Source organism: Chenopodium album, chromosome 25, assembly GCF_948465745.1.
Source record: "Chenopodium album chromosome 25, dcCheAlbu1.1, whole genome shotgun sequence".
Classification (NCBI taxonomy): Eukaryota; Viridiplantae; Streptophyta; class Magnoliopsida; order Caryophyllales; family Amaranthaceae; genus Chenopodium; species Chenopodium album.
Window position 1 is genome coordinate 31,072,700 of NC_137858.1, and position 66,664 is coordinate 31,139,363.

Genomic DNA, 66,664 nt, shown 5'->3' on the forward strand with positions numbered 1-66,664 from the left:
AAAAAAAAACGCGAGTAATTAGAGGTGATGTTGCAAGAGACAAAGTGTTTGCAAATGAAATAAGCTAGTTGTACCATAAGGAAAAGAGAGAGTGGAACTCTCATAATGAAGGTAATAGCTACCCACCCTCCTCCTAGTGTAAGTATTACCTCCAAAATGCGAGTAATATTTCCTCTTTTTTCACCTCATACCACACCATGACTACATAATTTTCCTTACCATCACACCATAATTTTCTCCTTCTTCCCTATATTAACTTTTATTTTGCTTAGTTTGACTTTTATAACCCTAGTAACACATCTCCCTCAATCCAAGAATGCATATGCAACTCTTGAAAAATAACACCTGGCCTATTGCACTCAAATTATTCAAGTTGCAACCCAAATAATTTCTATGTTGGACAAAATATAGTTATATTAGATCTTATCAAATTAGTCCTAATTTATTGTTTCACAATATTTAAGTTTTATATTTTTTTGTTAATCAAACATCGAAGAAGGATTAACATTAAGCATTGCCAAACGTGAAAGTCAAATTGTTGCAAGTAAAAGTGAGTGGAGGAAGTATTTCTTTCCCTTTCTTATTAATTACTTTTTAATTAAATACTAACATCACTATCTCTTCTTCTAATCTTATAATACCCCAATGACCATACTTACCTCTTTTAAATTCAAGTTAATCTATACTAATATGTTAAAAGGCGTTCATAACTGTAGGGAATATTTCAAGCATTACGATCCCAAACTTGAACCCCACTGTGATCATACACTAAAGTACGGTGGCGTTCCAAAGGGAAGAAAAAGAGAGCAAAAGAGTCGCCAACAAGTTTTAGGAACTTGTAAACCCAAAAGACAATCCAAAAGGACCATCAACTCCATAAGGTCTTGAACCAAACAGGGTTCGGGGATGAGGGTACGAATCCAATCTACAAAAGAAAGGACCCGCCCTATAAAATAGGCCTCTACTTTGTTCTGCTCGTATTCATGTGCGCTTTTCGAATAACATACAAACATCATATTGAACCTACCCTGTTTATCTATGTTGGTTGAGATTAATGCACAAATAAAACTATTATTGGCGATCACTTGAGTTAAAATCACATTAGCCTAAACCAAATTAATAATTATCTTGTTAAGCGTGATTTCAAGTACAAATTCCCTTTAACAATCATAAAAGGTGTGATCAAGCAATAACAATAAAATATATCAAGCAACATAATAATAATAATCAATAACAATAATGATGATAATAACATGATAAGGCATAATAAAGCTTAAACATAATAGCAAGATCCTAGGCATGATACTAACAAGATTAATAACAACTCCTAGCATGTCACTAAACAATAAAGATCAAAGCTTTAAACCTAACATGGTACTAACATGCTATTAGAAATAATAAAGGCACCCTAAACATGATACTAGAAAGCATAAAATAACATCCTAACATGATACTAGGAAGCATAAAACAATAATAAGCATGCAATCTACATTGTGAATAAAATAGGGAGTAAGCTAATCTACTTACTTTGAAGCCTCGTACCTCTTTCTAATAACAAAATACACAAGTTAGTAAACTTCAATGAAAATCAATAAAGAATAATTAAAGAATTAAATTGAAATCAAATTAAATAAAGTTTTGACTAGTTTTGGACCAAACCCTCAGAAAATATCAACCTTTCACGTCTAGGGCGAAGGCAACTTCGAACTTGGCTAAGAGACTCTAAGTCTTGTGAATGCGGAATATTGTGTTTAATAAAAAGCTGGTTTAGAAAGAGAGAGAAAGAATCAAGCTATATTGCTTAGAGGGAGAATAGAGAGAATTGAGTAAGAATTGATGATGATCGTTGATGATCTGAAAACAGAAGTTCGGGACCCTATTTATAATGAAAATAGTCCGGAAAAATACAGAATTTGATAAGGAATAAAACTACACGTTGTCGCCAGGAATCGACTCTGTCGCGACGCGACAGGGTCTGTCGCGAGGCGACGTGGCGACAGACTTGTCGTTTGGCGACAACCTGTATTAGCGCGTTTTCTTCACGCGGAATCCGATCTTTAATCAACTTGATCTACGGAATCCGTACAGAAGATAAAATACGTATTTTTAAGATAATAATAATAATAAAATAATATTTTACTCCAAATAAAAGTCTATTTTAAAAATAAATAATTATTAAATCTAATAATATTAGAATTAAAAAGAACCTTCTAGAAACTTCTAGAAAATTATAATTAATCCTAATAATTTTAGGAATAATAATTAACATTGGGCCCTCTCTAGATCATTGGGCAGTATGTAAATAATTAACCGGGCCCAGTTTAGTATTTTGGCCATAACTTCCTCAATATTCATCGGAATTGGGCTTATAATATATTGTTGGAAAGGTTTTTTCGAGCCCCATCCAACTACACCATTATTGGACCTTAATTATGAACCAAACTAAACTGGTTTGGCTACTTTCAAATAAATAGAGTTATTTTCAAAAAACAGAGAGAAGAGAATTTTAATAAATCTAAACCGCAACACTTGACTTTCAACCACTTTCACCTCATTCGATTATGGTTCGATGTGAAAGGCATTCATCACTGGGTTTGGTTTTGGGGAGACACAAATGGGTGTCTACAGAAGCTCCCACTTTGACAGAGTTTGGAGAAACTTATGTTTCGAAAACGAAAGTCAAAGTATCGATAGGGACGGAGAATGATTCAAAACGTTCTGCGATTCCAAATCATTCTTATAACGCCGATACCTGCAAACTAATCATTAGTTAAAACAGATAAAAGAGTTAAGAAACGCGTATCTTGCACCGTCGAGCACACGTCTCTGAACGTAACCATTTTGTTGTTGCTTCATCTATTGTTTGTGACAACCTCCACAGTACCTCGTGAACGCCATCATTGAAAATAACCATATGTCGTCATCTTCAATACTCTTGGTGACAATCCTCCACAGTATTTCGGGAACATCGTCCAAAATAACTGTATGTCGTCATCTTCAGGCTGTGGCAGTACGTCGCCACGGCAGTGCATCGCCGCTATAGACAATCTCTTCTTTACCTTGAGGGACCGTCGAAGGTGACCTTACTTCGCCATCTTCAAATTTTGTGACATTACCTCACCACGGCCGTACTTCGCCACTAGACAACTCCTCTCTATGTTGGGATATTGTCAAAGAATCATTCTACTTATTGACCCTTAATATATTACCGTTATTATTTTTGTTTATGCCAATGCTTCGGTGCTTTTGCCTTTGTAAACCAATATTTCGGTGCTTCTATTGAACCATTATTTCGGTGCTTCGTTATGAGCCAATACTTAGGCGTTTTAAGCTAAGTGAGACGATCTTTCATCAAGTCGATCACTTAATGCAACTGCAATCAAGCTGACTAAATCATGTCAATTTTGCTTAAAGGGGCTAACTGGCGTACCAAGGAACCCGAACTGCCAAAATAGGCCCACAAAGTCATAATGTGGGGCCCAGCATCCTGTCGCCGCTCCAGCGCTGGCCAGAGACACCTGTCGCGAGCATTTGCATCTGTCGCCTAGCGACAGAGTCTGTCGCCTCGCGACAATTCTGTCGTTTGGCGACGGAATCGGGGTTTTAAACCCGTCTTCTTCTTTCTCATTTCGCTGCTCTGCTTCTCAAATTTTCGTAAAACTTCAATTCACTCGTTCTTGCTCATTTCTCAGCCGAATTCGCTCAAACTTGTTGCAAATCGAAGCTTTTCTCATCTATTTTCCCGATCTATGTAAGTTTTGCTCAAACTTTACTCGGTTTTTGATGAATTATCCGTTCTTGCTCGCGAAATTTCGAAAATGTTCTTGCTTAATTTGCTTTGTTCGTTGAATTTTATGCTTTGAATTTGTTTAATTATGCCTGTATATTATCTTGGGAGTATTTGGAGACTTGTTTGACTCAATTTGGTGAAGAAACGAACGATTCACCATTGTTGGACCTCTTGAGGTCGTGGAGAACAATGTGGGTCGTTCTTTGCATTTTTACTGCTTTTGCTTGTACAATTTGTCACAATATTCATCATATGTTTGCAAGAAATTGTTTATTTTCTTGAAAAATTCTTTCATGCTTAGCTGAATTTTTGCTCTGTTTTAGTACTACGTACTCTGTTTTGCGAACATAGTATCATGCGGCCTAGGCGAACCTTAGATACTGTAGAGCCTTAAATTTGATTACTTTTATATACTTTAGCATGGCTAGACGACGTGATTCTGGTTCTCGGTCGAGAGACACGCGTCGAGAGGACGAGCCCACCAGTGAGGGCGAGGACGTGCCTTCTACTTCCAGGCTGGGTCTCATGCCGGATTGGGACGAGCGCACCCTGTTCCATGCGCTAGTTCACCATCTCTCGGAGCGAGTCCGACGAGGTCTTGCGAGTGGGAGGACCCGTAGCCACGGCTCGGGTAACTCCACCATCATTTCTCTGTACGACAACTTCATCAGCCGTGACGAGGCTCTTCGTCGTCTTTGGGAGTCATGTGGGCTGACTCCTCTTCTGCAGGCCACCCGGGCCATGTTTTCATACGATGGGGGTAACCTCGTCGTCCGAGCTTTGGTGGAGTTCTTTTGGGACACCACCAACACCTTCCACTTTCCCTGGGGTGAGATGACAGTCACTCCAGCTGACTTCAGCCTCATCACGGGGCTAGAGTTCCAGTCTACTCCTCTTCCTTTCGACGCCGGTGTCACTGTCTATTCGCCGGAGGTTCAGGAGTTGTTGGGGCCGATCGTTGTTCGGGCCCAGGCTGAGGCTCTGTCGGGACAGCTGAGTTCCCGATGCATTCGTTGCTGCACACTGGCTGCAGCTTTTGAGGATGATGCCACCACCCGAGAACAGCGGGTGCGCATCTTTCTGCTGATTCTGCTGTCAGGGACGTTTTCCCTGATCGAGGTAGTAGAGTACTTCTTTACTACTTGTCCGCTGTTCGCGACCTTCACTTGGTTGGGACATATGACTGGGCCAGCATGGCCTACGCGGACTTTCTACTGGGCTTGCGGCGTTCTTGTCGTCACAAGGCCTTGTCTGGAGAGGTAGCCCTTTCCAGTTTCTGGAGGGTCGTAGAGGTACATCTCTTTTCTTCTTTTTTTTTTTTGAGATTTAACTCTAGATTTAGAAGCATAACCCTTACTGACTTTTGCCCATTCATATAGATCTGGTTCTACGAGTACTTCCCTTCTCTTGCGCCTGCGAGGCCTTCTCCTCGCGTGCTCCCCATTGCTGCCAGTTGGGGAGGCCGCAGAGGTCCGCCGGAGGTGTTACGCCTTTGAGAGATGATCCTCTCGGTAGGTTTCTATAACTCACACTTTTCTTTTATCACCTTTTGGTATTAGTGCCTTATATAGTGATTCTTGCAGGAGCCCAGCCCGGTCTATCGACCTTGGGCTACTTTTCCTATCCCTGCGTTGGCGGCGCAGTACACAGCTGAGCGTCGTTACTTTCTGGGGACGTACGACGCGGTGGTCTACCTAGGGGAGAGGGTAGCCATCCAGCATTCCTCAGACGTTTTTGTGGTTCCTGCCCCTCCACCTCGGCATATGTTTCATGATGCCCTGCAGCGGGATCGTGCCACTGGATCTACTCGGGGTACTCCTTGGAGGTCCTACGTTCTCCTCGAGCAGAGTTATGAGGAGGACCTTCTGCCGTTGCTAGCGCCGGCTCCTGTCCTTTCAGAGGAGGCAACGGTATGCTTTTATTCATTTGATTTGTCCTCCTTTAGGTAGCCCCCAAGTATTTTTCTAACCTTTTATTCTTACCAGGCCGGTCCTAGGGAGTTCATTCCCCCGAGGATGTCCATATGTTACTAGGGCATGTATGGGCCGATCGAGGAGCTCATTCCGACAGCTCCAGAGGGGGAGCAATTTGTGGAGCGGTCTATTCCTCGTCACCAGACTCGAGTAAGTAACTTCTCAGATCTTATCTTTATATTTGCTTCGTAATTGTTACTGACTTGGTTACTTTGGCAGTTTTCTCGCGAGGTGGTGACAGCTATGGCTAGGTGCATAGACGCCTTTCGCAGCCAGCTTGTGAGGTTGCGGAACCGTGCTACCTGTCTTAGCAACGATGCTGAGGAGGTATTATTCTTTACATTTAGCATCTTTGTCTTGTTTTTTCATTTGCATTTGCTAACTTTGATTTACTTTTGCAGGGGCAGCCTATTCCTTCTCCACGCACTCGGTCGAGACCCGAGCCTAGGAGAGAGACTACTAGGTCCGACTCGAGGCGTCGTCAGACTACTTCCGGTGGTCGTGGTGGTCGTTCTAAGGCCGCCGCTGTAGAGGATTCGGTGTCATCGCCTGAGGATGCTCCGACTGGGCCGACCATTCGAGGTGGGATGGGTGGTGGGACGTACGAGTTTGGCTCGTCGTCGCAGCAGCCTTTGCAGCCCCAGCCTCTTTCTATCGGGTACCAGGGTGAGGTTAGGTGGCCTGGCCTTGAGTTGCAGTTTACGCCGCCTGGTGGCTCAGGGGACGGTGATGGACATACTACACGGAGTAGGACTTTCTTTGATACATTTGGTGTCCCTCACGACTTGCGACCTCCGGCACCGTAGTTGTACCTGTATTTTATTTATTTTGACTTTTGTAGGACTTTGTCTAATTTATTTACATGACTTATATATTAGACTTTCTGTATATATATGCACTTATTATTTGTTAAACACTTTATCTCTTATTTTTTATTTATTATTTTATTTATTGTGTATGTGAGTGTGTGAGAAAGTGTAATTTCTGCGCAAAATTTTCCGTCATTTTTAATATTAGTGGAGGGTACCGACTCTCTCCCCCAAAAAAGAAATGAAAAAATGAAGGAACAAAAGTATGATTTATTAAAAATAAGCCTAAAATTAATTAAGCTAAAGTAAAAAAATAATAATAATAATAATAATAAAAATAAAAATAATAGTAATAATAATAATAATAATAATAATAATAATAATAAGAATAATAATAATAATAATAAAGGGGAAAATAATAAGTCAAGTCAAAGTCGAATTCGAGCAAGTAAGAACACGGTTTCCAACGCGTAACAGTTGTCGCTGCTAAGAAAATACTGGCGCCACGTAATTAAACCTGTCGCCAAGTAATTAAACTTGGCGCTGTTATCCGATTTATTGTCGCTGTCGAATTGGCTCTGTCGCCTGGCGACAAAACTGTCGTCTGGCGACAGAGGCTATCTTCTGGCGCCAGTCTTGGAATTTTGCAGATATGTATCTTTTATCTCTGGGATACAAAATTTTGAAAAATTAAAGTGGCCGCACCCGTCGGGGTTGCCTACATATCCTTTGTTCAAGGAATCAGGCCAAACGTAGCTCTCTTGAGTGTTTTACTCAAGTGCTTATGGGTAGTATTTCTTAAGTTTGTCAAGATTTGTCATATTTGAAAATTCGTTACCATCCATGTCAGTTAGCTTAGCCGCGCCTCCTGACAGGATTGTTTTGACAATGTATGGTCCGGACCAATTAGGCCTAAATTTGCCTCTTGGGTCCAAAACATTTTTTCTTAATGCTTTTAATACCAAGTCCCCAACCTTGATATTTCTAGTCTTGACCTTCTTATTGAAATGTCTAGCCATGCGGGTTTGATAGCATTGGGTGTGATGTAGAGCCTCTAGTCGTTTTTCATCGAGTAGAATTAACTCTTCATACCGTGCTCTAGTCCATTCGACTTCATCAAGTTTACTTTCTAACGCAATGCGTAGAGAAGGTATTTCTAACTCTACAGGTTGTACGGCATCCATTCCATATACTAGGTTAAATGGCGTATTTCCTGTTGATGTTCGGATTGACGTGCGATAACCCCACAGTGCGAAGTGAAGTTTGTCAGGCCAATCTTTATAATTTTCAGTCATTTTTTCGATGATTGTCTTTAAATTTTTATTAGCGGCCTCAACTGCTCCATTTGCTTGAGGTCTATAAGGGGAAGAATGATGATGTTGAATACCATACTTTTGTAGCAATTCTTCACATTCGGCTTGAAAGTGAGTTCCATTGTCACTTATCATTTCATGTGGGACTCCGTATCGACAAATTATGTTTCTTTCGATAAAGAGTGCTACATGTTTAGCATATGATTGTGCTACTACCCATTTTGTGAAGTAATCTATTGCGACTAAGATGTATTCATGACCTCCTATTCCGGGAGGTGTGATTTTTCCAATTATGTCTATTCCCCATGTAGAGAAAGGCCATGGTGAAGTGTAGGTGTAGAAGAGAAATGGTGGGACATGTTGCAAATTTGCATAAATTTGGCATTTGGGACATCTTTTTACATATTGATGACAATCCTTATTCATGGTAGTCCAATAATACCCTTCTCGCATTATCTTTTGGACTAGCATTTTGCCATTAACATGTGTTCCACATATCCCTTCATGTACTACTCTCATAGCTCTTTGAGCATCCTTTTTGCCTACACATAATAAAGCTCGACCTTTAGGTACCCTTTTGTGTAATTCATTTCCTATGAGTACAAACTGGGAAGCTAAAAGTCTTAGTGCTCTTTTTGCTCTTTTGTCAGCATGAGGAGGATATTCTCCTTTGGTGACATAATTTAGTATATCTATGAACCATGGTTCTTCTTCATGTTCTTCCTCTTAAATCACTTCATCGTCCTCTATAGCTTGAATGTATGCTGGTTTATGCCTTTTTTCTATGGTTAAAGGCATTTGCTCAATTTCCTTAGGAATCCTAACCATTGAGGCTAGTCTTGCCAAGGCATCGGCAAATTGGTTTTCCTCTCTAGGTAGATAAGTGTATTCCACCTTTTCCAACTGATCAGTGAGAGTTTCCAAATATGTTTGGTAGGGAGCTAAGCTTTCAATCCTAACCTTCCATCTTTTTGAGATTTGATTAATGATTAATGAAGAATCTCCAAATATCCGGAGTTTCTTTACTCCTAAGGCTAAATCAGTTTCGAGGCCTACCACGCATGCTTCATATTCGGCTGCGTTATTCGTAACGTCGAAATCTAATTTAATGGATATAGGAACATGCTCTTCTTTAGGCGATACTAGTAAGACTCCTACGCCGCATCCTTTTTGGTTTGAGGCTCCATCAAAATATAGAGTCCATGTATCATCCTCTGTCATCATTAAACTTTCATCTGGGAATTCATTCTCTTCCAAGGGTGTCGAATCTTCTACTGGGAAATCTGCTAGAAAATCCGAGACCGCTGAACCTTTGATTGCCTTTTGAGGCATGAACCTTATATCAAATTGGGCCAAATTTACTATCCACCTTGAGATACGCCCGTTAAGTGTAGATCTTTCGAATAGGTATTTAAGAGGATCCATTCATGAGACTACGTAAACGGTATGTACGAGCATGTAATGTCTTAACTTAGTTGTGGCCCACACCAATGCGAGGCACAACTTTTCCAATGGTGTATAGCGTGTCTCATACTCGAGCATTTTCTTACTTAGGTAGTAAATAGAATTTTCTTTATTTTCTACCTCTTGTGCAAGCATGGCTCCCATTGTTTCTTTTGTTACGGTCAAGTATAACCTTAGGGGTATTCCAGGGAGTGCTGGAGCTAATACGGGAGGATTCGAGAGATAGGCTTTGATCTTTTCAAAGGCTTTTTGGCACTCATCGTCCCATATAATTGGTACATTCTTCTTTAGTTTCTTGAATATTGGTTCACATATTGTAGTTAGCTTGGATATGAACCTACTTATGTATTGCAACCGGCCAATGAATCCCCGAATTTGCTTTTCGGTTTTGGGCGGTGGCATGGACATGATTGCTTTGATTTTGGTGGGGTCTATCTCTATTCCTCTGGAGCTTATGACATATCCCAAAAGTTTTCCTGAGGTAACTCCGAAAGCACATTTGGAAGGGTTTAACCTCATGTCATATTTCCTTAGCCTTTCAAAGAACTTTTTTAAGGCTATTGGGTGTCCTGAGCGGTCTTTGGATTTTACGATCATGTCATCCACATAAACCTCCACTTCTTTATGCATCATGTCATGGAGTAGGGCAGTCGCTGCTCGTTGGTAAGTAGCACCCGCGTTTTTCAACCCGAATGGCATTACCGTGTAGTAGTAAGTACCCCAAGGTGTTATGAACGTTGTCTTTTCCATGTCTTCTTCAGCCATGAGGATTTGATTGTATCCCGCGTACCCATCCATAAACGAGAGAAGCGCATGATTTGCTGTATTATCTACCAAAATATCGATGTGTGGTAAAGGGAAGTCGTCCTTTGGACTTGCCTTATTTAAATCTCGATAGTCGACACACATTCGAACTCTACCATCTTTTTTCGGAACCGGGACAACATTGGCGATCCATTCGGGGTATTTAGATACCCTAATAAAACCTGCAATTATTTGTTTTTGCACTTCTTCTTTTATTTTAAGAGCTACGTCGGGTTTCATTCGACGTAACTTTTGTTTTACAGGTTTCATTCCTGGGATTAATGGTATTGTGTGTTGAGCTATCTCTCTATTAATGCCTGACATATCTTCGTATGACCAAGCGAATACATCGATAAATTCTTTAAGTAGATTAATTAAATCGGTTCTTTCATCTTTACTTAGTGTTAGTCCGATTTTAACTTCTCTTTTAATATTTGGATCTTTTGAGATATCAACCGTTTCTGTATCCTCAATTATTGGTGTCTTGTTTTCAAGTGTTTCCATTGCTTTAATTATTTCTTTGTCATTTTCATCATTAGTTAAGCAATGCTCGTCATCTTTAGATAAGGAAAAACAAGAGGAATACGGGGAAGAAGACATATTATTGAATTCTGAAATCATTACATCAAATAAAGAAATGTCCGTTGGGACTTGATTGCTAACTATCCTAGGAGTAGAAATAGAAGGTGAGGGTGCTACAACTAAAGTTTTGGAAGACTCGATAGGGGAAGACTCTGACTCAGACTCTGACTCAGATGATTCTTCGAACATTGGCCCTTGTCCTGTAGTTACTGAAATCTTCCTTCCGTTTGTAGTGGTTATCTTCACTGTTTTGCGCCATCCACGCTCTTGATCTTCTATTGGAGTGATGAATTTCGATTAATCAAAGCTTTCACTTTGGAGGACCGTTTGAATGAGCGAGGAATCATCTTCCGCGTATCTTGGCTCATTCTTTTCTCTTCCAAAGAGGAGTCCCATGACATTAAAGTCAAAGCAAGGGGGCGCTTTCTCCTTATAAATTGGAGCTGGGGTCTCGTCTAGGAAGTAACAATCCAAAAAGATCTCGAACCCAGGTTGTCTTATGCCATTTACAACGAAAGGTTCAGGAAATTCATGACAAGGATAATCCTCTCCCTCTCTTATAAATTATCCATTTAAAGTGAGAGGATATTGATCCATGGGTATTTCCCTCTTTTGTGCACGAGCATTCCTCTGTGCTCTTGATTTTTCCTGGGCCCGCTTAAGGTCTTCACGAGTTGGTTCAAAACCAAGTCCGAAAGTATCCAATTTAGGGAGGCCAGGTAATCCCATATGTTTAGCTATTCCTTTCTTCTTTCCTAGAGTCATTCCAGGAAAGTGTCCTTGTTTTCTTAGAATAGCATTAGTTGTCATATTTGAGTGGAGGTCGTAATGAAGAGGGGTCCTTTCATCTTCCTCTATTAAGGAGACCTTTTTGCTAAAGCCCCACAAATCTTCATCATTTTCATCATGCTCCACATTAATTAGTGGATTTTCCACTATTTTGATTCTCATGGATGAAGCATTGATGGTAATTGGAATTCCTCCAACTATGGCTTTCACTTGTTGATGGAGAGACGAAGGGACGGCCTTTAGATCATGAAGCCAAGGGCGTCCCAATAGCAAGTTAAAAGATGCCTTAATATCCACTACTTGGAATGTGGTGGCATGTTCAATTGCACCCGCCGTTATGTTCACAGTGATTGTTCCTAATGCTTGACGGCGTGAGTTATCATAAGCTCTTATCCCTTGAGTTGATGGGGATAAATCTTCATCTCTTATTCGTAACATTCTTGCGGTTCTAAGTGGGCAAACATTAATTGCTGAACCATTATCCACAAGAGTCATAGGAACATTCATCCTTTTGCATATTACCGTGAGGTTTAGAGCTTTGTTGTGTTTGTCACCTTCCGGTGGTAAATCCTTCTCCGAAAAAGTGACCAAGTTGATTGGACTTGGAAGATCACTCGTGAGGAAGTTAGCAAGTCCCTCAGGAGTAGTGTCCGAATCTATGCCTACTTTAGCCAAGGCATCCATGACTGCAACTCTATGCTCTCGGGATGTGGCTAAGAGCTTCCATACGTTCATTTCAACCTTAGTCTTTTTTAGTTGTTTGACAACATCGTTGTCTTCTATGATAGGCATGGGAATTTGCTGGATAGTAGGCGTAGGTTGTGTTAAAATGGGAGGTTGCACTCTCCCGGACCTGGTGAGGACATCTATGGGCGAATCTTCCCCGTCCCAAATGTCACTTATTGGGTATATTGTTGATAGAGGAGTTTCTTCAATATCTTTAAGGTAAACATCCTCATCATCACTGTCCCACACTCCATTGATTGTAGCATCTTATGGAAGTTGAACCAGTTTCTTTTCATCAATCAAACGTTGAACCAAATCTTTAACTTGAAGCAGTTCTCTATTGTATGTCCCCCTGATTGATGGTATGAACAGTAGTATTTGTCCATCCTTTTTAGTGACTCAAATGGTCTCAGTTCGAGAGGTTGAATTTTACCGTTCTCGGAGAGCATTTTGAACATATTAGCGTATGACGTCCCAATTGGAGTATAACATTTATTATTTTTCCTGGGAGTGTCGATCACTTGGAGAGAAAAAGGTTTCTTTTCCTTGGGTGGAGGTCTACTCTTAAGTAACTCATTTTTCTCTCTTAAGGCCTCATAAGTTTGGAATAACAATTTGTACATTTCTGACAGTATTGATGTCAACGCATAAACCTCTTGCTTAGTTGCAGGTTCTTGGTCATGAGATTCGAGAGCATCTTCGAAGATTTCTTCTTCAATGGTCTCGATGGGCTCTATGAGGCTAGATGGGTCCACTTGATTGTCTTCGTCAGAAATAGCCAAGGAATCTGACAGCGGTGCGGTGTTGATGCTTGGCTTCTTGCTTGCAAGGGGCAATGGGAGCTTGTTACTATCGATCAAGTCTTGAATGGCTTCCTTTAGCCTCCAACAATTTTCCGTAAGATGGCCCCTGCCTTGGTGATATTTACAATGTGCATTTGGGTTCCAGCTAGCCGTTCTCCTTTCGACAGGTGGGTCCCCAAATGGTCCAATGGGAGTTATAAGACCTTTTGCGTGTAAGCGGTCAAATGCGGTGTCATAACTCATGCCAATAGGAGTATAGTTCTTCCTAAATGGTTTCTTTTGTCCCTGATGTTATTCATTGCTAGAACTTCATTTAGATTAAAGGTGCTAACATTGTTTGAGTGGGTGGATTTAGATGAAGAAGGATTGTCGTTCTTATTTTTCCATCCATTATTTGAGTTATTATTAGCAGCTTTTTATTTAGCGAGGTCATCTTCAATATTAATACCAATATTATAGACGGCCTTAAAGGTATTTAAATTGCTTTGGTACCTAAGGTGTTTAGAATATTTTTCTTGGAGGTTCTTAATGAACATCCTGACAGATTCTTTCTCACTAGGTACTTCAACCATTTTTGCGGTGGTTTCCCTCTATTTATTAAAGAAAGAAGTGAAACCTTCATTTTCTTTTTGCTTTAGAATTTCTAGCTCTCTATGATCAGTTTCAATTTGTATATTGCATTTATACCTTTCAATGAAAGCACTTACAATAGACTCCCAACTAGAGGTCTTTTCTTTATCAAGTGAAAAGTACCACTTTTGACATACAGCTTCTAAAGACAAAGAAAATACAGAGTGGAATGCTTTCTTATCTATCCCCTTAATGTTCATTATAATTTCAAAAGTTCTTAAATAAAAATAAGGGTTATCCATAGCCTTAAATTTAGGGATGTCATTGGGATTGAACTTCTGCGGGAGAAGGTCCTTATCCACCGAGACCCCTTGTGAGCTAATCCCTTGGAATCTAAAGTCGTTAGACAGCTTGCCCAAGCTTTCCTGGATTAGGTCCATTTGTTTCTGCCTTGCAGGGTCACTTTTTTGCAGAGATAAGTTTTGTAATGTCTCAGCCAAGTTGGCTACCTGTCCCTTGACCTCATTAAGTTCTTCTTGACTAGCCATTGCCTTCTTAGCTTTCCTTTTTCTACTAACCGGTTTGTCAAAAAGTAAGATTTGCACAAAGGTATTGTCCTTAATCAAACGCCCTTCCTTTCTTGTCCACGCGCTGTAAGTTAAACCATATTTGTTTTAATACTCGACTCTAATTGACTTGACTTTATGGTTTAAAAATTAAAAAAGAAAAGGCAAAAATGGGGTATATATTTTAAGGGAAAATTTAATGAGGTTTTAAAATTGGAGGATTAATATCCGACTTACCCCCCTAAAAAAATGACGGAAAACACGCATACAAGACTCTCTAGACATGGTCATAATGTGACAAACATGTTATGTGTGTGCTTTATGAATGTGTGTGTATGACATGCTTTGACTCTTAGTGTATGACCATTGGACTTTAAGTGCCTAGACTCAATTAAAGACTTAAACGTGGCTTGAACCATTGATAAACTAATTAGTAGACTGTTAATTAGACTCGTCGTGATGACTCGAGCAAGAAAACTGGACTGTCGCTAAAACAACAGGACTGTCGCCACTGTTAAAGCCTGTCGCCAGACGACAAAATTGTCGCCAGGCGACAGACGCTAAACTGCAGCGCCACAGTCCAAATTTCTGTGCCATTGCTGGAACATCGATCTGGACTGTTTCCAGTAGTTTTACTCTAAGTGGACATGCCTAAAATCGTACTAAGTCGAATTGATTAATTTATTAGCCTTTAATTAATTCAAAATTAATTAATTAGACAAAGTCCTTTTAGTCATTAGTCAATTTATTTAGTCTTAATCACAAGTCAAACAAACGGTTAACACATATATAATATGCACAAGCAAGGATGCACAAGTAGTTCACATAGTCACAATATGATGCAATGAGTTTGCAACCTAACCATGGCTCTAGTTCTCTAAAGTTCAAGGATATGGGTTAAGTCAAAAGGTCCATGGTTATGAATCCGTATGCATTGCACACAAGCCTACCGTGAGGGTTGGAGCAAATGGACGGGACCCCGCGAGTTCGTGATGAAATCGAACTCGACTCCATGGTTTGGTGGATTCACAAACTTTGCACGTTCCCAAATTTGAACTTTGCACATGATAGTGGATTATTCCATTGGGCAGGTGAAGCAGGAACCCCCAGAAGGTTATATCCATATGTAGAACACATATGGGTTCAGAAAAGTGAGAAAAGGACTCAATCAATAAGTAAAATCAAGCCAACAATGCTAGAAATGGTCAAAGCAAGAAGGCAGACCCCTGGCTCGGTATTGGAAGAACTTGGCGCCAGACTACAGGGACTGTCGCCGCAAAAAAGCCTCTGTCGCCAAGCGACAGAACTGTCGCCAGACGACAGAAACTTTTTACGGGCGACAAGCCCTGTTTTCTAGACGCTAGTTCCTACATGCCTTGGCAAGTTTCTGTGTTCTTAGAATTTTCCATATTTCGCATCATCTTTTCGATTCTAGTCATGAAAGATATTTCTCAAATTTCCTACGTGTAAAATTCCTAGGTATTGACTCATGGGGCTCTCCCATGAGAACCTTTTAATACATATGACAATAATGTTAATCAAATCACGCACATAAAATACTTAGAATTTTTCGAGTCTCATCCGTTCATTCTAAATAATTGCCAAAATAAATTTCAGGAATATAAATAGAAATCCTCCCTAGTGGAGTCGCCAAAAACTGTAGGGAATATTTCAAGCATTACGATCCCAAACTTGAACCCCACTGTGATCATACACTAAAGTACGGTGGCGTTCCAAAGGGAAGAAAAAGAGAGCAAAAGAGTCGCCAACAAGTTTTAGGAACTTGTAAACCCAAAAGACAATCCAAAAGGACCATCAACTCCATAAGGTCTTGAACCAAACAGGGTTCGGGGATGAGGGTACGAATCCAATCTACAAAAGAAAGGACCCGCCCTATAAAATAGGCCTCTACTTTGTTCTGCTCGTATTCATGTGCGCTTTTCGAATAACATACAAACATCATATTGAACCTACCCTGTTTATCTATGTTGGTTGAGATTAATGCACAAATAAAACTATTATTGGCGATCACTTGAGTTAAAATCACATTAGCCTAAACCAAATTAATAATTATCTTATTAAGCGTGATTTCAAGTACAAATTCCCTTTAACAATCATAAAAGGTGTGATCAAGCAATAACAATAAAATATATCAAGCAACATAATAATAATAATCAATAACAATAATGATGATAATAACATGATAAGGCATAATAAAGCTTAAACATAATAGCAAGATCCTAGGCATGATACTAACAAGATTAATAACAACTCCTAGCATGTCACTAAACAATAAAGATCAAAGCTTTAAACCTAACATGGTACTAAAATGCTATTAGAAATAATAAAGGCACCCTAAACATGATACTAGGAAGCATAAAATAACATCCTAACATGATACTAGGAAGCATAAAACAATAATAAGCATGCAATCTACATTGTGAATAAAATAGGGAGTAAGCTAAACTACTTACTTTGAAGCCTCGTACCTCTTTCTAATAACAAAATACACAAGTTAGTAAACTTCAATGAAAATCAATAAAGAATAATTAAAGAATTAAATTGAAATCAAATTAAATAAAGTTTTGACTAGTTTTGGACCAAACCCTCAGAAAATATCAACCTTTCACGTCTAGGGCGAAGGCAACTTCGAACTTGGCTAAGAGGCTCTAAGTCTTGTGAATGCGGAATATTGTTTTTAATAAAAAGCTGGTTTAGAAAGAGAGAGAAAGAATCAAGCTATATTGCTTAGAGGGAGAATAGAGAGAATTGAGTAAGAATTGATGATGATCGTTGATGATCTGAAACAGAAGTTCGGGACCCTATTTATAATGAAAATAGTCCGGAAAAATACAGAATTTGATAAGGAATAAAACTACACGCTGTCGCCAGGAATCGACTCTGTCGCGTGGCGACAACCTGTATTAGCGCGTTTTCTTCATGCGGAATCCGATCTTTAATCAACTTGATCTACGGAATCCGTACAGAAGATAAAATACGTATTTTTAAGATAATAATAATAATAAAATAATGTTTTACTCCAAATAAAAGTCTATTTTAAAAATAAATAATTATTAAATCTAATAATATTAGAATTAAAAAGAACCTTCTAGAAACTTCTAGAAAATTATAATTAATCCTAATAATTTTAGGAAGAATAATTAACATTGGGCCCTCCTCTAGATCATTGGGCAGTATGTAAATAATTAACCGGGCCCAGTTTAGTATTTTGGCCATAACTTCCTCAATATTCATCGGAATTGGGCTTATAATATATCGTTGGAAAGGTATTTTCGAGCCCCATCCAACTACACCATTATTGGACCTTAATTATGGACCAAACTAAACTGGTTTGGCTACTTTCAAATAAATAGAGTTATTTTCAAAAAACAGAGAGAAGAGAATTTTAATAAATCTAAACCGCAACACTTGACTTTCAACCACTTTCACCTCATTTGATTATGGTTCGACGTGAAAGGCATTCATCACTGGGTTTGGTTTTGGGGAGACACAAATGGGTGTCTACAATAACAAAGTCTAAGTGCCATGTAGACCATTTCACTTATGACATGTCACCAGTTCAAACTCTCATTATGCCACATCACCACTCAATCAACCATAATCATTATGTCACGTCACTACTACTACTACAAATAAAAACATAAGTATAATGAGATTCGAACACCCAACCTCATGTAAGAAATATGGTTATTTAACCATCTAAGCCAATCAACAACCATGTTATAATTATGAAAGTAATGTATATAATAATTGAAATTCACAAGGATTAATTAAAAAAATTAAGAAAAGAAAAAGACACCAAAAATATTAAATACATATAATTGTTTCAGGGTTTTCTGTGTCCCTCGGGAGAGTTACGTCACTAAGTTTGGATTCTGGGCGCATGTACCAGCAAAACAAAAACAACGGAGACTCCGGGTGGTGGGAGCTCCGCTTCCGACGATCAAGTTAGAAACGGTCAAAGAATGTAAAAAAAGTGCGGAAAAGGTAAAGTGAGATCTTCTCGGATTCCGAGATCAAGTGTTTTCTCTGATGTGAGAGAATTCTATGTTTGTAATAAAACTAAACGTGCCCCCGAAATGGGGGAAATCTCCCTATTTATAGGGTCATTGAAAAATGTGCCCTCTCTTAGGTCACTTTGAAAGTAACAACATGGTGTAACTTCCATTTGACCTGAAGACCACCTTTTTCCTTTGCTGATTGGGAGTGCCACGTGTTAGCTGGTGAGTGGCCCTCATTTGACCTGTCTTGAGGTGACACGTGTCCCATTCTGATTGGGCCACGTAGCATGGGTATTTTTACCCAAATCAATAATCACAAATTTCAATGAAAGTAACAACATGGTGTAACTTCCATCCCATACACTAGTTATTGCTTAAAACTATGTGTGGGTCAAAGTGTACGTAACACCAAAAAAATACTTAAGGGCGTACGTTATTTTATCTTACTATGAGGTGAATAAGTTAAAAAAAAGTAAGTTAAGAAAAGTTCAAATCAACTAGCTAATGTCAAGATTTATTTATCATATTCAAATAATGTTAAGTTAAAACTTAAAGTAAATTAAGTTCGGTAAAAGTAAAAATATTTCAGCTTGATAAAAATAAGGAAATTTTGACTTATGGTGTCTCGAAAATGCCTCTGCTTACTTTCAGTACCCATCTAAAATTTTAGTTTATTTTAATTACTACCCATCAAAATTTTAAAAAAATAGCTTTTGGTAACTCCGTCCAACTTCTGTTACTGTTTCCACTAGTAGGTCCCACATAAGTAACTACCTATCATTTACCTCTTCTCTCTCCACGATTTTAACACAGTGAATGCTTTCTTCCTCCCTCATAAATTCTCCAAGCCTCCCATATTAACTCCATTGTTGATTTTAACCATAAATTTCTTTCTCTCTCTTGTCAATTTATTTATCTTTCTTTTTTACTCGCCTTTTCTGCAAATCATCTGAGCATGGAAGCTTTTTACAAGTTCAACACAACATAGTGAAATCCAAGCTAAGTCTTAGGGTGTAATCCCCCATATTTTCAATATAATTAAAATATATTTATTTATTATTTATACAAATTTTTTTATTTCAATTTTATAGTATGAATTATTTTGCTGTAAAAGTAATAAGATTTTCATTATTAGTAAGCTAAAACTATTAAGTTTTAATTTAAATCATAACTCCTTTTAAGTTAGTAGTCCAATGCTTAATTTTTATTCAAGCCCAAACCACACAATTCCGATAAAATTATGAGACTTTGGTCCAAATATAACACTCTTTAAACCCTCACCTATTCTACGTACAAAAAAAAGGAGAAACCTCAATTTCCCTTTCTTCCTCCTATTTCACGATAAAAAAAAAATTCGAAAATGCTTGCTACCAGCCAACACCCCACCTCTCCGGCCACCTGCTGCTCGCCGCCGACCACCGCGCGCCACCAGCCACCTCGATAGTCCGCCCCTTCTCTCTTTTCTCTTTTGTTTTGATTAAATTGATTCAAGTATTAACCCTTATTTCAATATTGTTCTTAAATTGTTATTACTATGATTTGATTATGCATATAATTTGCAAAAGATTATAAATTTATGAATATTAATATGTTTTATTTATTATACAAAATTTCAGATTTCATATAATGTATAAATTAGGGTTTAAACCTTGATTTTTCATGATTTTAGGGTTTTTATGAACAATTGATTTAGGGCTTTTATAGTAATGATGTTTTGAAATTTTGGTGATTATAAATAATGACTAGTTTAACTTAATTCCAGATTATTTTGAACACGTAAATTTGTGTTTTAATTTTTAGATTTTCGTTCGTTAATATTAATCCCGTTTTAATTCGATCAAGTTCTGAACTCATCCGATTTTGATAAAAAAAAAAAGTAGTGTTTTCCATGTGGAAACAACGTTTTATGAAAGACTCGCTACCTTTAGTAGTGAGCACCACCTTCTCTTGGTCAAATTCAGCCTCTAAATATGATTTTCGGGCAGTTTTTGATTTTTAACGAACTTTTTTTTTATTTTTTGTATGCTTAAAATTTTATCCCTGAGTTTGATTTTTATTGAAGTTTTAAGAGGTTTTTCACCATATTATATTGTTGGAAATTACTTGGGTTAGTAATATTAATTGTTGGTTGTTTTCTAGGAAGTGATTATTTCCTAGGAGACTTTTAATAAGTGTAAAAGTGATGTGTTGATAAAGTTTTGAAGGGTTTTTAATTAATCTAAAGTGCTGGAAATAGTTTCTAAGTACTACTTTTGATGTTTTATAAAGAGAGTTTAATCACCCATTAAAAAGGGAGATTATTAGTGGTTTTAAATAATTTTCAGATTTATATTAAACTTTAAACTTGCTGTAATTTCATGTATAAGAGTGTATTTTAAGGTTTTTATGAAGAAAATTTAAAGAACTATATATAAGCCTTTAATTTTAACTAAAGGGAAGGTTTTAAAGTGTTGTTTAATTGGATTTTGAAGCTTTTTAAGTAAGTTAGTATTGCTGTAAATTTGATTGCTTGGGTATTGATTGAGGTCTTATTGTTTGGTTTAGGAGAGGACTTTATAGAAGGTGATTTCTAGTGAGTAAAGTGACATACCAATTCGTTTACTCAAGGTACGTACGAATTACGAAACATTGCCTTTAGAAGCATGTTTAGGAATGAAACGAGAACTTAGTATCATGTATAGAGAAGACTGGGAATAATTGTTTGGTTATACATTGTGATTTCCGTAGGATGTGCACTATATTACTTTGCAAATATTATTTATGCATTAACTTTGCAAGATGTGCTTAGAGGCAAAGGTATGTAAATATATGGAATGATTTATTTATTACTCATTCATGATTATTGAAATAGAATGAGTAATAGAAGAATTCAAGTCTTATAAGACGAGGTTAATGTTTTGGGGTGCCTTATGCACTCAAGGTGTTCATACACCGAGGTAGTTAAAGGAATAAATAATAAATGTTGCTTGTCACTAACAAATCAAGAATTGAAATTGGAAACTTGTTTTACTTGATTGAATGGATATTGGATTGATTGTATTGTTGCATATGAGTCATCACCAAGTCTAAACTTGTAAATCACGTAAAGTGCAAGATGGATGAGCAATAAAACTTTGGATTGGGGCACATATGGAGTAATGACAATCAGGGGTTGGGGTACACGGGGTATTAGCCGTGCACTTTTCTCGAGGCCGTCTGATCTACGAGTCTCTTATTTCAAATACTTTTCAAAACTAGGAGTTAGGTGAGATCTCATACTAACTACGGTCACGGAGTCGCGCCCGTGGTCGTTGGATGTTTATTGATGTTTCCGAAAGGAGGCATGGGGTTTTTCTTTTATTGATGTTCCAAATAGAGCATGGGTTGGACAACCTTGTCTATTGCTTAATCCAATGAATAAATTGAAATGAGTTAGCTACTATTAACTAGTGAAGTCTTAATAAATTTGATAGTTGAGTCGTGTGTTGAGTCTACAATTTAAAGATGTATGATGATTGATTATTAGTAGCATGTTAGGGATTTCTTATTTTATTTCGCAGCTTCTATGTACTCAGCTTTTTGCTGATTACGTGCTTTTATGTGTGTCTTTCTTTGGTCATGACCTTCGCCTTTCAATGACCCTGTGACGATCCAATTTTTACACTTGTAATATTGGAGAGCAGATTAACCACAGGTTCTTACACATGCAGCATTCACATCAGGGTTGTGGGATTTTGAGTGGAGAGTTAGTTATTGTCCGCGGTTTATTTCTTTTGCAAGTTTGAATTTATTCTAACTCGGTTTTATTCTACACTACTTCTTTTGGTTTGAATTTATTTGAACTCTACTTTTATTTACTTACTACTTTTGATAGGTTTTGAATAAGGGCCATAATGGTTCCAACTTGTAACACTTAATTATGGTTTTATTCGTTGGTTTTGAAATTTACTTTTAACTGATTTAGTTTTTTTTTCCGCTACTAATTTCTGATATAGCCTTAACATTTGAACATGTGGCGATAGTGATAGAGCGTCGCCAACCTATCAAATAATAGACCTAACTCGATCCTGCTAAACTAGTAGCAAGGGCAAGAAAGGGTCGAACCCATGAGAGGCGTTGAATCAACCACCAAATGTTAGTGTTTAAACAAGCTAGATTAAGTCGGGTTTTTTGGAATTGGTATTATGTCACACCGATCTAATTCAAATCAATTAATTCTAAGAGGTGATTAACGATATTAAGAAGATCTAGGATATGGGTTACACCGCTCAACTTCATCACAAATAACGATTAGCATACATAGCAATGGTAAAATGGGAGATAAATTAGGGGAAGTTACCTAAGGCACCCTACTACTCTCTCAAGCTAGAGGGATTACTTGACATCAAGAACATAACCTACTCTCGTGATTATGGGCAAGAAACAAGTGTTAAAGCATTATCACGGTAACATACAATTCCCTTGACTAGAAGTTCCTATTCTCATGGCAAATCAAGTCAATTAAGCATAAGGAGCCCTCTCAAGTTCATCTCTCGATCCTTCGTTGAAAAAGCTAGATAAATAATTCAAGCAATGGCCAATTACAAGAATTAACAATTAATTCACTTAAACTCAACTAATTAACATCCCACAATTACCAAATTAATACATGCAACAAGCTATTGGTGACTACATTGAGGGTTCACCCAAACCCCAGAAATTAGACTACTCACAATCCATGGAGATTAAAGCAATTAAGTGTTTCAAGTAATTCATGACCAAATTAAAACTAGGAATTAAGTAGAAATTAACAATCTAAGCATGCAAATAACAATTAACAATGAAGAATAATAAGTATTAAAGCAAGAAAGAGGGAAGAGAAAGAGTAAGAAATGGTTACTAGAAGCTTCAACTTGAATAACAATGGTGGAACTTGTTCTACAAAGATTTGGATTGAAATTTCCAAGCAAATAACTAAAATCTACAATTACAAGCTAGTGTTTTTTGGAGTATTTTTGAGCTACCAACTAAGAGAAATAGATTTCTGGAATAATAATGGCCCCCCCCTTCAAAAACGTCCAAAGGGGCTATTTAAAGGACCCCCAAAAAGAAAGGACGGAGAAAACAAGAGAAGTCGCAAAACTGACTCTGCACGGACGTGCCAAATTCTGCACGTCCGTGCAGAGGGTGGCAGTAGCTCGATTTCAGACTCAGGCCAGTCTGCACGGCCGTGCAACATCTGCACGTCCGTGCCAAACTATGCACGACCGTGCAGAATGCTGCACGTCTGTGCTGTCTGGGGCAGAAACTCTCCTTCAGTTTTGGCCGTGCTGCACGGCCGTGCTAAGGCATGCACGACCGTGCAGCCCTCCCTCGGGGCTCTAACGACTCCAAAACGCTTCCTCCTTGCCTCGTGGGTCCCGCATGATGCTCCCCTTGCCTTGCACTCGTCGCTCCATCACCAAAGGTGCTCGGATCATCGTCATTTTCACCTGAAAAGTGCATCAAAAACACGAACACCTCGTGAAGCACGTAATACACAAAATTACATAAAAATAAGGTAAGATAGAGCAAGTAAGTGGATAAAGACACGGAAACAAGCCCTAAAAGTACCCTAAAATCATGTTTGATAACAAGTTATCAAATCCCCCCAAGCTAAGCTCTTGCTCGTCCTCGAGCAAACTAACAATAATAAATAGGAGAGGGACTAAATTGTAGCGAAGAGTGAGAGCAAGGACTATGCCAAAATCGGGAAGCAAAAGCACACTAATCCAAACAATCACTTTTAGCAAAAGTGAGAAGCCGTTTAAACCTATAAGTCGCCTAATAGGACGAGTTCATCTCTCGTGAGGGTTTCCAAAGAGAAACACCCACAACTCCAACAACCAAAATATCTATTTACAATCAAAACATGCTTCCAAAGAAAACAAAAGTTTTTAGCCCAAGTCAACCTATCGGGATGTGAACACAAGCAAGAAAAGAGAGCAATTTGCGGAAATCAAATCATACTAGTGTACACATGAGTTAGAGACCAAGAAGCAACTAAACAAGATTGCAAAGGGACGCTAACTTAAACTTTTTACTAGTTCATTAGAACACACTTAGTCACTCCCAAGTCGTGGCACATTTTTATTTTCGGTTATAAAATAGTGGAGTACAAGTCCACCTCCCAAGATACACCAACAAACTCCTTCCACTAAACTCCACTATGAGATTTTTACAAGATGAACTAAAATATATACATAATGTGGGAGGCGTCCACAAATTGACCTCAAAAGAAAAAGAATTTTTATGGTTTTTTTTTTTTGATAAAGTTCTTGAATTTTGAACTTTATTTATTGCTCCGCCTTTTTTGACTGTTGAGCGGCATTTTTTTTTTTTTTTTTTTTTTTTTTTTTTTTTTTTTTTTTTTTTTTTTAATAATTACTAGAGGATAAAAGAGTGGTTTATTTTACCACTTATTTAACAAGCAATAACCTACTAAATCTCAAGTGAAGCTTCGCTTTGGGAAGAGTGGAGGCAAATCAAGGGCACAAGGGACCGCAAACCAACTGAAACATATCCTACTTCAAGTGTGCTTAGACAAGTTCATGAACTAACCGTGCAATTGAACATTCATCGACTTAATTACAAGCATGCACCTAAGCAATCAAGTTTAATAAACTCCTAAATGTACCGAACCCTTGCATACACTTTCTTTTAAGGAAATCTTACTCATCACTCAACGATCAAGCAAGTAATTCACATAGGTATCGTCATATAGGAATCATTCTTGGGCATTTTTTTTCTTTTTCATCATTTTTTTTTTATTTATTTATTTATTTATTTATTTTTTTTTATTATTATTTTTTTAGCATATATACAAAATTAGAGTAAGAGTTAAATTAAACTAAAAGAGGAGAAGATAGAAACTAAATTAAACTAAAAAAAAGGAGAAGAAAAATTTGGATTTATGGGAAGATTGGATTTTTGGGTTTGGATTAACGGGAAACAAGCAAGGGAACAAATCAAACAAAAACAACACAACCAAATCACAACCAACACAACAAGTTCCAATGAGCACAACCAACTCACAAGATATCCAAATCACAACCCCCCCCCCAAGCTATCACTAACATTGTCCCCAATGTTAAGCATGAAAATCATAAGGAGGGGCAAAGAAGGAGTACCTCATTGGTTGGGATCGTGGGGGCTTGAGCCTCCCGGGTAGAATTGCCGATAGGCGTTCCGGAACTCTCCGAGGTCCCCACGAAGACCTTCAAAACTCTCCCTCATTTGGGTGAAGGCCGTAGTCATTGTTTCATTCGACCTCCTCACCTCCCCGAACTCGGTTTGGAGATTTTGAAAGTTTGTGTTCATCATTTGGAAGTTGGTGTTCATTTGGTGGAAATATTGCTCGTAGGAGAACGAGCTTGTACCAACTTCCGGTTCTCCAAATTGGAATCCTTGTTGTTGTTGGAAAGCCCCTTGGAAGGATTGCTCTCCTTGGAAATGGTGAGGATGTGGTTGCTCCTCTTGATGTTGTCCATGTGGTTGATGGGGGTGTTCTTGATGATGTTGGGCTTGAGGTTGCTCCTCCCCTTCCTCTTCTTCCTCCTCGTCATCTACTCCACCCGGTTGCCAATTGTAATCCGACTCAAAGATCCAGTTGGATGCGTCGTAGATGACGGTGTTCATTGGATTTGGGAGGTCGGCGTATCGGGCACCACTCACGTACCAAATGAGTGTGTTTCCTCTACCCTGCTCCACCCATTGCATGTTTTTGATTGTGGCTAAATCGATCCTTGTTGAACCTGGGAGAGCCTCAAGACCTGAAAAATCAACCTCAAGAAAAGTAGCAATAAAAGTAATCATGCCTCCTATAGCTATCCCTCCCTTCCCCTTGGCCACGTCCTCTAAGTGATCAACCAACCATGCGCCAAGGTCTAGTCTATCATCCCCCTCGCAAAGATGCCATAGAAAAAGCAACTCGCGATTAGACACAACTCCCGCGCTATCTCCTCTAGCGAAGATAGTGTTAGCAATGAGCCTATGGGCGAGTCTAAAGGCGGGGTGAATGATGGCTGTGGCCTTGTCCGATCTAGGGTCTCTTACAAAAAGTCCGGTAATTTTTCTCCAAAAACTACCGGCTTGGTAATTCCTAGATGGCTTGTCTTTAGGGCCAAACCTTTTTCCTACGGGCCACCTAAAGCAACGGTTTACTTGTTCTATTGTCATGCGGTGCTCATGGTCCATAAGCTGGAAGGTCATGTACCTAGGTGCATTGTTGTTATCCCGATGAACGTATAGGGATGAGAGAAATTCTACGGTGAGCCTTTTATAAGTTAATGCATGCATTTCAAGCCAATAAGGGATACCGGTAGAGTAGAAAATTTGTTTCACATCGTTCTCAACCCCTAATCTTTCCGCAATTCCTTCGTCATAGAACTTAGTTGGTTTTAACTTCCTAGTTACTATTGACTCATGTTTAATGCGGTGTTCATTTTTTTGGTAATGGATTCCAAGGGAAGTTGTCATGGGTGGGACATTGCTAGGTTGTCCAACTTCTAATTGCCTAGGTTGCCTAGGTTGCCTAGTTGAGGTGTTTCGGGTAGGGTTTCTCCTAGACATGATTGATTAAATTATCCAAACAAAGTCCACAAAGCACACAATAATCACAACTTACACAACCAAGGCTCTAAGTCACACCTCCTAAAATCAACCAAACAATAGTCCACAACAATTAATACCAACAAGGTCAATTAGTCTCAACCACCAAACAAGAACAACCAAAACCAATCAACAAAATTTTTTTTTTTTTTTTTTTTTTTTTTTTTTTTTTTTTTTTTTTTTTTTTTGCTCAAAATCACAAATCAACACACCAAATCAACAATTTCAACCAAAAACAACAAAAAACATCAACTAAAATCAACTAAGAACAAGTAGTAAAGAGTGAGAGTTGGAGAGATTATACCCAATGAATCGTGGGTGTAAAACCCGCAAATGAACTCCACTAACGTTCCTTGTTGTTGATTGAAGCTCCTAGAACACCCAATTTGCCCAAAATTTGAAGATTCAAGAAACCCCCAATTTGATTTTTAAGTTAGGGTTTATGGGGTTTTGATGAATTTGTGGGAGTTTTAGGTAGAAAAGGTTAGTAATTTGTTGTTGTTGTTGTTAGAAAGTGAAGGATTTTCAATTTTTGTGGAAATATTTGAAGATTTGATGGAGTTTTGAGGAGATTAGAGAAGGTTTGAAGGGAGGAAGAAGAAGAGTTAGAGAGAGAGAGAGGCGAGAGGAGAGAGAGTGATTTTTTTTTTTTTTTTTTTTTGTTTTGAGCCGTGCAAAACTGCACGTAAATGCCTCTTCCTCGACGTGCACGGACGTGCAGAAACAGGCACGGACGTGCAAGACTAAGCACGGACGTGCCAAATTCTGCACGTCCGTGCAAAGGGAGGCAGAAACTTTCCTCGATTTTTCCAGTTCTGCACGGACGTGCCAACTTCCGCACGCCCGTGCAGTCTTCCAGACCTGCACTTCACGATTTTTTTTTTTTTTTTTTTTTTTTTTTTTTTTTTTTTTGAAGAGAAAATAATAGGGATATTGTTATGAGTTCATAATTGGTGAATATGCGTCATAACAAATCCCATTAATTTATTTCTTACTTCTCTCATTCATCAATTTTTCTCAAAAATGCGCGGGTTGCCTCCCGGAAGCGCTCTTTTATTGTCACTAGCTTGACCATATTTCAAAATCAACCATGAGGGACATCAAATTCATCCAAATGAATTACCTTTGTTTCTTCTTGAACAAAACCATCAAAGTATGCCTTCAACCTTTGGCCATTAACCTTGAATGGTTCTCCTCTCTCATTGGAAATCTCAATGGCACCATAGGGGAAAACCTTTGTGACGGTAAAAGGGCCACTCCATCTTGATTTTAACTTACCCGGAAACAACTTCAACCGGGAGTTAAACAACAAGACCTTGTCACCCTCCTTGAACTCTCTTTTGTTGATGTGCTTGTCATGCCATGCTTTGGTTTTCTCCTTGTAAATCTTTGCACTCTTATATGCATCTAACCTCAATTCTTCCAAGGCATGAAGGTCGAGCATCCTTTTTTCACCCGCGGCTTGGATATCAAAATTTAAGGTTTTGATAGCCCAATGAGCACGATGTTCAAGTTCCACCGGTAAATGGCAAGACTTCCCATAGACAAGCTTGTAAGGGGTGGTGCCAATGGGAGTTTTGAAGGCGGTGCGGTAGGCCCATAAAGCATCATCCAATTTTGATGACCAATCCTTCCTTGACCTATCTACCGTCTTCTCTAAGATCACTTTGATCTCCCTATTTGAAATCTCGGCTTGACCACTTGTTTGAGGGTGGTAAGCCAATGACACCTTGTGCCTAACACCGTACTTTTCAAGAAGAGCCTTGAAAGACCGCTTTGCAAAATGCGATCCCCCATCACTTATGACGGCGCGGGGCACTCCAAACCTTGGGAAAATGACTTTTTTGAACAACTTGACCACTACCTTAGCATCATTTGTAGGAGATGCAACCGCTTCCACCCACTTTGACACATAATCAACGGCCACTAAAATGTATTTATTCCCAAAAGAAGAAGGGAAAGGTCCCATAAAGTCAATTCCCCATACATCAAAAATTTCCAACTCAAGAATATTGTTCAATGGCATTTCACTTCTCTTTGTCAAATTACCGGTTCTTTGACACCGGTCACAAGCTTTAACGAACCCCCAAACATCTTTGAACATTGAGGGCCAAAAGAATCCACATTGCAAAATTTTCGCCAATGTCTTGTTACTACTCATATGCCCTCCACAAGGTGAGGAGTGACACATAGCAATAACATCATGAATCTCATCATCGGGGACACACCTTCTAAAAAGGCCATCAACACCTTGTTTGAAGAGCAAGGGGTCATCCCAAAAATATTGATGAACATCATGTAAGAACTTCCTCTTTTGTTGATAGGTGAGGTCGGGAGGGAGTATAGAGCAAGACAAATAGTTTGCGATATCCGCAAACCAAGGAGCCGGAGCTTGAATGATTGCAAACAATTGATCATCCGGGAATGAATCATCAATTGGCAAACCCCCAAGTTCTTCATCAAAGACCGGTAGCCGTGAAAGATGATCGGCTACTACATTTTCGGCACCCTTCTTGTCCCGAATCTCAATATCATAGTCTTGTAAGAGCAAGACCCACCTTATCAACCTTGGCTTGGCATCTTTCTTGGACAATAGGTACTTCAAAGCCGAATGGTCGGTGAAGACTATGACTTTGGAACCCACCAAATAAGATCTAAACTTCTCAATAGCATGGACAATGGCTAGAAACTCTTTCTCGGTTGTTGTGTAGTTCCTTTGTGCTTCATCTAATGTTTTGCTAGTGTAGTAGATGGCATGAAGCTTCTTGTCCTTTCTTTGCCCAAGGACGGCTCCAACGGCATAATCCGAAGCATCACACATGAGCTCAAAAGGGAGCTCCCAATTCGGTGGTTGAATGATAGGAGCCGTGATCAAAGCTTCCTTCAACCTATCAAAAGCTAGCAAACAATCGTTAGTAAACACAAAAGGGGCATCTTTTACCAACAATCGAGTGAGCGGCTTAGCGATTTTAGAAAAATCTTTTATGAACCGGCGGTAAAAACCCGCGTGTCCAAGAAAGCTCCTTACCCCCTTCACATTAGTGGGGGGAGGGAGGCGCTCAATGACCTCAATTTTGGCACGATCAACCTCAATGCCCCTACAAGAAACAACATGACCCAACACAATACCTTCTTCTACCATAAAATGACATTTTTCCCAATTAAGCACAAGGTTCACCTCTTGACATCTTTTCAGCACTTTCACCAAGTTTTTAAGGCATATGTCAAAAGATGAACCACAAACCGAAAAGTCATCCATGAATACTTCAATTGATGATTCAAGCATGTCGGAAAAAATAGACATCATACACCTTTGAAATGTAGAAGGTGCATTACATAATCCAAATGGCATCCTTCGATAAGCGAAGGTACCAAAAGGGCATGTGAATGTAGTCTTTTCTTGATCCTCGGGTAGGATTGGGATTTGGAAAAATCCCGAATACCCATCCAAGAAACAATAGTGACTATGTGATGCTAGTCTTTCCAAAATTTGATCAATAAAGGGGAGTGGAAAGTGGTCTTTCCGGGTGGATTTATTTAATTTTCTATAATCAATGCACATTCTCCACCCGGTGACCGACCTTGTAGAAATGGTCTCACCTTTATCATTCTTGACAATGGTCATGCCTCCTTTTTTTGGAACTACTTGAACCGGGCTAACCCACTTACTATCGGAAATAGGGTAGATTATGCCCGCTTCAAGGAGTTTCAAAACCTCTTTTTTAACAACCTCTTTCATATTGGGGTTGAGCCTTCTTTGATGCTCAATAGAGGAAGCATGTTCATCATCAAGTAAAATTTTATGCATGCATATTGTGGGACTTATCCCCTTAATGTCATCAATTGTATAACCAATGACACTTCTATACTCCCTCAATACAACTAGGAGTTTCTCAAGAGAAGTGTCATCAAGCTTGGCATTGACAATAACGGGATAAGTCTCACTATCATCAAGAAAAGCATATTTAAGCAAAGGGGGAAGGGGTTTAAGTTCAACCTTAGGAGGAGGCGTAGTACTCTCCTCTTTTACCTCCACTTCAAGTACTTCAAACTCCTTTGCCTTGCTATGTAGAGGTTGGTCAAGCAACAACTTGTACCCTTTAGCTTCTTCACCATCATCATACAAGTTTCCCGTGAGGGTTGCTTGTAAAGTATCCTTGCTACCATTCACTTTCTTCAATTCTCCTATGTCTCTTTCAAGAGTATCGGTTCTATTGATTTCCTCATACAAAGGCTTCTTCATAGCTTGTGAGAATGAGAATGAAATTTTCTCATCTCCCACATTCAAAGTGAGCTTGCCTTGTTTCATGTCAATCACCACTCCCGCGGTGTTCAAAAATGGTCTTCCCAAAATAAGAGGCACCTTGTCATCCTCTTCCATCTCCATTACTACGAAATCACATGGTACAAAAACTCTTCCAACTTGTACCGGCACATCTTCAAGAATTCCCAATGGTAATCTAACCGAGCGGTCGGCTAGTTGAATGGACATCCTTGTTGGTTTCATCTCACCAACCTTCAAGTTCCTTGCAATAGAAAGGGGCATCAAGCTTACACTTGCCCCAAGATCACACAAAGCATCCATAGCTTCCATATCACCAATCTTCACCGGTATTGCATAGCTACCCGGGTCACCAAGCTTTCGGGGAAGCTTGTTTTGAATGATTGCACTCACCTCCATTGGAAGGGAGATGGTTGCACTCTCTTCAAGCCTACTCTTGTTGGATAAGAGATCCTTTAGAAATTTTGCATAGGTAGGCATTTGTGACATAGCATGAAGAAAGGGGATGTTTACTTGAAGTCCTCTCATAACTTCAAGAAACTTTGAAAACTTCTCATTGAGCTTCTTCTCCACCAACCTATGAGGGAAAGGAATTGGTGGTTTGTACACCCTCATGGGAGGCTTCTCAACCTCAACTTCAACTCCCTCATCTCTCTTTGTGGCTCCCTCACCACTCTTTTCTTTCTCTTTTCTCTCAACTCCTACAACCTCATTCTCAAAGTCACCCTCATCTCTCACTTCAACTCCCTCATTTCTCTTTTGTGGCTCATCTTCACTCATAACCGGGCCTTCATACCCTCTCCCCGATCTCAAGGTGATAGCCTTGATATGCTCCTTTGGGTTCACTACCGTTGAGCTTGGAAAGTGACCACTAGCATTGGAGGTGGAGCTCCCAACTTGTTGAGCAATTTGAGCCAATTGGCTCTCAATTATCTTATTATGCGCTTGAAGTTGTTGAATGTTAGAGCTCATCTCGGCATTGCTCTTCCCTTGTTGATTTATAAAAGATTCAAGAGCGGTTTCAAGGGAAGTCTTTTGAGGTGGAGGAGGTGGTTGATTGAATTGTTGTTGCCTTTGTTGGTTAGGATGGCGGTATGGGGCTTGTTGATTTTGATGTGGAGGGGGTTGGTTGTAGTTGTTTTGAGGAGGATGGTTATAGTTGGATTGATTTTGGTTGGATGGTCTCCACCCTTGGTTTTGCTTCCACCCTTGATTGAATGGTTGGTCATTCCTTTGGTTCATGACCGCAACTTGCTCCGTGGTAGCGTTGCAATATGAGGCCATGTGATCGTTACCCCCACAAGTCTCACAAGACATAACTTGTGGTTGTTGTTGAGAGGTAGAGGGACCGGAAGAAGATGTCGCTTGGTCTAGCTTGTGAGCTAACATATCAAATTTTGAGGCAATAAGATCTATTGCACTCAAGTCATACATACCCTTCTTCTTTGGTTGGTTCTCTCTTCGATCATACCGGTAGGCATAATGCCTAGCAACTTCCTCAATCATACTTTCGGCTTCTTCTACCGGTAGCTTTTTAAGGCTACCTCCCGCTCCATTATCAAGGTTGGTCCTCGAAGTAGGAGTAAGACCGTCGTAGAAGCTTTGAATAATCATCCATGAAGGCAATCCGTGGTGTGGACACTTCCTCTTGTAGTCCTTGAATCTCTCCCATGCTTCACCCAAGGTTTCATCATCCTCTTGAGTGAAGCTTGTGATCTTCCTTCTCAATTCCGCGGTCTTCTCGGGTGGACAATACTTCCCAAGAAAGGCTTTTGTAACCTCTTCCCATGTTGTCAAGGACCCTTCTTTCACGGACCTCAACCAATATTTAGCCTTGTCCCTAAGAGAAAACCGGAACATATGCATCCAAATGAATTCCTCCGTGAGATTGTTTTGCTTGATGGTAGTGCACAACTCAAGGAAATTGTCTAAATGAGCTAGAGGGCACTCATTTACACTCCCCCCGAATTGTTCACTTTGGATCATCCTTATGAGTTGAGGAGAGAACTCATAGTTGTTTGCATTGGTGGTGGGAAGAAGTAAGCCACTCCGAAGTTGGAATGCATCGGGGTGGTCATAGTCTTGTAGAATCGGTTGTGGTTGATTTTGTTCATTCATCTCTTCTTCAATCTCCAATGTATCCTCCGATTCGGAATCCGTATAGGCTAATGAAAACTCCGGCGTGCCTTGTAAGAGCCTTCTTACGTTCCTTAAAGTCCTATTCAACTCCGGATCTACGGGGATAAGCGGTGATTGCTTACTCCTCCGTGTCATGCATAGTCAAACAAAGCTAAAGAAAGCGTTAGCAATGACTATCACAAAGTAAACACGCATAAACAAAAATAAAACAAGAAAGCTATGCACATATACACATATCTAGACTCATTCAACAATAACTTATTCAATGTGACTTTGCCTCCCCGGCAACGGCGCCAAAAACTTGATAGAGCGTCGCCAACCTATCAAATAATAGACCTAACTCGATCCTGCTAAACTAGTAGCAAGGGCAAGAAAGGGTCGAACCCATGAGAGGCGTTGAATCAACCACCAAATGTTAGTGTTTAAACAAGCTAGATTAAGTCGGGTTTTTTGGAATTGGTATTATGTCACACCGATCTAATTCAAATCAATTAATTCTAAGAGGTGATTAACGATATTAAGAAGATCTAGGATATGGGTTACACCGCTCAACTTCATCACAAATAACGATTAGCATACATAGCAATGGTAAAATGGGAGATAAATTAGGGGAAGTTACCTAAGGCACCCTACTACTCTCTCAAGCTAGAGGGATTACTTGACATCAAGAACATAACCTACTCTCGTGATTATGGGCAAGAAACAAGTGTTAAAGCATTATCACGGTAACATACAATTCCCTTGACTAGAAGTTCCTATTCTCATGGCAAATCAAGTCAATTAAGCATAAGGAGCCCTCTCAAGTTCATCTCTCGATCCTTCGTTGAAAAAGCTAGATAAATAATTCAAGCAATGGCCAATTACAAGAATTAACAATTAATTCACTTAAACTCAACTAATTAACATCCCACAATTACCAAATTAATACATGCAACAAGCTATTGGTGACTACATTGAGGGTTCACCCAAACCCCAGAAATTAGACTACTCACAATCCATGGAGATTAAAGCAATTAAGTGTTTCAAGTAATTCATGACCAAATTAAAACTAGGAATTAAGTAGAAATTAACAATCTAAGCATGCAAATAACAATTAACAATGAAGAATAATAAGTATTAAAGCAAGAAAGAGGGAAGAGAAAGAGTAAGAAATGGTTACTAGAAGCTTCAACTTGAATAACAATGGTGGAACTTGTTCTACAAAGATTTGGATTGAAATTTCCAAGCAAATAACTAAAATCTACAATTACAAGCTAGTGTTTTTTGGAGTATTTTTGAGCTACCAACTAAGAGAAATAGATTTCTGGAATAATAATGGCCCCCCCCTTCAAAAACGTCCAAAGGGGCTATTTAAAGGACCCCCAAAAAGAAAGGACGGAGAAAACAAGAGAAGTCGCAAAACTGACTCTGCACGGACGTGCCAAATTCTGCACGTCCGTGCAGAGGGTGGCAGTAGCTCGATTTCAGACTCAGGCCAGTCTGCACGGCCGTGCAACATCTGCACGTCCGTGCCAAACTATGCACGACCGTGCAGAATGCTGCACGTCTGTGCTGTCTGGGGCAGAAACTCTCCTTCAGTTTTGGCCGTGCTGCACGGCCGTGCTAAGGCATGCACGACCGTGCAGCCCTCCCTCGGGGCTCTAACGACTCCAAAACGCTTCCTCCTTGCCTCGTGGGTCCCGCATGATGCTCCCCTTGCCTTGCACTCGTCGCTCCATCACCAAAGGTGCTCGGATCATCGTCATTTTCACCTGAAAAGTGCATCAAAAACACGAACACCTCGTGAAGCACGTAATACACAAAATTACATAAAAATAAGGTAAGATAGAGCAAGTAAGTGGATAAAGACACGGAAACAAGCCCTAAAAGTACCCTAAAATCATGTTTGATAACAAGTTATCAGATAGCACGTCAGTAATTCTCTTGGATTTTGTTCAGAGTACTCACAAGTTTGAAGAGAGAATTATTGGGGTGTTACAATTCTGATATAGCCTTAACGTTTGAACACGTGGCGGTAGCACGTCAGTAATTCTCTTGGATTTTGTTCAAGGTACTTACAGGTTTGAAGAGAGAATTATTGGGGTGTTACATTGGGGTTGTCGTATCCATTGTTGAAAGTGGGAGATTCTTCTAACAACGACTCGTGGGAAGGTACAAATTCTTTTACTAGTTGTAGTTGTTCCACAATTACACTTTCTCTGTTTGGAGGGAGAAGACCTAATGAACAACATCATACCCTGTGATTCGATCAAATTAAACAACAAATATACTAAAATTTAGTTTAATTACCAACCTACAACCTCAATTTCATTAATGTAAGCTCCATCAATAAAGCCCTAAATTCAATTAACAAAAAAACCCTAAAAATAAAATTTGTTTCTAATTTACTACAAATTAATTCAATTGCAATTGGAATTGAGAGTATAAATCATTGGTAAACAAGTTATAAATCACATCAACCTAAATTAAGCGTTAATCATAATTTACTATAATTCATTTGCAATTAGGAATAATCCAAACCTTTTTTTTTTTGTTGTAAATTGCTTTGCAATTCAAACCCTCCTCCTCCAAATAGCTTCCTCAACGCTTTACGCACAAGATTGTACTCCAAAATTTAAGAATTCTCTTCTTGGATTGATTTGAAGAATTTTTCCCTACTGAAACATGGTTGAATTGAGGGAAAGCGAAGAAGACAAAGTCTTTAAAAAGAGGAAAAAAAAGCAAAAGTAGTTGTTGGAGTGGGACCCGCTAACGGAAACAGTAACAGAAGTTGGACGGAGGTACCAAAAGCTATATTTCCTAATTTGATAGGTAGTAAAATAACATAAAATTTTAGATGGGTACCAAAAGTCAGCAGAGGCCATTTTCGAGGTACCAAAAGTCAAAATTTCCTAAAAATAAGTTATATTCAACAAAATTAAGTTAAGTGCAAATAAAATAAATTTCAATAGGAAAATATCATTAACTTCAAAGAAAATATATAATAAATAAACAGTAAAAATATGTTTTAATCTGTACAAATAATTTAATCTCTATAAAAATAGTTATAATTAGGAAATTTTACATATAACCACCTTTTAAATCTTGTTTTTTTGCAAAAAACCACATTTTAAAAAAATGTTGTTAAAGACCACCAATTTATAAAAAATTGTTGCAATTTACCACCAATTGCCGGAAAGTGAACGTTGACCACTTTTTCCGGCATTGACCCAGTCATGTGCGTGACACATGAACCCCACCCTTTTTTCCTTTTCTTTTCTCGTCTGATTTCCCATTTTCTCCTCCAATGGTTCCCCTTTTTTTTCTTTCTGTTCTTTCAATTTCCCTCTTCTCCTCTATTTCTCATTCTTTTTGTTCCTCCATTGTTGATTGTTGTTGTTGCTGCTTCAATTCTTATTGTTAGGAACCCTAGATAATTATTGTTAATTGTTGTTGTTGCTGCTTCAATTCTTATTGTTAGGAACCCTAGCTAATTATTGTTAATTGTTGCCACTTCAATTCTTCTACCAACCATGAGTCACCCACCACTGCACCCACAAGTCCCCTCTCACATGTCGCCCACCACCTGCTTACCCCGCCTCCATAGCATGCAAAACCCACCCAATCATAAAACCAACCCAATCGTACACTACTACAAAATTGCTCAAAGAGACTGTAAATAAGAGACCATTTAAGTAGATAACGGGTCTCTTTGTTTCAAGTGACCTAATATTACAAATAAGTAGGGGTGGCAATCGGTTTTGCGGTTCGGTTTATCGGTTTTTGGTTTACAACGGATCGGTTTTTAACGGGTTGGAATTATTATCGGGTCAGTTCGGATCGGTTTTTAATAATTTCGGGTCGGTTCGGTTAGGTTTGTTTTTATTACAGTTTCTTTTCGGGTCGGGTTATAATTGGTTCGGGTCATAATCGGTTCGGGTTAAAGTCGGTCGGTTTAAAAACGGTGTTTGTCAGTTTAAAGCGGGTTTTGGGTCAAAACATATCGAGTCGGGTTGTAATCGGTTCAGGTCATAATTGGCTCGAGTTGAACATATATAGTCGGTTTGACAACTGGTTTTAATTTGCCAGTTTTAAACGGGTTACGTTAACGTATATATCCTAGTATATCCTCAACATTCTATAATTAGTTATTCCAATAGATCATACGGAGTATTAATTAGTTGTTTGCTTTAATTAAGTCCCTTTTCTGTATAAAGATTTTCAGGATCAAATAATAATAACAAATCTAGAGTTAGCTTTTGATTCATATTTTTTTAATACAATATAGTGTTCGTCTTTAAGTTATAGGTTGTAAACGATTTGAGTTTATCAGGTTTTTGTTGGGTTTAATCGGTTTCGGTTTACAATGGGTCGGGTTGCTATCGGGTTCAGAAGTACTTGGTTCGGGTTGTTCTCGGTTTCGGGTTGTATCAGTTCGGCTTGATAACGCGTACGGTTCATTAACGGTTCTCAAACATTCGGATCGGTTCAGTTTCAGGTTTTAAAAAATCGGGTCGGGTCGGTTTACGGTTTTAAAATAACAGGTTTATAACGGTTCGGTTCCTTTTCGGAACAGTTCAAAACGGTTCGGATTCACCAGTTCCGGTCGGTTTTTGACAGCTCTACAAATAAGCGGTCTATTTGGTATTGTCTTAAGAGGTGAATAGTAAACAGAGACCTTTTAATATAGATAACAGGTCTCTCTAGGATTTTTTTAATTTTTATTTTAAAAAGGAGATACCTGTGTTAATGCATGACAGGTCTCTCTTGAATTTTTTTATTTTAAATTTTAAAAGGAGCTAGAGATTTGTGTTAGTGTATAAGCGGTCTCCCTAATTTGCAAATATAAAAAGGAATGAAACCCTAATAATTCACGAATCTCTTCATCCTGCCGCTTCATATCTTTCTCTGAGTTCTCTGGCTCCATCCTCTCTCTATCTCCAACATTTGTTTAAACAAACCCAACAAATGAATTAACCTCCACCACCACCACCACCATTACCAGCCACTACCATCACTACCACCACCGTGATCTACCTCCTCCTAATCTTTCTCATCACCCGGTTTATGTCCGACCACAATGTCGATGAAAATAATGACCCACATCCACCTTTACCAGAAGATGATGTCAAAACTCCGGCGCCTTTGCCGTCAGTGGAGTTCCTTTATCGTGCTGAATACTCGATGCCGTCGGGGTTTGCAGAGTGGTTGCATATAGAGTTTCTCTCACCTAACAATTGGTCGCCAAATTGGAGTGATCCGCCACTGCCGCCATTAACGGTTGAAGAATCACTAAAGAATGGGGAGGATTTGAACTTGGGAGAGTGAGGTACAATCATCAGTCTTCATCCTCTTTCTAATTTTGCTGCTTTCAAGCAATAAATTATTTGATTGAAATTTTGCTAAGAATTAATTAAATAGTATTGATTATACAAAGTGTTGTAAATTTAGCTTAAGAATCTTCGATTTATTTGATTGTTTAGATTTTTGAGAAAATTCACTTATTTTGGGTTTAGTTAGGTATTATTCAACAAGGTTGTATAGAGGAATTACTTGTGTCAGGAATAATTTTGATCTAACTATCAACATGTTTTCTGAATTTGTTGAACAATATGGGTCTCGATCTTCTAGGTCTTTTATTTTTATCTTTGTTCTTTAGTGGATTAATCTTTGTTAAATACGGAGTAACAATTAATCTTTTCCGGATTTGTTAAACAATTGATTCTTTAGTGACTTAATCAGTTATATATTTGTTCAATTTTTCAGTTAAGTTTTTTAAATAATCTCAATTATAATTGATTTATTAATTCTGTGGTTTTTTTTTTTGACAGATATGTAACATATGTTGTTTTCACAAGGAAAAAGTTGGAGTACTTCAGCTACATTTTGTGTTGATGCAATTATTTTTGTACTATAGATAAGAATAATTTATATACTATGTACATTTTTTATTGTAGAATTTCAAGTTATTTTGTTCTTTGATATGTGTAATTTTATACATTCTTTTAAAAATATAGCATATATTGTAATATTAATTAATAAAATCAAATTTTCCTAAAACAAAAAATCAAATTAAATACGTTTATTTTTTTTATTTAAAATGAGACCAAAGAGACCCGTTAAGCCTAAAAAGCGGTCTCAATTTTCTAAAAAAAAAAGAATGCCTAATTAAGATAGGCAGTCTTAGTTTTCTGAAAAGAGAGACCACTTTTCTTATAAAGGCAGTCTCAACTTTCTCAAAATTGAGACCACTTATCTTTAAGAGGCGGTCTCAGCATTCCCATTCTAGAGACCGCCTCTAACAAAGCAGTCTCTTTGCCAAAGAGACCGCCTTTAAGGCAATTTTGTAGTAGTGGCAAGAACCATCCAAGAACAACCCACCATCATAACACACTTCCCTTCAGAAACCCCAAACCTAAGCGGCGATTCGATGTGGGGGAAAAGGGGCGGTTACTTAGCTTGACAAGGGAAGGAAGGGAATCTGAATAAGGAGGAAAAGAGGGAAATTGAAAGATAAATTGTCATTCTTTGGGGAAGAATTAGGGTTCATTAAGGGGAAAATTGAATTTGTTTTCAATTAAAAGAATTCAACTACTAGAGAAGAGACGAAGAAGAAGATGAACGAGGAGAAAGGGAATTAGAAAATAGAAGGAAAAAAAAGGGAGGGGGTCATGTGCCATGCACATGACTAGGTCAACACCGAAACAGTTGGTCAAACATCCACTTTCCGGTAGGTGGTGGTAAGTTGCAACAATATTTCTTAAAATTGGTGGTTTTTAACAACATTTTTTTTAAAAGGTGGTTTTTTTTAAAAAAAACAAGATTTAAAAGGTGGTTAAACGCAAAATTTCCTTATAGTTAAGTAAAAAATAATTTTGGCTCAGCAAAAATAAGGTGAATAAAATAAGACTTAAGCTTTAGAAAAAATAGTTCAAACTAGGGATGCAAATCAAGTTAAGCAGCTCACGAGTAACTCAAGATGGACTTGAACACGCTTAGTCGACTCGACCTGCCTAGTTATTAGACTGGACTTGAAACCTCAATGATCGAGCACAGTTTTGAGCAAACTATAACACGGCTTGTTAAGCTTGTGAGCAACTCGATGATTTTGTATTATGAAAATATATACTACGTATATAAAACTATAGCTAAAAAATGATTTTTTTATATAAAAAAAAGAAAAATTGTCAATGCTAGCCATATAAAATTGCGCATTCTCATTGGTAGTAAATTTTTTTCAGAAATCTCTCAAATTGTATTGAAATTAAAGATTTTCTGTTAACATGGAAATAGCAATGTAGTAATTCTATAACTATGCAATTATTTAGTAAATTTGTTGAGTATATTTTGCTTTTTGTCCTAGGAAATGTAACAATGCAGTACACCTCATTGTCAAGTCCTCTTTGGACCACAATAAGCTTCGTGTTTTGATGGAGGATTGATTTCCTGATGTTTGGCCAGCTATCCTTGTTGACAAGGAGAGTATTAAATAAAATCCCCTGCTTGTGGCTTGTGTAAAAAAAAAATAATAAAAAAATAATAAAAAAAATCTCACATCATCAAATGAAAATGGACTACCATGGTTAAACTACAATACCCTCACTGCCATACCACCTACCCTCATGACCACTTTTTCTTCTTTCTTTCTCCTCATTTTAAGACAACTTTTCATCTTTTTCCCCAACTTTTTATCTATGATATGACCCTCATTCTTCCTCAAGCCCTATCCTCCATAGCAATTCAACGCTATCCTCCACAAAATCTTCAACTACCCCTTTGAAGTTGCACTGACAACGTCGAGCACTAAAGATGTCAAAATTTCCGACGAATAAGACAATAAAGATGAAAACTTAATAAGAGCAGGCCCCGATTAATCTCCTAGATAAACTTGAGATGTTAATCTAGGGTTATATTGGTCATTTCCAACTGCTAGAAAGGGGTGTCATGGTAATTATATGGTGATAGAGAATACTACCATTTAACTCCCAAAGAAGAATGTTAAGTTGATAGGTGTTTATTTTAGTTAATTGGACTTATTGGTCTATCAATAACTCGCTTCGAAAATCAGTAAAGTCTTTCAATTCCATTGTTGATGCCATTGAATTATTTTTTTTACGAACTTCAATCAATTAATTTCGGCAAAACTTCAATTAATTCCTCTAAACTTCAATATCATGCGTTTGTTGCTGTTTAGGGTTCGTTGTGAGATTGGTTTTCACATCAGGTTTTGATATTCATATGTTGTGACCCCATTTATTGAATCTACTCTAAATCTACCAATTTTCTCTTCAATTACCAAAATCGGATTGGTGGTCATTGCAGGAATGATCCCACTTTAAAGGGTCTGATGTTTGGTGGTCGTTGTTATCAGTTGATTGGTTTAGTTGTGGGTGGCTGATTACTGGATTGACCCACTTTGAAAGCTCTTCAATTCAGACTATTCAATTACAGCTATAAAAGTAATTACATAACATCATTACTATTGTGGGTAGGAAACCTACAAATTGATGATTGTCGAGGAGTAGTACCAGAGTTAAATTGTGTATTATCATTCTTGAATTGATTGTTCATGCAGAAAATGCATGTTATTTGATTGGACAATACCAATTAGTAACTTTTGTGATTATAGGGTATGGTTTGGGGTTCAATTGTACATCTTAATTTACCCCCTTTAACTCAAGCTGAGTTAAGTCCAAACGTTAACTACGTAAACTTTATTACTCTATTAAGTTGCTTTTTATGCTATTTGGTGCAGCTGAACACATAATACTAAAAGCATTTTTTAATCGCATCTCACACTTCCCAATGACTTTTTATTACAATAATGCCACTTGATAAACACCAAATGTTTTATCAAGGAGATGAACTTGATTTTTCTCACTCAATAAAGAAGCTAAAATTAATATATATATATTGAGATCACGCAAAGGTTGACTCGTTTTGAAGGTAGAATTTCTGATTAAAGACATTAATTATATAGAAGTGCATTGGTAAAATTGAAACTATTTAATAATATTGCAATTAAAAAACCATGGAGTAAAGAGTTTGTTAAACCTAGCAGTTTTGGAGGAAGAATTTCCGTTGTTATACCGCCAAGTGTCCTTCCAGGTGTATACTTTAGCATTATGTAATTAATAGATTTAAACATACTCTGTTGATTGTCATTTGTGATTTATACATACATTATGAAATATATGTTCACATTGGATCTTGTTACGTTCGTCACGTGATTTTTTTATTTTCTGAATTTTATATTATTCATGGTTTTTAAGAGGATATAATAAAAGATATTAATGGTGTAAGATGTACATTGGCAATTGTGAAACTTCAAGCGTTTCAATTTAAGAAAAGAAAAATTTAGGAAGTATATCTCTTTTGATTGAGTAGATCAAAACAAATCAATGCGTTCACACTGATATATACAGTGATTTCTAAATACATTTCACATAAGGCCAAGTTTCGGAAAATACAATATCTTAACTATTTATGTGATGCATTACTTATTCTCTAATATCATAATTGATGCTTTACCTAAAGTAGAAAAAAGTAAAAAAAAATATATATATATATATATAATCATACATTAAATAAATAGTTTCAAAAAATATGTATTTTAATCCGTTCTTAAATATTTTCTTTTTATATAAAAAAACTCATATAAATTTGGCAATAATTCTATATAAATGACATGGGCTTCCTCCACCCTAACATTTATTATTATTTTTAAATTTATAACCTTAATAGAAAATTATTAAACTTTTCAAATACAATAATTATCTCTCGCACGAATATAATATTTTAAATTTATTTGTAACAAACAATTTTTACTCTCACATCGATCCCGCTCGCCCACCTTCTCCCCTCCTCTGGCCCCTTTATAAGTATAAGATTCACCAATTTATTTCATAAACGACTACACCATCTCGTTCTCTCAAAAAAAAACCAAGCTTTTAAAATGGCACCAAAGAACAAGGGAATAATTAGCATGAGAAGGCTAAGAAACAAATTCTGTGGTTTTAATACCATTAGCGATGACATTCTTAGCCAGATCTTGACTAAACTACCAGCAAAGTCCTTTGCTTTTTCATATTGTGTTTCTCGTTCTTGGAATAGAGTTTCAAGATCTATTCTTTCCAAGCCAAAAATTGTCACTGCTCTATCTACTGAGAAAAACCTAAAGGTATAATTCTTTAACCATCACTTTTAATTTGTTTAATTTCTCAAGTTCTTATTACATAGTTAATTTCATTAATTTTATAGGTGTCTCATATCAAAACTTTAATGTTTACTTTTAGATCTGTGTGTTACTCTTTGGTGTTCTTTTTAAAAATTCTTCTCCTCCCTTTTTGAGATGACTTATGGAATATATAAAACTAATAGATGAACTAGTATTTTCATGTTTGAATTAAAAGATGTAAAATAATATTTATTGGGTAACAGTTGTTACAAAATTAAAGAAGCTATATGATATTTTTGCAATAATAATATAGTTAATGTTGTCATTATGAAATATGAAGTTTCAATTTTATTTTAAGGGTGAAACAATCTCATTTAACCAAGATCACCTAAAAACTCGTCCTATTGTGTTCATTAATATAATTATTTAATTTAAAGGATCCTTCGCACAATATTTTATTGTGAATCTTTTTTGTTTATTCAATTTGGCGTAATTTTTTGTTGAAAATTTGCCAAGGTTTAGGATTTCAATAAATATAAGGTAGATGAAACACATGCGATGCACGATTGAATAATTCATGTATTATATATCATAATCATATAGTTTACCAATATCCTAGGTGGCGATCTAATATATCCCGAAAAATTTCTCATGTTTATATTAGATTTTATATATTATCTGTCGGATTAATTATTCATACACAACTAATTTATTACAAAATAAATTGTAATTAAATTTAATTATTTTTTCGTTATATAGATAATATTCAATTCCTAGATAAAATAAATTGTAAATTAAAATTCTAACATTTATTTCTCATTCATTATTAATTTCTTATGTATCCCCTCAATTATTTCATTGGCTAAAAGAAATTGCATTTTTTTTCATTGGCAATAATGATTTTTTATGGTACTAATACTTTTTTTTTAACAAATATAGTATTCGTTTATTTTGCTTATGTGGCATTTGAATTATTTATTTCTAAAAGAAATTGCAATTCGATTTTTCCGGTTAAAATTAATAAATGAGCTTCTATGTGGCATTCTACTATATCAATCAATATATAAGGAAGTCTACATTTAACAATTTTGACAAGTCCACTAAAATTTTCAAATCTGATCAAATATATGGAATTTTTTTCTCGACTGCCTTAAAAAACCTCGATTGCTTAACGGTTGCATCCATGATTTCATTAGTGAAGCTTTCCATATAACTTTCTCCTTAATTTGAACTTTATTTTCATGATTTTCTTCGTTCTTTCATTTCTTTTATCTTAATTCACACACCAAATTCAATCTCATCCATTATCTTCTTTAGTTTTTAATTAAAATCCACAACAATTGATAATTTAATTAATTTTTTTTTTGATAGCAACAGAAGTGACCCAAAAAAATTAATAATAATAATAATAATATTAATAAATTAATAATAAAAAATTAATAATACTAATAATAACGAGCTATTACCCCGTAATTAATTCTATAGAAAATCCCATTTTCTCTCTATTTTAAATGATTTTATGCTTAAAAAATAAAAGAAAGAGACTTTTCATTCGACCGTTGATAGGATTTGACTAATCAAAGTTTAATTCTAATTGAATTTATTAAGAAAACTACCAAAGAAAATAAATCCAATTTTCAATTTTTTTTGGTGGTGAAATAATTTTTTTTCTGAAGATGGTAAAAGAAGAATTATTTTTTAAAGGTGGTTAATACACAAATATTTTTGAAAAGTGTTACTTTCATTGATTTTTGAGTTTAAGTTAAAGTACAAAGTACATTGCTTCAAATCGTATTTGACAACACAATTAGGTTATTCATACTTTTTAGTATAGCGTTTTAGTTTAAGATAATTTCAAACCTCGTTTTTGCGATTTGACACATATGGATATTGGTTGGCTACTTAGTTAGATTAAGAGTAACCTTTTTTAATAAATTGTTGATTTTTATATATTCATTTTATATTTTATATTTTCATAGTAACACATACATAGCAACTTAGTTGGTCTCTGTATGCAGTTGTTTGCTATTGATAATTCTGGATAATGTGTTTAAATAATCCCAACAAGTTTCTGTTTTTTATTTCTTTTTTATTATTTTTTTGACAGGCTAACAAGTTCCCTTTTTTTTATTTTTTATTTTTTTTACAAAAATTTAACACACCAATTTTTCATGCCTTATGATAAATTTCTAGATCTATTATTGTTTGAACTAACTCTAATCAAATATGGGAACTTTTCATTCGACCGTTGATAGGATTTGACTAATCAAAGTTTAATTCTAATTGAATTTATTTTTTCGATCTAATGTAGAATTTTACTAAAACTAAGTAATTGAAATTGATGATAATTTTCCCTATAAACCTCTACAAATATATTGATACTTGAATTTATAGGAACTACTAATATATCTTTTAATATATGTTGGACTGTGCAGAAAGCTCTTGAAGAAGTTGTGAATGAAGTGTTATCAAAGCCTATTAGACCTCAATTTGTTATTGCTTCCTTCACCTTGTGTTACAACCTAACCATGGTCCATGAATATGTAAGATTATCTATTTGATATATACTTTGCACATAAAATTTGGTATTATAACTAAATGTTGTACTTTTATAACCAAGTGTTGTACTTTTGAAATCAAATGGTATATGTTCATTAATAGTTAGAAGGTGTGAATAAACAACGTATATTATTTTCAATTACATCTATTCAATGCAAAACATATAAGCATTGAGTATTAATTTTGCATTTTATTTTGTTAACATTAAATACATCTAATGTTTCGTATTTCAAATGAAATATTTAAAGCATACTAAAAGTGAGTTAAAGTCATTAAAAAATTTTTGTTTCAAAAAAAGTCATTAAAATATTTTATTTAAAAAAAAACAGTTAATGGTCAAATTTACTGGGTGAGATCTTAAAGAGTAGAAATAAAAGTCCCAAAGTAATGTAAGTTCCTAAAGTAATGATTTTTTTATTTTAAGAAAAAAAAAACCTAGAGTAATTATTAACTCATAAAAACTACATAGACTATTTTTTCATTTAAAAATATTATATTTAAGTCATATGATGTTTTATATCATTATTAACAACCAAAATTTTGTTAGAGATTACTTTTTCTTCATAAAAAAAGTAAGTTCTTTTTATCCATTAAGTAACATTGGTTGTGTTAAAAAATGTAAGTAATCGATAGCGTATAAAAAATTTATATAAAATTATATTTTCCATGCATTATAATGCGTGTTAACAACTCTTTTTTTTCTGTAATTGTTTTCGTACACGAAAATCATCAAGGCATCACAATCAACGCTATACGCCTAGTATTGAGTTAAGTTTCATAGATTATATATATGAGAATAATACACCTAAATATAGATGATCAATCACAATATCTTAAAAATAACAAAAAAAAACATTTTTATTTTTAAAAAGTATATAATAACACAATAATTTGATAATTTTTTTATTAAGATTTTTTTTTTCTAAGATTTCATATTTTTTTCAACTTATGTGGTATATATCAACATTTAACTTTTTCTTTTACAATGCTTGAAAATTATTTAGATGAAAAAGGCGTTTGGAAAAATTCCGATCATCACCAATATGGTTGAAGGTGTAATTGGACATAACGTTCAAGATCATGAATTAACCGAGGTATGTAAAATTCTAATTTCTACTTCCTCGCTCTTGTACTATTTAAATAATTTTAAGCTGGATTGATTACAAAGTTTAATGGTAGGCATGAAATTTTTGGGCATCACCTAAAGTATCATAAAGATGTACACTGTGTACTACTCTCTCCATCTCAATATAATCTTAATGAATAGACTTTTGCATTATGTATATAGTGACCTTGACCTATGAAAATAAAAAGGAAAAGTATTATGGAGGTGTTTGGAATTTTTGAGTTATATTTTTACAATAAAATCTTATGATTATAGAAAGTTATAAATAATCAAAAGGTTTAAATAATTAAGCATAATGGTTAAATAAGTGTAAAAAATATATAGTAAAAAATGAGTACATATTTAGTTTTAGTAATAATATTATAAACCTCTATATTATTATAAACCAATTTCTTAGAAATCAAAACTAATCTCAAATAATATTTCAAAGGAAATTTTGTGTGAACTACCCTAAAGATAGGGTCATTTGTGAACAACTACCCATGTTTTTTTTATTCGTTTAAAACTACCCGCAAGTTTGGAAAAGTTTGGGTAGTACTACCCACTAACGTTTTTCACCCAATTAAAATGTTATTTTGGCCCAATTTTCCACTTTTTTCAATTACAATGGTCAATTAATGCTAAAATAAGCAAAAATCTCAATTCAATTAAACCCCCAAACCTCAGAAATCAAAATCCCCAAATAATACTAAACTCATGAACCCTAAAATGAATTCTAATTAAAACCCTAATTAGGTTAATTAAGGTAAATTAAAACCTTTATACAGATTGGGAGAGTTAATTGGGTGGGAAAAGTGAAAAAAGTGGGGTCCGATAACGTCTTAATTGGACGGAAAATATTAATGGGTAGTGCTACCCAAACGTTTTCAAATTTGTGGGTAGTTCTAAACAAATTAAAAAAAAAAATGGGTAGTTGTTCACAAATGACCCTATCTTTAGGGTAATTCTACACAAAATTTCCTATTTCAAACATTTCTAAACATTGAGTGAGAGCCTAGTAAACAATTTGCTCTAGTTTTTAACACAGTGATCTTGATCATTAATTGACTTATTTTTTCATCTTTCTCTTACTAAATAATGGATTGGTAATAAGCTAGAGATTTTGATTTGTATAATTCAAAATTCTAGCTTTTCCTTATACATATTAGAATGGTGCATTTATCTTATTATTTACTTAGGTCTGACTTTTGCACAAAATATAATTGTAATCCAACAAAATTATTCCCCCCGTGATCCGAATGCTTTCATTGCTCAGTTTATACTTTAAAATACAATATATATTAAGTATTAAATAAAAAAAATTACATATAACATTTAGAATTTATACCAACATCTTAGTTATCGAGGGGATTACTTCATATTATATTAATATATGTGGATAATTATTGATTTCAATGTCATTTATTCTTCAAATCAGTAACTAGTATTATAAATAACAATGTTTATATAACTTTGATAATGACTTAAATCTAATTAAGAAGGTATTTATACAGATCTTTCGGTCCATAAATTTTGTAATATGCATGTAAATTTTTAATTATTTGAAAATATCTATTTATACAAAGATGAGAGTGTGTAGGAGGAAATTGAATTGTTGAAATTGTTAGGAAAGTTTACAGTTATATAATTATCTTATGAAAATATATTTGATTCATATATTTTTTATTATATAAAACAAAAAACTAATAAATTTATTACTAGTGTTTTGATTAAGGAAGAGAAATGGTGATATATTGACTAATATTCGTGTTATTAACTAATATTCGTGTTTTTACAAATATATAGATAACTATGGAAGAGGTAGATAATGAACGTGCTGAAGAAGAAGAAGAAGATGATGACGATGATGATGACTTCCCATTATTTGGACTTGCATTAGTAGTTGGATGGTTACCTGGTTTAAAGGTTAATGCAGTACCTTTACTATGTTCAAGCCATCAAATGGTAAGCTTAGATTTCTTTTCTTTAATAATTTGACTAGACTAAATGTGATAAATTTTAGGTGGCTAATGTTTATCATGAGATATTAAATGTGATGATAACATTAAATATATAATGAACTTCTTACAAGGATACATAGCTATATATTATAAATAAAATTTCATGTTTAAAAATATTTATTAAGCATCAGTGTATTAAACTTTATTTCTCTGAAAACGTATATTAAAATACTACATTCGTTTTTGAAAGATCAACTCATTTACTATTCATGTGGTCAAAATAAAATAACTTTGACCACATGTTGTGATTTATACAATAGATTTAAATTAGCATGAGGGATCTTATTAGATTCCCCTTATTATACATTTTTCAAATTAAATATCAACTTTTTATAATTTTCACTTATACATAGCCAAAGATATTCATGGTCAAAGATATTCATTGAAAACCCCGCAAATGCAAAGTAAGTCAAATTTTCAGGAAATGAGGGGATATAATTTAACCCAAATACTTAATCTAATTTACTATATTTAACTAATATTTAAAAATTTATATGTAAAGATAAGCCCATGATATGTTTTGAAATAAATTTACAAGTAAAATCCAAATCTGTATGTGACTTTTGGATTGGTATTTTATATAGATAGATAAATTTTAATATCAAAAAAAAAAAATCTTTTGACCTATGAAAAGTTCACATTAGAAGAGTTCTTTTAGTAGGTATTTGGTACGGTAGTTGATAAATATTTTTTCGTCAATAGTTTTTTCTTATCTAAATGACATAAATTCATTGTGATTTCAGAAGGTACGAAGATCAGGATTTGAAAAATTTGTTAGTGATATAAAGAAGTACACCTTGAATGTAGCCGACTCTCTTTCTCCAGCTGCCATTATCATGTTTGGAGTAAGTTTCTTATCTTTCATTAGGGCTGAGTAAATTTATTTGAAATAAATCTAATCTGCATTCAATCCAAAATCAATTTTTAATTGGATATCCGATCCGAAAAAATTGGATATTGGATACCTATTCGTATATTAGAATTTTGGATTTCGGATATTAGATCTGAAATCCGAAGAAAATAATTTTTTTAAATATTATTTTAAACTTATAATTCTTACAAGCCTAGAAACTACCAAAATCCTAATATTACATACATCTCTAACTCAATCAAAGACCACCTCACTTCTTCTCTATCTCTCTAATTTTCTCTTCCCTCAAAAACCCATATTATTCTCATATTTCACCGACTCTCACTGAAACAACCGTCAACCTCCCACCACCACTCCCACCAAAAAAACCATCAACAAAATTTATCATATTCTAGAACCTTAAAAGCTATCAAAACCACTACCACTCCCACTGAAAAACTATCGAAACCAGCATAACTCCCACCGAAACCTTCGTAACTACCACTACTCCCACCATACGTAACCACCACTACAACCCTTAGCAAAAATCGAAACCACCACAACCCACACCGAAACAACCACCACCCCAACCAAAACTAAATGAAACTGCCACTATTCCCACCAAAAATCTCAAGATACCCAATCTTAATCGATTTTATAGTATTTTCTAGGTTATGTTTGTTTGGTAGTTGTTTGAAAATTTTACAATGATACATAATACAGATAATTAAATTAGAATTTCTGGAAAATATGTATAAATTTTGCCTTTAAAACATATAATTTTTCCTTTGAAATCATAAATTTATAATGTTTGGCCATTAAATTAGTAATTTCAACTAGATTATGAAAAAGGTCGGATATTGGATATCCGAATTATCTAATCCGAAAATTCCGGGTATCCCAAATATCTGGATCGGATATCAGATATTAAATATATGAATTGTAAAATACAAGAATTCGATCCACAATCGAATTCGGATCGGATATTCGATCCATGCTCGCCTTAATATCCACTTATGTGTTGTGCACATTATATGGTAGGATAAACATGGAGCACGCAAAACCGAACTCATGAAAAAGATAGGTAAGTAACACATATCTTTTGGATTCTATTATTTATTATTTCATTCTTTTCCATTTGGTACGGGTGTATCTAATTTTAAAATTTAATTAATTTATAAATAATGTGAAACTAGTTACTTTCTCAATTCTCTCTCACTTACTCTTTTGCTTCACATTTTCTACACAATTATTTTAATTAAAATATATAATTATACATGTATAGTTTTTGCTTAAATATCTTTTAAGTTCTACAAGAAGAGTCATACCTATGAGTAAGGATACCTTTATTATTATTATTATCCCACATAGAACAATTATTCTCTTTCTGATTTTTTTATCCTACCTAAATATTGTATAATGTGAACAAGAAGGATAAGGTATTTCTTTATAATATTAGTAATTATATTTAATGATGAGCAGATAAAGAATTCGATAAAACAACTGCAATAGTAGGTCATTTTAACAACTACATCGACTTTTATACTCCGAATCCAGTTACAAGAGTCAATCAAAATCGTTTGCCAGAAGCTGTTGCCCTCATAATTGTGAGGGACAAAAACAAAGATAATGGTAATTGTTTAATTCTTGATTTTATTCTCACCATGTATTACATGACACTGCGTACATGATAACCATGCTTTAGATTAAACAACAACTGATATTTTTCATTATGTAAATGCCACCTAGCTTAGTCAGGAATGTGGATTTAAAAGCTTATTGTTTGCATCCTTATTAAATTAACAAAGAACTTCAATACAAATCATACATTGGAACAATATTCAAAGTATTAATTATAATTTGATATTTGCCTATTATTCCTTTAATCACCCATTTAATTGGAATATATTGTTGTTTGAATATATATTATATTTTCTATTGAGTTTTTATTTATTTTATTATTATTTTTTTAATAAAAATCTTAGTTCGTAACCCAAGTTTATGTACAAAATAATTTTCTTTTTAAAATTAATTCAATAATGCATGAGATGTGTGGATGCAACCACATTGATTAAAAAAAAGGCAAAATTAGGCTCAATATCACCAACTATAGGTTGGATGCAGAGAATAACACAACCTTAATCAGGTGCACTGTACATCACAAATTATTAATTAGTTTGGTGCAGAAAATGTCATAAATGAGATATTGGTCAAAATTTCACAAGTAATAATTTTTTTCCCAGATATTGGTGAAACACAATTTCATATTCCATGCATGAAGTGTGTATCACAGGTGGGCTTAGATCACTCCATAGTTTCGATCAATGTTGACAAAAAAAAGAGAAGAACTACTCTTGATGCCATGAGTAAAATTGATGACAATATTCTAGATGAAAAAGTGTTTCATTTGCCCGAGGAGGTAAATTTTTATATAAGTAGTTTAAAGTTATGACTTTTTAATTTGCCTAATCATAAGAATTATCAATACATACATATTGCTAGGATATAATATGTTAATATATATTGATATATTTTTGGCAAATTTAGTACAACCTAAGTTAATTTCTATCTCTCATTCACCCTTCAAATTGATGAAAGTATTAAATATAATGCATGTTTAATTTATATTTAGATGGAAGAGCGAATCTTCATAGATGATTATTATATTGGAATTGTGAGAAAATTTCATAGAATAGATGAGGCAAGTACCTCATCCTCACCTCCATCATCATCTGTTCTGATATCACTTCATGGATTCGAAATGTAAGTTATTATACCATTATTTTACCTTATCCTATAATAACTCATTTTGAAAAATCAAGCATGCTTTTTAATTAATTCATTTGTTATTTTTTTCCACTAGGGATAAATGGCGATGTTATGGTAATCTTGTAGTGGAAGGCGAGGACATTGATGAAGGCGAGTCCTTTATTTTGTATAAGTCTGACTTCAGAAGAGGATTGTTAATGGATGGTATCCTCAATGAATCCACCCAAAATAACACTAGCGTGTTTGGAGGATTGATTTTTGCAAATATGTCCGATTATGTGGCACGTATGGTAAGAAATCCTATAGCTTATAGCTTACCATTTGTTGAGCAATTTAAAGATGTTCCTATAGGAGGATTGTTCACAAGACACATTGCAAAGAGAGACTCCATAGACTTTGCTTGGAAAAATGGCGAACTTCAAGAAGTGGATAATTGTAATACAAATCGTAAGGGCGTTTCATATCTTATCATGTCATACACCCCTCCTTCCTATTAAAGTCAATCAAGCTCAAGCTAGTTATAGCAGAAGTGATGTGGATTATTCAAGAATCGAATTTGATTTGGTTTTTCATCATTATGGTTTGTTTTTATTCATCAAGATATTTTCTTCTAGATTTGTCATAATTAAATTTAAGGAGAATCATTTTCCCTAAAAATTGTTGTATGGAATAATTTCAAAAACTTAAATGTCTGATGGTTTTTCAATACATTTATTTACTGCTTTATTTAATTATATGAATTAGGAAATTATATGTGGCCCTTTTTAAAAACTTCTACACATTATATTTTCTTCATCAAATTGTCCTCTTAGGTTTGGGAACACATATTAAGAGTAGAAATCGCAGGTTTGGCGACTGATAAAAGAAAAACTAGAATAAAGTAATAAATTAGGATGAAAGAGTTAGATAATGTATGGTCCAAATCACAATTTGTGTGTGAATAAAAAGAGTGACACTAAGATAGGTATTAGTGTATGAGCTCACTTCACATACGCTGATGAGTTACGTGGAATTTTACATTTAAGGTAACTAAGCTAGAAAATTATTTGGGGACTGAATATATTAGTATGATATAATAAGATTATATAAGTAAATTTATCTATTACTATGTTAAAGCTTAGTAAATTGAATATTACCTTATTTTTGTAAATAAATAAACGTAAGCATCAAACTTAAAAATACAACCATAAACATTGAATTGCAAAAAGACTTTGCAACTTAAAACAAAAAACACCCACTAAAACAAACCAACTTAGACAAAACTTAATGCTCAACAAAGCACAAATACCTATAAAAAACTATACTTTTGAACAAAAATAAACATTAAGAGAAGGTATTGCGTGCGTACGGACGCACAAACTGTTTGGTGCGGGAGGTTTGATTGATATATGTTTCATGTGTTGGTTGATAATTTGATATGTGTAGACATCTACTTTTGGCCTCCTGTCCCGACCGGAAGTGCTATGACAATGAATAAAACCATTTTTGTGTTGGATCAACGTGAAGAATACTTATGGACTACTGATTAAGTCACAAAAATACAAAACAACAAGCCCGACCCAAAATGAAATGAACTAAAGTCCAATTAACTAAGCCCGATCAATAATTAGGCTTAAACTCGAAGTTAAAACCTAATTTTGACGGACTTAGGGGTGCCTAGGTTAAATATTGAACCTACCGCAGGAAAATTCGCACGCATCTCAACGAGCCGCGCAGGTACGGCGCACGCAATTCAAAAGGTTGCGCGTGACACCCAACGCAGCCTCTAGTGATGAGCTCACGGAAGATTCAGAATTTTGTGAAAATACTAAATCGAATCTTACCATATTACCGCGCGCATGAAAATTAGCGATGAAATTGTGAAATGGGAAGAGTTAGTAAAGGCTGCAACTAGGGCTAGAATAGCGATTCCCTCCTAAAGGGAACATTATTTTATTACCCTTGCTCCCGAACTCATTTCTGGTACAAGTAGACAAATTTGGGCATGGGTAACCTTATGATTCGTGCCAAATATCCCTTGAATTCTACTTGGGAGAAAGGCGTGAACGAGGTTTATGAGTTTTCCTAAAACGCATTGGCGACTCCCTACTAGTTTCTTATAAAAAAGTATAGTGATAGGATCAACTCTAATTTAAGGTCCCCCAAACATTCAGGAATTCAAATCCTAATACAACCTAATAAGTGTAAAGGTCTAGGCTTTTAAAGGGCCATGGGCTTAAAGGAGCAGAATCCCCTACGATGGGTTATAATATGTTTTCATTTGTTGGCTGATATGTTCCTTCTCTTGGCTGATAAGTACCTTTTGTTGGCTGATATTCTCCTCTTGTTGGCTTATATGTATCTTTAGTTGGCTAATAAGTATCTTTTGTTGGCTGATACGTTTCTATTGATGTCTAATATGTCCCTAATGTTGATTGATATCAAACATCAATTGACTGATGTATTACTTTTATTGGCTTATATGCATTGTTTCGGGGTTTTATGTGTCCTTTGGGAGAGTTACGATACCAAGACTAGAATCAAGCCGCCTATACCTACAAAAAAAAAGGAAGCTCCGGATGTTTGGAGTTCCATCTCTAACGATTAAATTAGTACGGGATCGGAGTAAAAGGATGCGGAAAAGTAGGTATAAACTCGGATTCCGAGATCAAGGGTCTCTCTATTTTGGAGAGTATTAAATGATGTAATGATTGAACGTGCCCTAAAAATGTGGGAATCTCCCTATTTATAGGGTCCTAGAATTTTGTGCCCTTGTCCTAGGTTACAGAAACCTATGAATGATTGGGCTGCGTCGTTTGGCGGCTATCTAGGGATTTGGGCCTTGAAAGCCGCCATTTCCCTTAGAATATCCGCTTTCCACGTGTCAAGCCCAGGTTGGTCCACTTTGGGTCCTTCCTAGGGTGACACGTGTTTAGCTCTGGCTAGTCCATGTGGTGGGGGAAGAAATACCCAAATCATTTTCCCCTCATAGGAGGATGTGGCATGCTATGTGGGACCTGTGACAAGTGTCACACATGCATTGGTGCATTCTTTGTACCGTTTATCTGGGGTAAAAATTAGAGTTTTACCCTAGGTTTTCACCTTTTTATAAATAGGCTTTAACCCCTCCTTCATTTTTGCACGTTTACGAAAAATCTTGGAGAGAGAACCTTTGGCTTTGAGAGAATTTATCCTTTTTTGTGAAAAGCATCCATCGCTTGTGACTAGTCCGCCTGTTCTTACAAATATCCAAGCCTTTCAAGCGCCTCTCGTACCTTCAATCGTAAGGTAAGCGTCTGTTTTCCTCTCTTTTGTTTTAATTTTTTTTTTGCTTCTTTACTTTTAAAAATGATTTCCCAAACGTGCACGACACGGCCTAGGTTAGTGACCAGTCGGTCACTGGGGACGGCTTAAACTAGAACTTGAATTGTCGAATGCTCCTTCTTGGACTTCCCTTTGTGAACTTCCCCGAATTCGGCTGTATTAGTGTTTGTGCGGGACACTATGGTCAGAACAAAGAGAACGTCTAGGAGGTATAATCGGATGGCTCCTAGTACAAATCGGACAACTCCTTTATGGTGTCTACAAGCGAATTGTCGGATTTACCGCCTAGTACTCAAAATACCCCTAATGATTCCATCTTGGAAGAATTAGGGGAGGGTTCGGAGGAAGTTGATTTTGGCTCTGTTCATCAGGCCTCTCATTCGGACGATAGGTCTGATTGTTCAAATGAATCAGACTGTGAACATGAGCCGTCTACCTCCAGTCGAGTCTTTGAGGACTCTGAGGAAAGGCACTCTCGCCTAGAGGGCGGCAAATGACTCTCTCTTCGTAGAAATGGGTGTGGGGTGGGCCGACCCCTTTGCTGCTCGCCGAGAGAATTATGTCACCTACTTTCACCACGTCCCTATTGGGAGACGAAAAACCATGACTGAGAAGGTGGGGGAGTTCAGTGCCAACCATGTCAAGGGATATGGTATAATCCTTAGCGTCCCGGATTTCCTGGACACCGTAGTATGGCCTTAGGGGTCAAGCTACGAGGACGATGTTTTGGCTACTATGAAGCGGCCATTCAAGATGGCCTCAGATTCCTTCTCCATCCACCCATGGGGATGATTTTATATGAATACCAACTAGGTGTCTGGCAACTTGCCCCAAACTCTTTTGCTAACATCCTAGGGTATGTTGCCGCCTGTGAGATGCTCGAGGTAGAGCCAAGTTTTGAGACTTTTGCCCATATGCACTACCTCAGCTGGACCCCGAAGGCAAGCAGGTCTGGATGGTATACACTTTCAAGCCACAAGGGCTTTATGATGGTTGTGGGGAAGGAGTTCAAGTGGAAGGACAAGAGGAACAAGTTTTATATCGAAACCTCCCCTCACCGGCTAAAGAACAAAAAATACAACCGGTGGAACCGAAACTCTACCCTTCTTTCTGGCGGAGCTGAATTACCGCATGTCCCCAGGAAACCCAAGGAGTAGATCCTAGACGGAGGTCTCTTCAGAGTTATTGTTTGGTCTAATAGTGAGACTAGGGAGAAGGAGGTCATTCCCCAAAGCTATATTCCTCGCTATGAGTGACTATCTGATAGGAATTACTTGGTCGCCTATGGATTAAGTACTGAGAGGCCGAGAGGTAGTCGGTCGATTAATTTAATCTACTTAGCCAAACTTAATGTTTTTCAAACAATCACTAATCTTGATGAGGCAATGGAAACAAAGGTTCACGAGGAAAGAGAAAGTCGAATTGCGGTCTTCTTTTTTGGTTGTTAACCCGCTCAGACTCTTTCCCGTGTGATTGGGTCTGCAATGTTATTCAATAGACCATAGTCTTTTGAAATTTTCGCAGATGCTCCCTTTTACAAGATTGGTCGTTGTGTGTCACCACCTCCCACCTGACCAATCAGGCTGGCTCATCAGGAGAAGTGGCGCCCAACTAGTTATAACTAGAGGAATTGAAAAGTTAGCTCTCGATTACCGGACTCGGGATCTCGAAACCACCAGCCACCGCGACCTTATTCATGCGTGGCCGTTTGCCCAGTAGGGGCGGCTCCTCCGCTGCATCTCCACTCTTTCTTTTTTAAAAGAAAAGAGGGTACTTTTATCAAATCTCGTAGGTGCCTTTACAGCAGGTTTTGTTTTAGGAGTTCTTCGGGAGCCATTCTAAAGAGGGAGAAATTAGCACTACTTGGTTTTTAAGTTCTCTTTCTCCATACCTTTCATGCTGCTTAAAATTAACGCTTTTTCTCTTTGTCGGATGCAGTTTATGCTGCGGGTAAACAGTCTTAAGAGGCCATTTAATGAGAAGACAAAAGAAGTAAAAGCTGTGAACGCTCCGGCCACCTCTTCTCTAGATATGACCGCTTTTGAGATTTCTCAAAATGAATATCTGACCATTGACATACTATATTCTCAGGCAACGGCCAATCTGCAGGTCAAGGCCGATTTTGACACATCAAAGAGGCGGATCACCAAGCTGGAGAATGAGGTGAAGAACCTCAATGCCAAGCTCAAGCCCCTCAAGGAGTAGGTACAGGAGGCTGAGGGGCTTAGTGATAGAATCGACCAGCTTATGAGGAAGCTGCAAAACTAAGAGGTCCAACTCGAAAAGAAGTTTACTTCAAGGGCCAAGGAGGAAAAACAAAGCCTGGTTAAGTAGATGATGGAAAATTACGACTCTATCATGCGTATGACTACGAAGGTTCTCTTCCCCGAAAAGGCTATGACGGATGGAAAGCTCCGTTCGGGGCGACCTCTGCTGAGTTCAATGCTAAGCTTCTGCAAGAATCCCAGGAGGAGGCGGAGAGAGAAGAGGAAGAGGAGTCGTCCGACTCTACTAAAGGGTCGGCTTCCCGGGATTCCGATAAGGAGGAGCAGCAGGATAATGGAAATGAGAAGCAGCAACCTACGGGAACTAAGGATGAAGCGACTGCTAACAATGAAGTGCTCTCCCTACATACTTAAGCTTTTATGTTATTTTTGCAGCCGAATGGCCACTTGTTATTATTTTTGGCCTGCGTGCCGTGTATCTTTGTCTCTTTACCGACCGAGGGGTCGGGTAAATTAACAATTTTTGCTGGTTACACCGGTTTACTTTCTTACACTCAACCATAGGGTCGGCTGCTTTAATAATGAATCATTCGGCTATGAGGCCGATTTTATCATTTTGAGTCTTCTTGCTTTAATATTTTTAAAGTTTTGAATTTGTTTGATATGCATAGATTTTAGCTAAGTATTTAACTTGCCTGTATACTATGCAACTGCTAGTGTACCGAATGTCTTTGCCCATGGGCGGATGTTAGCTTGGTTTCAATGGTGGATTGATTGACTTAGAAATTATTGATACTAAAAAATAGTATGATTGCTTTCTAAGTCAATCAATCTCTTTAGTGATTGCCCTAAACCAAGCGGACAGTTGGCCATCGAGCAGACTGGTAAGTACTGAAATTATCCGGCTATTTGACTCGATGAGTCGTTTAGAACGAACTCCCAGCTGCCAAGTCTTTGGACTTAACTTATAATCATTAAATAGAATTTGACCGCCTGTATCGAGCTTATCCTAATCCGGATAGTCGGTAGGGCCATTTGTTTTTAGTTTATAGAGCAATGTACCACCCAAATGGGAGATGCTCTCTTCAACGAAGTCACCAAAATGGATATCGCGGACGTCGTACTCATGTTGGAGTAGACGGTCATACTCATGTTGGAGCAGACGGTTAAGTGTTTAATCATTATCTGGCCATCGGCCTCGTTTAAATCGTTTAAAACGAATGTTTAGCTACTTAGTTTCTTGGAACTTAGCTTATATTAGTTATGTGGAATTAGGCCATCTGCACATTGTATAGCGGTCTCTCCGTATGCAATTAAAGCGATAGATAAATGGAATTGAAAATAAAAAGCAAATTATTCATTGATAGGCTTTTCATTCAAAAATTTACAAGTCTCAGCAGTAGTACTTTTTAAAGTTATCTACATTCCAAGTTCTAGCTAGCTGCCTGCCGTTTGGAGTTTTCAAACGATAGGTGCCGCCTCTCACTTCCTCATAAATCCAGTAGGGGCCTTCTGTAGACACCTGATTGTGTCTCCCCAAAAACCAAACCCGGTGATGAGTACCTTTCACGTCATTGATTATCGAACAAAGTGAAATGTGAAAGAGTCTTGTGATGCACCTGTTTTTAGTAAAAAATACTTCTTTCTGTTTTTCTAAAATATTTATTTTCGTACCTTATTTATGGAAAGTGTCCAGTCCAGTTTAGTTTGGTCCATGATATGGGTCCAATGATAGTGTAATTGGTTGGGGATTGAAAAGAGCTTTCCAACGATATATTATAAGCCCAATTCTAATGAATAATGAGGAAGTTATGGCCAAAAACTAAACTGGGCCCAAACCAGATTTTATGTACGGCCCAATGATCAAGTGAAGGGTCCATTAATTATTATTCCTAAAGTCATTAGGATTTGCTTTAATCTTCTAGAATATTCAAGAAGGTTCTTTTAAGTTCTAATGGAACTAGGATTGATAATTATTATTTTACTATATTTTTGAAAAGATAAAATATTTTATTTGGAATAAGACAATGATGTAGACACCTGATTGTGTCTCCCCAAAAACAAAACTGATCGTGATAAAAGTAGGTCGTTGGTCTACTACCCCAAATCAAATTAACTATATATAATGCCTAAACTTACACTAAACTAGTTAGTGGCAAGTAAAGGGTCGATCCACGAATACTAAGTGTATCAATCTATGCTAATTAGACTACTAGGAAAGGTTGTGTGATAGAAATTAAAGTGATTCAACTAAACACAACTAGGAGCAAACCACTAAAACTAGGGAAAGTAAATCCAATTACATCAATGCATTCAACAACATCATACAAATTAGATGAAAATGACCTTGATTAGGAACAATAAACACATTTAACTCACTCTCGCACAATTAAGCATGTTAATTATCCTACTAAACTAATTCACTCTCGTGCAACTAGCCTAGCAAAGGTATGGAAGAATTTAGGGCTCTCAAATAACTCACTTTCGCACAATTGATTGAAAGCATAATTAAAAGCATAGATCAATTAGCTAGAAAGATTCTAATCCATAAAAGCATCATCCATACACATCAATCAAGAAACAATTTCATACTAATCACAATCAATCATTCAATTTATTAACATAACCTTCATCCAATCCCCTAGAACAAAATCTAAGCTAACATGATGAACAAAAACATAGAAAACAAGGAAAAACAAGAATGGAAGCAAGAATCAAACAACTAAACTAATTAATCTACTCAAATCAACAAACAAATAAGCAAAAACAATAATAAATGAAACCAATAAAGGTGAGAGAAAGTTAGGAAGACTCATTGAATAAATGAGAAGAAAGTCCACAAATAGCTTCTTCAACCTCTCAAAACTCCATGAAAAATCCAAGATTTCTCTCTCTAAACTACTCCTAAACTAGAGAGAGAAGATCCTCCTCTAACCCTAAGAGAGAGAAAATAAAAGAGGCTAAACTAATTTAATCTAGGGTAAAATAAATTGTTGATTGAAAGTTAAGAAAAAATAACCCCAAAAGGGTATTTATAATATAAGGCTTAAAAAATAAATAAAAGAAAATAAAAAGAAATAAAACTAATAAAAACAATTAAATAACTAAACTAAAGACAAAAAAGAAGATAAAAAGGAAAAAGAAAACCCAAAAACCCCTAAAATCCCCAACAGACCCACGAATTGAGTCAGCTCCCCATTCTCCTTCTTCGTTGCTGCTCTACGCATCTTCCATCACAACCGCCATCCACCATCATCAATCATCACCGTCGGTTTCAATCATCAACATCAAGCTTGAAATTTGACCGTTCGATATTAATGAGCACCTCCATTCCCGTGAAAATCACGTGAGAATTAACAAAGATAAGACCCACAACGGAGCGGCCGCGCAAGCTAAATCGGAGCGTCCGCTCTGAGCTTCTACTTTGAATTGGGGAAAATAGAATGAAAATGGAGCATCCGCTTCGTAAGAAAGAGCGCCCGCTCTAGTGGGTATCGAAATAGGGGCTGATTTGTAGTGAATTTGCGGGTTTCTCTTTCGGGCTTTGAAGTGGCTGACGGTGGTTCTGGTGCTGCAATTGTTGCGCGGAGAGGTGCATTGTGGTGGCAGCTCAATTGCGGCTGTGAGGGAGCAATTGAGTTGCGGGTTGGGTGGTGGTTGTTGGGGGTCAATTGTGGCGGGTTGCTGCTGGTGCTGGTGAATTCGGCTGTTGCTCGGGCTTTATGGTGGCTGTGGGGTTGCGTGAGGTGGATGAAATGGGGGTCTGATGGTGTGTGTTTGTTGCTGTTGCTGTTGGTGTTGTTGCGAGTGGAAACAGGGGAGGTTGCGAATTGAGTTGCGAGTGGTTTGGTGGTGAAATAGGGTGCGCAGCAGGTGTTTGGATGAGGAAAGGAGAGGGAAAGCAGGGGAGTGTTGGTGGTGATTTTGGGCTGTGGTGCTGCGGCTGGTTGTTGTTGGTGGTGTTGAGGAAAGCAGGGAGCAGGGCAGTGTGGTGTAGGATAGGGAAATGAGTAGTAATGGTTAAGGTGATAGCAGCTAGGACAGCTTGGAGCATGTTGTTTGACTCAATTCTCGGACCTTGAACTCGATCGACCAAGGACCCGAAAACACCTACAACCAAAAACAACACGAGGGGATTATCAAAAGATAAAATAAAATAAAATAAAATAAAATAAAGTAAAATAAAATAAGATAAATAAAGTAAAATAAAATGCTAAAACTAAAGAAATAATAAAATCAAATAAAATAAAATAAAACAAACTAGAAAGTAGAAACTAAAAGAAAATAAATAAAACGAGAGAAGTGGGAAAACATTAACTAAAACTACAAAAATAAACTAAAAACTAATAAAAATGCAAAAACACTCAAAATAGAGAACGAATAAGGAAAATAAGAAAATAAGCGAAATAAAGTATAAAACTAGGGAAAATATTAGAAACTAAACTGGAAAATAAGCATACAAATACCCTAAAAGTGACATAAAAGTCATTTATTAAAAACCCAGTGATGAATACCTTTCACGTCATTGATTATCGAACAAAGTGAAATGTGAAAGTATCTTGTGATGCGGTCGTTTTTATCAAAAATATTTCTCTCTATTTTCGAAAATATTTCTTTTCGTACGCTTTTTATGAAAAAGTCCAGTCCAGTTTAGTTTGGTATATAATATGGGTCCAATAATTGTGTAGTTGGATGGGGTTGAAAAGATCTTTCCAACGATATATTATAAGCCCAATTCCGATGGATAATGAGGAAGTTATGGCCAAAATACTAAACTGGGCCCAAACCGAATTTTACCTACAACCCAATGATCATGTGGAGGGTCCAAAGGTTTAATCCCATTCCTAAAATAATTAGGATTAATTATAAGGGTTGGTAAGTTTCTACAGGATCTTAATTATCCTTTTTGAAAACATAAGATCAAAGAATTTGAAATTGAATAAAACTTCCTTTTTAGGAGTCCTTGTTATGTGTGAAATGAAATATGTTCAGATATTATTTCCATGCCTCATAATCTTTATCCAAATCTTATATTGTTGGATAGATCTTGAAATTATCTTTCCAATGATATATTATAATATTAATTCCGAGCTATAACGAAAAAAGATATAAAAGAAATACGTAACTCTAAAAACTGACACCCTTCCACTATTTCGGCCATATCTTTTAATTAACAAAATATTTTAATCTGATTCGAATTGCGTTGGAAAGTAGACTTCAATAATTTTCTAATGACATATTATATGCCTTATTTCGACTTCAAGTTCAAAAGATATGATAAAAACAAATCCGCAAAACTGTTTTTATCGTGCCGCGATTGAGTTATCGCGTCGCGATACTTCTTATCTCGACGCGTCAAAAGGAGTTTTATTACGAGTCGAATTTTGACTGTTTTCTAATCTTTTCTGGTCGATTTTCTTTATAAATAGGGTCAATATTCCCCGTTTTTAAATCATCAACAAGCTTGATAACCAACAACCATCTCTCTCTTATGTCTCTAAGCTAAAGCTTATTCTCTCTTTATTCTTTTTCTAAGCCTAGCCCTTTTCAAAATACCTCATATCGCATTCACAAGTCTTATACACACCTAGCCAAGTTCAAAGTTGCCTTCGTCCTCGACATGAAAGGTTGATACTTTCTGAGGGTTTGGTCCCAAATCTAACTTCAACTCTTTAATTTAATTATTTAATTAATTAATTTCCTTGTAGTCACCAACGTGTGTATTCTTTTGATAGAAAGAGATGCGAGGCAACAAAGTAACTAATTAGATTACTTCTTAATTATTCTTTTGATATAGAAAGCATGCTTAGATTTATTTAATTCCTAGAATCATGTTTAGGGTACTTATTATATTCTTAGTATCATGTTGTGATGCTTTTAATGCTTTCTAGTATCATGTGTAGGTTGCATCCTGTTTCTTATATCATGCTAGCATCATGTTAGGATTTTAGTGACATGCTAGGATTTTTTATTAATCATGTTTTTATAGTGAAGGGGTGTAACCTTCACCATGTGAATGGTTTACAAATTCCTAAAACTTGTTGGCGACTCTTTTGCTCTAGCTTCTTTCCCTTTGGACGCCACTATGCTTAAGCGCATGATCACAGTGGAGTTCATGTTTGGGATGCTTGAAATATTCCCTACACCTTCCCAATTAGAGGTCAACTTTCCTTGCTCATTGGCCATACCGATTGCCTCCATTTTTCGTAACACAAAGTCCCTTACTTTCAAGGGCTGCTTGTGTACTCTTTTGTTGTAAGCTCTAGACATTCTCAGACGATAAATCTTATCACGCAAAGCGACATTGCCCCTGCGCTCAGGGAAAGAGTCCTATGCTTGCTGCATGGCCTCCTAGTTTGCCTCTTCATGTATAGCTGTTGGGTTTCGATGAGTCCGACTCACCGCGAAAATAAAACCCGAGCCTAAGAAAAGACGGAATTACCCTTGAAGCGTGCTTTGCTCAACCACCGAGCTCTTATTTAAGAAAACTTGAGTCTCGTAAAGGGCGATAACCTCTGACGGTATCCACCCGCAACATGACCCCGACTCGGTCTACTACTTGGAGGTTAGCCAAGTCCGACCAAAAAGACTACCCGAGTAATTATGAGTTTAAAGGTTTTCTCTCAAGTGGAGATGCCTTTTATAACTCTTACTCAATTGAGTTTTCCCATACCCCAAGTTGGGTATTTATAGGGAAACTCATGAGTGAAATCCTTTCTCCCATTAATGTAGGAGAGTTGGTAAAATCAATATTGTCCTTTTATTTTTAAATCAAAAATAAAATTAAATAGGCAACAACTAATTAATCAACAAGTGGCACACTAAGAGGAGGGGTTAGGTAAGGACCACAAGGGAGAGGGGACCAAACTTGATCCCCAAGGCTTCTCGAAACCCGCCCCTCACAATGCTCGGCTCTAATGAGTACTTGCCACGTGGTAGACCAAGCCTTAGCACCAGCAAGGCATCCAAGCTGCCTTGTTGGCGCTTAGTGCGTGGGGCTGGGCCTGCTGCTGGGTGCTTGGTGCATGCGGCATGGGTGCTGCCTAGCAGCGAGCATGCTTGCGTGCCAGCCCAGCAAGCTTGCTTACTGCTTGCTGCTGGTCGTGGCGCGCCATGCTGCAGCTCTAAAAAGTTGGTCCTGCGCGCCAGCACGCATGCGCCGCAAGCAGTGCTAGCACGCTAGCGCGCCGCTAGTGTGCTAGTACTGCTAGCTAAATGTTGCCGCTGCTTGCGCATGCTAGCGATGCTTGCTAGCCATGCGCCAGCAGTAGTGCTAGCGATGGTTCGCTAGCACGCACCAGCCAACCTTGGCTTGTCTTAGTGCGCATGCTAGCCACCTTGGCTACACCAAATGTCCCTTGCACTTGTTTTGCTAAAGGCACTCCGATGCTAGGGGTATTTTAGTAATCTTGTTGATTAATTAATGATTTTATCATCTCGTCTTTTTATTATTTCGACTCAACTTCCGACGCTTGGTTTTAACGCTCTTAGCTCGATTTCCAACGTCTAAATATTAATTACTCGAGTGACTCATTAATTCCTTCCGAATTTATTCGTCGTGTCGGTTCATTTGTTCCTTTGGTGTGACCCGAATGGTTCAGTCAAGATTAAGCTGTAATATTAATTATACATTAATATTACTAATCGGAAGCGGGCTCCACGTAGGCATTCCGATCACTTGACCTCATTGAATAATTAGGTTTCTAACAATTCCTAACCCTCTATCGGAATAATACACTTTTTCGAAGGACACCATTCCTTTCAATCTCCCACTTATCCTTTCGGACAAATGTGTTTTTAGTGTATAGCCCTTTTCCTATGTCACTTAATGTCTCTTCATGAACTATAAGGTAAGATTATTCGTCATCCTTATTACTCCCAGAAGTGTTTCTCGAAATCCTAGTTTGATTGTTAATAAACAGATGATTTCTAAAATCCATCCAAGCACAGCCATGCATTTTCATAATCTTACTCTTCGAGAGGCCTTGTAAACAACAAAGACATGTTCCCTATTGTTCGTAGAAAGGCATTCCTAGTCTTGTAATGTCAGTTTCTCTTACTAAGAGGACCTAGCCGCCCGATTGCCGTCGTTATAATACCCATGTACGACAGAAGTTTGACCAACATCAAAATGGACTAGTACTCAAACAAGAGAACTCACAATACTCTTGGTCGAGGAAAAAGGTTCCGTTAGCTATAATGAGAAATGTACTTATGACGATTTTAAATCTCTTAAAGTATTTTCATAAGTCGATCCGATATGGTTCTAAACCAATACTTGTGCAAATGATTTATGACAATCATGTCCTTGTTGCACAAGAAACGGTGCTATAAATCATACTACACACCAATCTCAAGTGGTCATTAATTGTCCACCATTTAAATGACCTTGATTAGGGATAATTTTCGATTAAAATATTCAATGTTCACTTATTTA

General features: G+C 36.6%; 1 protein-coding gene and 1 non-coding gene across 2 annotated transcripts; one reads left to right on the forward strand and one right to left on the reverse strand.

Moving 5' to 3' along the window:
• Positions 1 to 23,065: 23,065 nt before the first annotated feature.
• LOC145614332 (uncharacterized) lies at positions 23,066 to 35,287 on the reverse strand. The gene has a single exon (XM_081669372.1). The coding sequence runs from the start codon at positions 33,372 to 33,374 to the stop codon at positions 27,903 to 27,905; it is 5,472 nt and encodes a 1,823-aa protein (XP_081525498.1). The 5' UTR covers positions 33,375 to 35,287; the 3' UTR covers positions 23,066 to 27,902.
• Positions 32,725 to 32,831, forward strand: LOC145615743 (small nucleolar RNA R71). Its single transcript, XR_014107336.1, has one exon. It is a non-coding gene; the product is annotated as a small nucleolar RNA R71 (small nucleolar RNA).
• Positions 35,288 to 66,664: the final 31,377 nt, after the last annotated feature.

Excerpts from the sequence above, each read along its gene's own strand:
- LOC145614332 (XM_081669372.1), bottom strand. The coding sequence starts at position 33,374 with ATGACACGGAGGAGTAAGCAATCACCGCTTATCCCCGTAGATCCGGAG.